The sequence below is a fragment of the Lactuca virosa genome, chromosome 7 (genome assembly GCF_052849685.1).
Source record: "Lactuca virosa cultivar CGN04683 chromosome 7, Lactuca_virosa_CGN04683_v6, whole genome shotgun sequence".
Taxonomy (NCBI): Eukaryota; Viridiplantae; Streptophyta; class Magnoliopsida; order Asterales; family Asteraceae; genus Lactuca; species Lactuca virosa.
In genome coordinates, this window is record NC_136432.1 from 135,637,325 (window position 1) to 135,709,413 (window position 72,089).

The 72,089-nt window shown below is 39.0% G+C and overlaps 2 protein-coding genes across 2 annotated transcripts; one reads left to right on the forward strand and one right to left on the reverse strand.

Moving 5' to 3' along the window:
* Positions 1 to 27,164: 27,164 nt before the first annotated feature.
* Positions 27,165 to 32,888, reverse strand: LOC145123318 (receptor-like protein 7). The gene is made up of 2 exons (XM_079058530.1): positions 29,849 to 32,888; positions 27,165 to 27,339 (listed from the first exon to the last, which is right to left on the reverse strand). The coding sequence occupies exon 1, from the start codon at positions 32,820 to 32,822 to the stop codon at positions 29,874 to 29,876; it is 2,949 nt and encodes a 982-aa protein (XP_078914656.1). The 5' UTR covers positions 32,823 to 32,888; the 3' UTR covers positions 27,165 to 27,339; positions 29,849 to 29,873.
* A 2,060-nt stretch (positions 32,889 to 34,948) lies between these two features.
* LOC145127181 (uncharacterized) lies at positions 34,949 to 40,657 on the forward strand. Its single transcript, XM_079062419.1, has 4 exons — positions 34,949 to 34,995; positions 35,066 to 35,099; positions 40,288 to 40,362; positions 40,444 to 40,657. The coding sequence occupies exons 1-4, from the start codon at positions 34,949 to 34,951 to the stop codon at positions 40,525 to 40,527; spliced, it is 240 nt and encodes a 79-aa protein (XP_078918545.1). The 3' UTR covers positions 40,528 to 40,657.
* Positions 40,658 to 72,089: the final 31,432 nt, after the last annotated feature.

A 72,089-nucleotide genomic window follows, 5' to 3' on the forward strand; every position in this document is an offset into this window, starting at 1 on the left:
TGTTTAGGAAAATAAAAATAATTGGAAAAGAATTATCTAAAATGGTTTTTAAGATATCGATCTTGATCTTAAGATCTTACGATTTTAAGATCCTACAAGCCAAAACGATCAACATCTAATTTGGATCTATATAAAATAAGATCTATAGTGGGATCTTAGGATCCCAACTAAGATCTTAAGATCTTAATACGATATGATCATACCTCTCTAGTTTTATTATATAGTCGAACATGAAAAATTTGTCTATTCAACTTGTAATCGAGTATCACTAGATATAAGAAGCCTCATAGAGCATCATGACTTCACCAATTCATCACAAATTAGGCAGCCTACACACATCATATTCTATTTATGATCTTAATCCTTTAGTTATATATCATAATGATCTTGTTTCTTTTTGTAATTGAGGTGTTTTATTAATAATTTTTATGGTTTGCAGCATCAAAAATTCCATGATCAAAAAGTTAAAGTTGGCTACATATCAATGTCTTAATCGACATCAAGTAATAATGTATACTCCACACCCATGACCTTACGATCAAAATTGAATATGAGTTCATTTTGGTAGGATCTTTCGATCCCCATCTGATCTTCTAATCACGATATTGTAACATGTAAAACAATCTTAGGTAAGATCCCGATCTTGACAACCTTAAGAAGTAAAATAGTCTTTTTCAACTTTGACAAAAGACCAAATCCATATTCGCTAAGAGGACCAAAATTGCAACATTTACGTGGTGTTTGTTTTGGAAGAGGTAAAATGTCTAAGGTCTTTTTCTATGTATGCGGAATAAAATATAAACCAATTTTTTTTCATGTTTTAGTCTTCTTAAAAAATGATTTGTTTTTTAAAGCTTTCTTTCATGTATTTAGTCTTCATAAAAAAATGATTCGGTAGAGGTGGCTGTAGTGGCAGTGTAACAGCCCAAAAATTTGAAGTAAATTTTTTTCATTTAAATATTAACACTCCATGTTTGATAATTAGAAATTCCCATCATAATTCATTTTTCCAAAAATCCATTACATCAACATGTTATTCAGAAAGATCAGAATGTCCATAACAACTTAAAGGAAAAATGTTGGAGAGTGCACGCTGCGCCATCAAGCCAGACCCTTGCCCTTAGAGCTAGAAGTACCTGAAACATTCAGCAAAATAGTAAGCACACGCTTAGTGAGTTTCCCAAAACACACAAACATAACATCACATAATACCATGCACACATACATATAAGTTTGCCATGGACTCCCTCCATGGTCTTCATTGGAATGCCATGGGCTACCCCTATGGTCTTATGTCCCCGAGCTATGGGCTCCTCCCATGGTCTTACCAAATGCCATAGGATCCTCCCATGGTCTACACATAAGTCCACATATAGACCAAATAGCAAACAACTATATATTCCAATACAAAACATCTTATAACCATTAATGGGTCAGCCTTGGTGCCTTCGACCAATGAGTGTAGTGAGAAGACTCACCTCGAATACTCAACGATAGCTGACAAGGTCCCGACTCCGAATATCAGTTCTACTCGACCCCTAAACAGAATCAAATCCTTGGATTCAACTCAAAATACCCCAAAACACCTTATAGGTCAAACTTGGTCAAAGACCAAAGTCAAAAGACAAAGTCAACGGTCCAAGTTGATCCAAATCGCTGAGTTGTCCTTCAACTCGTCGAGTTTATCCATTAAATGCATAAATCGGGAAAAGTCCTATCAACTCGCCGAGTTAGCCAGAAATCTAACAACTTAATGCCTTAAGTTGTTTCCATCGATTCTAAGAACTCCAACTCTCAGATCTCCTTGAAAATGATGTCTAGAAGGGTAAAGTATCCAACTTTACCCTTAAGAACCATCAAAATGAGTCAAACCCAAACCCTAGAAACATTAGAGTGAGGCTTGACCCATTAAGCCCTTAAACTCTCAAATCAAAGTCGCAAAACACAAATCTAGCATCCATAGACTGGAATAACACGTAAAGTTTCCAACTTGACGTCCATGCATGCTAAGAAGAAACCCTAGGGCTCAAAATAGGCTAAAAAGAAACTTATTGCATGAATGGGACCTATAACTTAGCAAAGCTTGCAACCTTAAGCCAAAAGGGGCCATAAAATGGTCAGATCGAACATAGCAACCCCTGGAACACTCAGATTCTTGGAGAAATCACCCATGAGCCCAAAAACAAGATAAAACTTCAAAACAAAGAGATCTAATCGATAACAAAGCATGGTATGGACTTGATACCGTTAAGTGACTGCAACAAGTGGGGAGATTCTGGATCTAAACCTTCCCTCCAAGCTTTACACCTCCAACTTCAAAGCTTCTTCAAAAGAGCACAAAAGATCAACACTCCACAAGCTCACACACTCACAAAAGGAGATGTTTCACTTTATTAGGGTTTTCTGGACAGAGGAGGCTGGTAAGGAGGCCAACCAAAGGACTTAAGGCCTTTAAATAGGGTGCAACACTCTAAAAATTAGGGTTTTCATCCCAGCCGCCAAATCGCCGAGTTGGGACACCCCGACTCACCAAGTTGGTCCATTAATATCCGCGGCCAAAACCCTCTCGACACGACGAGTTGAAGCCTCCAACTCGTTGAGTCCCAAAGGAAATTTATAAATAATTGGAGAATTAAACTTATACCGGAACCAAGCGTTACAAATCTCCCCCACTTGAATCAGACTTCGTTCTCGAAGTCCGCTGCCTCAAACAATCCCGGGTAATGTTCCCTCATCTCCTCCTCAGTCTCCCATGTCCATTCTGAGCCCTTCCGGTGCTGCCACTACACCTTTACCAGCTTCACTTCTTTGTTCCGTAGAGATTTTGTTTTTTTGTCTAGAATCGTAATGGGCTTCACAACATAGTTCAGGCTCTCATCCACCTGAATGTCATCCAATGAAATAGCAGTAGCCTCATCAGATACACACTTCCGAAGCTGAGACACGTGGAAGGTGTTATGGATCTGACTCAGCTCATCCGGAAGATCCAATCAATAAGCAACCTTGCCGACACGGGTAAAAATCTAGAACGGAAAAATAAATCGGGGCCCCATCTTGCCCCTCTTACAAAACCGAATGACACCGTTCCAAGGTGACACCTTCAGCAAAACAAAATCTCCCACCTGAAACTCGAGATCCGAACGACACCATTCAACATAACTTTTCTGACGGCTCTGCATCACTCCCAGCCTATCACGCACCTGCTGAATCAACTCGGTGGTCTTAACCACCACTTCGGTGCTTCCCATGACTCGATGCCCAATATCACCCCAACAAACTAGAGTCCTACACCTTTGACCATACTGATGGGTTTTAAGCATTATAACACTCCTAAGTGTACATGCAACCCTAGAAAATCTTGGATCTTTGTTTGTCTAAAATACATGCAAAATACTTTTCCAAGGTTCATAAACCTATCTAGCATACATGGGGAACTTTAAACATAAAAGATGGCTAGAATTACATACCTTGTAGTTGTTTTGATTCCTTGAAAACCTTGAGAGCCTAGCACCCCAAGTGTGATGCCTCAAATGTTTCACACAACACCAAATGCTTTGGAATGACTTTGAGAGAATGTAGAACACTTGTAAATTGGCCTAGCCCTCTGGCAACTACTTGTGTAGCAGATTTTGGCGGATATCATGTTCCTTATATAGTGTGTTACATTTAGGGTTACACCATGTAAACCTTAATGTAACATGGCTCTTCATTTCCATGACCCATGGGTTTGTAACTCCCATGGAGCATCCATGGAGCATCTTATGGACCTTAGTCCAACTTGATAACCCATGGAGCCTTTAGCCCACTATACAAGTTATGGATGATTTACATAATCAACCCACATATTTTAATTAGTCTACTTTTGATCACTTGATTAATTCCATATTAATTCTTGATCAATACTAATTGAATAATACTATTAATATATTAGAACTTATAATATATTAATAAACCACAAGTGTTATTTCTCTCATTTAGTCTATCCAAATGCATGATTCCATGCAACCCAAATGGACCATGCCGGGTCGGGTCAAGTACATACCAGATATAGTTATGGACTTAGACACCTTATCCAACAGTCTCCCACTTGGATAAGTCTAATAACTATAACTGCAAGTATGACTTCAGGAACCAATCAGCAATCGTAGCTCTTTTGAAGGTCTCTCGGAACTTAGAAGATGATGATACGCCATTTAAGATAAATGATCATATAATCCTCTATTCTAAATATCAGCCGGACAAATACATGGAACAATGTCTTGGTTATTGTCCAGCAGTTTATTTCCCGATTTCCGATTTGTTTGACATAGAACTTAATTGAACACATCAACTTAGTTCTGACCGGGCCCGGTACATAGGTCAAAACAAAATCATCGAGGGGCCCAGATATCGCTTCTAATCCAAGAAGGAACAGATAAACTTCGACTCATATGCTTGTTCTACTACTTGTTGAATCACACACAAAGGTACGTTTTATAACATCGAGTTACCAATGCATTTTCGTACGATCAATGCATAACCAACTCATAGGCAACAAGACATATCTCTAGGTTTGAAGACTTATATGATATTACTGTCTCGCGATCACTCGAAATAAATTCCATGAAGTGATACCACCGAGCGTGGGTTGAATCCAATACTCAGAACTTATGAGCACTCATGAGTGTTGAGGCCATGTCCAACATCTTAGACCTCTACAACCAACTCATGACAGTCTTAATTCATATCTACTTCCAACATATGACCGACTGTGGATAATTTGAATAATATGTAAAACACAACATAAATATTCTGGAAGTCAAAACATGCAAAAGAAATAATAGTAAACGATTGACAAAAGATAGCAACACTTTACTCATAAATAAACACAAATTTTATTCATCATCAAATGTCAATTACACTTTACAAATTTCGAAGTTATCTAACTACTAAAACTAATATCATCCTTCATCCCTATGCTCCTTGCATGCTGTAGATGCTTAGCCCTACCCAGTCCCTTCGTGAGGGGATCTGCCGGGTTCTCATCCGATGATACCCTCTTTGCCACGAGGATTCCTTCTTCTATTCGATGTCCGATGAAATGGTATTTTCTGTCAATGTGTCTGGATCTCCCGTGATCCCTTGGTTCCTTTGCTAAGGCAACTGCACTTTCACTATCACAGAAGATTTCCATATGCTCATTTATAGCTGGTACAACTCCAAGGTCTCCAATGAAGTTCTTCAGCCATATTGCCTCCTTTGCTGCCTCGCTTGCCACTATATACTCTGATTTGCAAGTTGAATCAGCCACTGTCTCCTACTTGGAACTTTTCCAAGTAATTGCTCCTCCGTTTAAGGTAAAGACCCAGCCCGAATGCGAACGGAAATTATCCCTATCAGTCTGGAAGCTAGCATCACTATACCCTACAACTCTCAAGTCATCACTCCCAACGAGAGTAAGGACCCAGTCCTTAGTCCTCCGCAGGTACTTGAGGATATTCTTTACCGCAGTCCAGTGAGCCTTACCAGGGTTCCCCTGATATCTACTGACCATGCTCAATGCAAAGGCCACATCAGGACGAGTACAAGTCATAGCATACATGATCGAGCCTACAGCAGAAGCATAACGTACTCGACTCATTTCTGCTATCTCAGCCTCGGTACTCGGGCTCCGAGTCTTACTCAATCTAGCGTTACTCTGGATGGATAACTCTGCTTTCTTAGAGTCTTGCATGCTGAACCTCTTCAGCACCTTATCCAAGTAGGTACTCTGACTAAGTCCAATTAGTCTTTTACTCCGGTCTCTCAGAATCCTTATCCCTAGAATATAGGCAGCTTCTCCTAGGTCTTTCATAGTGAAACACTTCCCGAGCCAGGACTTCACTTACTGCAAGGTCGGGATGTCATTTCCTATGAGTAGTATGTCATCCACATACAATACCAAAAAGCTAACTATACTCCCACTAGCCTTGACATACACACAAGATTCATCTTCACTCCTCGAAAAGCCAAACTCTTTGACTTTCTTATCCATAAATGGATTTCTCAAGCTTACATACTCTATTAGGGTTCTCTGTACTGACAAAACCCTCAGGCTGACTCATGTAAACATCCTCAGCCAACTTTCCATTAAGGAAATCGGTTTTGACATCCATTTGCCATATTTCATAGTCATGAAATGCAGCAATGGCTAACAATACCCTAATAGACTTAATCTTGGCTACTGGTGAAAAGGTCTCATCATAATCAACTCCCAGAGTTTGAGAAAATCCCTTTGCAACCAGTCGCGCCTTATAAGTGTGTACATTACCATCCATGTCGGTCTTCTTCTTGAAGATCCATTTGCACCCAACTGTCTTGAGACCTGGTACATTGTCAACCAAGTTCCAAACCTGATTGTCATACATGGACTGTATCTCGCTGTCCATTGCCTCTTTCCATTTAGCAGGCTCGGGGCCTGCCATGGCTTCCGCGTAGCTGTTAGGTTCATCCAGACTTACCAGTGTCTCATCCCTGATAAGTGTTTCACCTTCCGCAGTAATATGGAAACCATAGTAATGCTTAGGTGCATTCCTAACCCTTGTGGAACGCCTCAGAGGTACAGACTCGTCAATTGGATCAACATGAGTTTCCTCCTCAGGTTGACTACTAGGGTTTGAGGTTCCTTCACCACTTGACTCTTGAATTTCTTCAAGGTCAATTTGCCTCCCACTGTTTCCTTGGCTTATGAACTCTCTCTCTCTCTCTCTCTCGAAGGAAAGCCCTCCTTGCTACAAAAACCACATTCTCAGTAGGTCTGTAGAAGAGGTAACCAAAGGATTTCTATGGGTAGCCGATGAAAATACACCTCTCACTTCAAGGTTCGAGCTTATCGTGAGTCTCGCGCCTTACGAAAGCCTCGCAACCCCAAATCTTGATGTGGGCTAGATTAGGAACTTTTCCAGTCCACATCTCGTGAGGTGTTTTGGCAACCTTCTTTGTAGGGACCGGATTTAGGATGTGGGCGGCAGTCTCTAAGGCATACCCTCAGAATGAGATTGGCAGCGAAGCTCGACTCATCATGGAACGAACCATGTCCAACAAGGTTCGATTACGCCTCTCAGCTACACCATTCAACCGTGGTGTCTTGGGAGGTGTCAATTGTGAGACAAACCCACATTCCCTAAGATAGTCGAGGAACTCTGTACTAAGATACTCACCACCACGATCGGATCGAAGCATCTTAATGTTCCTGCCCAATTGATTCTCTACTTCCTGTTTAAACTCTTTAAACCTTTTGAAAGTCTCTGACTAATGCTTGATTAAGTAGACATATCCATATCTACTATAATCATCTGTAAAAGTCACATAATAACGATTAGCATCCCTTGTGGCTATTTTGAAGGGTCCACACACATCTATGTGTACCAGATCCAAAAAACCTTCACCCCTAGCACAAGAACCTGTGAAGGGTGACTTTGTCATTTTTCCAAGTAAGCATGATTGACAACTATCATCTGACTTTAGGTCAAATGACTCCAAGACTCCATCCTTTTGGAGTTGGCCTATGCGTTTGTTGCTTACATGTCCAAGACCACAATGCCATAATGATGCTTTATCCAAGTTATTATCATTAGTAGAATCAATACAGAACACATTATTTCCTAAGTTATATACAACAGACACAACTTCATACACACCATCACAAGGTAATGCTTTAAAATAAAACACATTATTAAAGAAAGCATTTATTCCACCAACTTCATTATCAAAAGAAAAGGTAAACCCTTGTTTGTACAAAGCATGAAAGGAAATAATATTTCTTGCCATTTCAGGCGAATAACAACATTTATTCAAATCTAAAGTAAACCCACTACTTAGCAACAAAGTATAAACTCCAATCTTGGTGACAGGTGAAGTTTTCCTATTCCCCATGATCAAGTTTATCTTTCCATGCTCCACATTCTCACTTCTTCTTAGTCCCTGCAAATCAGAACAAATATGAATACCACAGCCGGTATCAAGGACCCAAGAATTAGAATAGGGTGAGTTATTAGATAATATAGTGTAAATACCTGCATAGTTGGGTTTTACTTTCCCATCCTTCAAATCTTGCTGGTACTTTGGGCAGTTCCGCTTCCAGTGTGCTTTTTCATGGCAATAGAGGCATTCAGCCTCTTTTGGGTCAGAAGAAGGAGCGACGAAACCTTTCTTGGTTCCACTCGAAGAGGAGCCATCAAGGGTCTTACCCTTGGTACCCTTCGAAGGGTTCTTCCTCTTCTTCCCTCTACCTTTCCCGATTGCCAGGACAGGTGCAGATTTTGGAGTAGGAGTAGGAGTGGTAAGAACCGACTTACCTTTAAGACCACTTTCGGCGGTCTTCAAGAGTCCTTGAAGTTTGCTGAGGGTGACTTCTTCCTTGTTCATGTGGTATGTTATGCAGAATTGATCATAACACGATGGTAAGGAGTGCAAAATGATATCTATTGCCAACTCCTCGAGGAAGTTCCCATTCAGCTTCATTAAACAGTCCACATACCTTTGCATTTTCTGCATGTGGCCCGTGATGGGTTCACCATCCTTCATCGGGTTGTTATCATGGAGGAGATGATTTCATATCGCTCTTGACGAGCACTCTGATGGTAGCGGTCCATCAGATCTTGGTGCATCTCAAAAGGATAGTAGTCCTCATAGGACTTTTGGAGCTCGGCTGTCATAGTGGCCATCATGATGCAAGCTACTTTGGTAGCATCTCTTTCATGTGCCTCATATTCAGCAAGCTCTTCAGGAGTATCAGTTGGCTTGGGTACCTTAAGCTCCTTGTCGAGAACATATTCTTTGTTCTCATACCGAGTGACCATCCTGATGTTTCTAATCCAATATGTAAAGTTGGATCCAGCAAAGATGACTCTCCCACAAAGGTTCATGAGAGAGAAGGAGCCGATAGGGTTTGAGCCAGAAGCAGCATTGTTAGAAGACATCTGAAACAGAAGAAAAGACAAGTTTAGTTTAGATATAAAGATAGTCCTTAATAAAACACCCAAATGTAATATTAAGGCTAGGACCCAGTCCCAATATATTATACTTAGAAGAGGGATGTCGTAATCTAAGTAATAACATATTTGAAAGGTAGGTGAATGACGATTCACCGATTTCCACTAATAAACGAAATATAACTTATTAGGTTTTTAATTGGTTCTTAGAAATTCCTAGATTCTTTTGAGATTCAATGAACTTTTCAAAGGCATGTTTCAATCTCGAGTGTGCCCTTCATGTTTTGTGACTGGGATACCGAGGATCACAAAACAAGGTGTGAAGTAACCATGCAAATTACTTGGTACCCTTAATGTTTTTCACTTAATTGATGTGTCGGTTAACCACACGCGCTCCACCGACCTATGAAAGACCTTAAGTCACCCTTTGCCTACCTTGTTAAGTCCAAGTTAGTGTGCCGGTTAACCACACACGCTCCACTAACGACTTAATCAAAGTGCAAAGTGTAATTTCATGGGTTAGCACCTTATTCACATTTTCCTAAAGTAACTAAGATTGGGAATTTAAAAACATTTAGTTACTTTATAATAATCATTATACTTTTAATGAGAATTTTAAGTCATTGTCCTACCCATTCGGCTAACGACCCTCCACCGATCAAGGAAGCGGTGGGTGAGAGTGGACACCCATTAAGCTGTCATTTTATAGGCAACAACCTTATACCCCCCTTATACACCGGCTTCGTGAATGATGCCTACTAACGGTAAAACGAATTTGTTCTTATACATATATAATTATTATTAAACTTATAATATTATAAAGTATAAGGGTTGAATTTTAACTTTTAAAATTCTAGGGGTTGGAACTAAAGTTTATTAGATGATTTTACATGTTCCAAAACTTGAGGGCAAGTTTTGTAACTTTACAAAACCTTTCAATTCATAACTTATGAGTTATTAAAATGAAGACTCTTCATTTTTGTAAATTATGTGTTCTTTTAATGGATTTAATACAAAGTGACTTTTAGTTATCCATAACTTGAGGACAAGTTATGGACTCCATTAAAACACATAAAGATCATGAATTCAGCATTAAACAAGTTTTAACAAGTAATTCCTATGATCTATCAAGAACTCATAAGAACATGAATAATCATATCAAAATTTCAAGAACATATGAACACATATAATCATGTAATTTTGATATTAGCCATTGTAAATGGATTAGAACAACCATTACACCATCTAAAATAAGTTTTATAACACTAAAACAGTTTAGGGTAATGTTTCTAGTCCATTTCCAGCAGAAAAAGTCGAAAAACTGCATTCTAAGGCTCCTACTCGTCGAGTGCACGAACCTACTCGACGAGTAGGATGAGTTTAGTCATGGACTCGGCGAGTCCCCCCATGGACTCGGCGAGTTCATCACACAGACAACAAGAAATTCGACTTTTTTCACTATTTTGCATCAAGTATCAAACAAACAAGCCTAGGCTCTGGTACCACTGATGGGTTTTGAGCATTCTAACACTCCTAAGTGTACATGCAACCCTAGAAAAACTTGGATCTATGTTTGTCTAAAATACATGCAAAATACTTTTCCAAGGTTCATAAACCTATTTAGCATACATGGGGAACTTTAAACATAAAAGATGGCTAGAATTACATACCTTGTAGTTGTTTTGATTCCTTGAAAACCTTGAGAGCCTAGCACCCCAAGTGTGATGCCTCAAATGTTTCACACAACACCAAATGCTTTGGAATGACTTTGAGAGAATGTAGAACACTTGTAAATCGGCCTAGCCCTCTTGAAACTACTTGTGTAGCAGATTTTGGTGGATATCATGTTCCTTATATAGTTTGTTACATTTAGGGTTACACCATGTAAACCTTAATGTAACATGGCTCTTCATTTCCATGACCCATGGGTTTGTAACTCCCATGGAGCATCCATGGAGCATCCTATGGACCTTAGTCCAACTTGATAACCCATGGAGCCTTTAGCCCACTATACAAGTTATGGATAATTTACATAATCAACCCATATATTTAATTAGTCTACTTTTGATCACTTAATTAATTCCAGATTAATTCTTGATCAATACTAATTAAATAATACTATTAATATATTAGAACTTATAATATATTAATAAACCACAAGTGTTATTTCTCTCATTTAGTCTATCCAAATGCATGATGCCATGCAACCCAAATGGACCATGCCGGGTCGGGTCAAGTACATACCAGATATAGTTATGGACTTAGACACCTTATCCAACACATACACCATCTCAAACGGGGGTCGGTCAATACTAGCATGATAACTAATATCATATGAGAACTCTGCTAGTGGAAGGTAATTATCCTAACTCCCTCCGAAATCCAATACACATGCCCGAAGCTTATCCTCGAGCTTCTGGATCGTCCGCTCGCTCTGACCATCAGTCTGAGGGTGGTAAGCAGTGCTGAAATGTAATTGAGTCCCCAAATCCTCATGAAACTTCCTCCAAAACATGGAAGTGAAACGGACATCACGGTCCGAGACTACAGATACCGGCACCTCGTGCCTGACCACCACCTCCCGCACATAAATATCTACTAATTTCTCAGTAGAGATACTCTCGAAAAGTGGAATATAATGCACACTCTTGGTCAACCTGTCCACAATAACCGAAATGGAATCCACATCCCGCACTGTCATAGGTAACTTTGTGATAAAATCCATGGTGATCTCTTCCCATTTCCACATGGGATAGGTAGTGGCTGGACCTTGCCGTGAGGCCTCTGATGTTCAGGTTTAAACTTTCTGCAGGTCAAACACCGCTCAACAAACCACACAACCTCCCGCGTCATGAAGGGCCACCAATAACTCAACCTCAGGTCTCGATACATCTTCGTGGCCCCTGGATGGATAAAAAACTTGGACTTGTGTGCCTCTTCCAAGATCTTCTGTCTCACTCCCCCAAATGTCGGAACCCAAACCCTTCCACACTGGGTTAATAAACCCCGACTATCCCGAATAAACAACGGAATCTGACCTCGAATCTGCTCAATCTTCCAGTTCTCCCTTTTCAAACCCTTCGCCTGTGCATCCTTAATCATATCCAATAAAGGTGAAATCACTATCATCCTCAAGCAGACATATCGAATCGGAGTACTCGCCGCCTTACGGCTCAAAGCATCAGCCACCACATTGGCCTTCCCGGGATGATACAAAATCTCACAATCATAATCCTTTAATACATCCAGCCATCTCCTCTATCACATATTCACATTCTGCTGATCCATCAAGTACTTCAGACTCTTGTGATCAGTAAAAATGGTGCATCGGACCCCATATAAATAATTCCTCTAAATCTTGAGGGCAAACACCACTGCCCCAAATTCCAAGTCGTGGTTGGGGTAATTCGCCTCATGAGGCTTCAGCTGCCTTGAGACATAAGCAATCACATGCACCCTCTGCATCATAACAGCTCCTAATCCTGAGATAGAAGCGTCATAATACATTACAAAATCATCCAATCCCTCGGGTAGTGCTAGAATCGGGGCCTCGCATAATCTCTGTCTCAAGGTCTCTAAATCCAATTGTTGATCTGGACCCCACCGAAAGGTCACACTTTTCTTGGTCAAATGGGTCAAAGGTACGACGATCTTGTAGAAATACTGAATGAATCTCTGATAGTACCCTGCTAGACCCAAGAAACTCCAGATCTCGGATGCGTTCTTCGGAACCTCCCAACGCATTACCGCCTCAATCTTGGCTGGATCAACCAAAATACCCTCTTGATTGATGACGTGCCACAAAAACTGCACCTCACGCAACCAAAAATCACACTTTGAGAATTTGGCATAAAGCCTCTCCCTCCTCAGGGTCTCCAATACCTCCCTCAAATGTTGCTTGTGCTGCTCCTTGGTCTTCGAATAGACCAATATATCATCAATGAAAACAATCACAGACCGATCCAACATCGGTTTGCAAACCCGGTTCATGAGATCCAGGAACGCCGTTGGAGCATTGGTGAGCCAAATGGCATCACCACAAACTCGTAATGACCATAACGAGTCCGGAAAGCCATCTTCGGTATATCCTCATGCCTAATCCTCATCTGATGATACCCCGGCCGAAGATCAATCTTGGAGAACCAAGATGCACCCTGAAGCTGATCGAATAAATCATCAATCCTCAGAAGTGGGTAACGGTTCTTCACCGTTAGCTTGTTCAGCTCCCGATAATCAATACACATCTTGTGTGACCCATCCTTATTTTTCATGAATAGGATAGGTGCTCCCCACGGGGAACTACTCGAACGAATGAATCCTCGGTCTAGCAGCTCCTGAAGCTGCGTAGACAACTCCTGCATCTCAGGCGGAGCTAGACGATACGACACCTTGGCTATAGGAGCCGCGCCAGGCACTAAATCAATGTGAAACTCCACTTGCCTCTCGGGAGGCACCCCAGGCAACTCCTATGGAAATACATGAGGAAAATCTCGTACAAACGGTACCCTTCTCATATCTGGCATGGCCTTCACCCTAGTATCCGAAACATACGCCAAAAACCCAGAACATGTTGGATTAGGTGTCTAAGCCCATAACTATTATTCGTATGTGCTTGACCCGAGAGTAGCATGGTCCATTTGGGTTGCATATCACCTGGGCAATTTGATAGGTTAGACTTTTGAGAAAAGGTTATTTATGATTTATTAATATATTATAAGTTCTAATATATTAATATGAAATCATATGATTTAATTAGTATTGATCAAGAATTAATTTGGAATTAATTTTGTGATCAAAAGAGACTAATTAAATATATGTGGATTGATTTGGTAAATCAATGATTCTTATAATGTGGGCCAATTGTTATTTAGGATGGGCTAAACCAATATGGTAGTCCATGGATAGACCATGGAGGTTTAACCCATGCATCCTAGGTAATATGAAAGGTCATGGGCATTAGGGTTTGCATGGATGTAACCCTAATCTTGCCACACTATATAAGAAGCCCCTTAGCACCCAAAATCACATACTAGTGTTCTATGAGTTCATATGAGGCGTTTTTTGTGCAAGACATTCTCTCTCAAAAGTCTTCATTTGTCCAAGGTGTGTTGTGATTCCATTTGAGGCATTCACACTATTGGTGCTAAGTTCTTAAAGGCCAAATACAACAAGTTCTACAAGCTACATGAAGCGGTAAACTCCTAACTAGTATTTTATGGTGTTTATGTCAATTGTATGCTAGTTGTAGGCTTAAAGCTTTGGAAACAATATTGCATGTATAGTTAGAGAAAACATATATCCAAAGCTTTTAGGGTTGTATGTGCACCATAGGATGTTTTAAACTTTTAAAATTTTATGATAATATTTGTTTTAAAAGTTTGATCTAAATGTTTTTAAGGAGTTACAAATTTTATCATAAAATTTTTTGGAACTCAAAAGTTTTTTTTAAAAGTTATGATCTTAAGAGTTTTGAAACTTCTATAAGTTATGGATGTGAAAAGTCTCATTCATTAACTCTTTATGTTATGAATTCCAAGAGTCTTCAAAGGTTACAAAATTTGTTATAAATGGCTTTGAAGAGTTTTATAACTTGCCCTCAAGTTATGGAACTTGGAAGGTCTCTTTTATTACAAAATTTGTTATAAAAGTTATGTAACATCCCAAACTTCAGAAGTATGATTTAAGGGCTTATGTGTAAATTAAGGAGTCTACTCGGCGAGTAGGTATCCCTACTCGTCGAGTCGGAGCGGGTTCTTGGCCACGTGTTAAGTGACCAACTCGCCGAGTCGGCGGCTGGACTCGACGAGTCGGTGCTGGAAAGAGAAAAACCTAAAATTTAGGGTTTGCACCCTATTTAAAGGACCTTAAGTCCTAACCTCAGCCTCTTTGTTACCCCTTCAGAGTCAGGAAACCCTAATCTCATGTGTGAGCCATTGGTGAGAGTTTTTGAGCTTTGGAAGGTGATTCTAGTGAAGGAGACTTGTAGATCAAGAGGCTAGCATCAAGGAATTCGTGTAGATCCAGAGTCTACTTCAGTTTGGGCACATTTTGGAGGTAACAAGTCGTTACCTTGATCTCTTCCCTTCTAGATCTATTCATGGATGAGATTTGGGGCTATTTTAGCATGTTTAGGATCCATTTCGGGTTTTGGTTCTAGTTCTGAGGTTGCAACTTCAGATCTAGACTTGTCTTGGTCCATGAAATCATAAAGTATCAGCCCTTTAGCATGTGTGTGAGCATTCTTGTCTTGAACCTTCTCTCTAGCTTGTATTGAGCCAAAATCACCTTGCATGCACGTAAATTTAGAAACTTTATGTGTGAAACTAGGCTTAGGAGTCTAGATCTATGAGTTGGAAGCAGTGAGATGGACTGAAATCATCTGAATGGGGATGACACAAGTGAACTCGGCGAGTCTGTTCTTGGACTTGACGAGTCGGGTCGCAAACCCTAACCCATTTGGTTATGATGCGGATCAGTGAGTTGAGTGGTGACTCAGTGAGTTGGACAGGCTAGGACTCGGAGATTGATGAACTCGATGAGTCATGGGATGACTCGGCGAGTCGAGTCGTGATATGAGAGTTTTCTGAGTTTAAGAACTCGGCGAGTCAATAGGTTGACTCGGCGAGCAGGGTCAATCAGGAAGGTTGACTTTGACCAGGACTTTGACTTTGACCAAGAGTTGACCAGTTTGACTTCCAAGGGAATTTTGGTAATTTGGGCACTTAATTGATGTGGTTCCATCATAGTGCTAGGAGGTGGAGTTCGTGACTGTGATCGGAGGATTTGATCTTATCTCTTCAGTTTGGCATTTGCAAGGTGAGTTATCCTTACTATACTCAAGGGTCTAAGGCACCAAGGCTGGCCCTTTGATTTGTTATTTGAGATAGTTACTATTGTGATATGTTAGCTCGGTATCCTGGTAGATAAGATGGTTACATGCTAGTATGATCAGTTAGATTGGTATCCGGGTAGATCGGATGTGGTTATACTTAGTGATCTATAGTTTGGTCTGACTGTCTGTATTCTGGTAGGAGGTTACCTGTTATATGTGCACATGATTGATTGCTAGTAGAGGGTATTCCATCCCAAGGATGATTGGGCCCTTGTATGTTGTCTTTGTAGACTGTTATATGATTATCTGATATAGGTGCACATGTTTGATTGGTTATGTGGGCATTCCAACCCGATGGTTGTGGGCCGCGAGTATTCCATCCCGAGGATGATTGGACTCATAGTATGTGGGCAATCCAACCTGATGATTGTGGGCCGAGAGTATTCCATCCCGAGGATGATTGGACTCATAGTAGATTGGCATTCCAACCCGATGGTAGAGGGCCTGGGGTATTCCATCCCGGTGGATGATTGGACCCATAGTAGTTGTTGTATGTATAGGTGTGTGGGCATTCCAACCCGATGGTTGTGGGCTGAGAGTATTCCATCCTGAGGATGATTGGACTCGTAGTATGCTGGCATTCCAACCCAATGGTTGCGGGCCTAGGATATTCCAACCCGATGGTTGATTGGACCCATAGTATGTTGTTTCTTTGCTGTATGTGTATGGTTGTGTGCGTATGGGTATTTTGGGGGTAACTCACTAAGCTTTCGGTCTTACAGTTCAGTTTATTGTTTCAGGTACATCAGGAGATCGTGGCAAGGCAAAGGCGTGATCGTACCGCTCCTCACTTTTTATGATTTTGTTTCTGGGCTACTCAGATAATAAACTATTTGGAAACCTTTTTGCAATAACAAATCGAACTTGGGTTTTTTTGAAAGTTTAAATTGGTTTGAAATTTTTGGGTGTTACATGCCCTAAAGTTATGGAACTTGGAAAGTCTCTTTTATGGAGTTCTAAAAGTTTTCAAGAGTTACAAAACTTGCCCTCAAGTTTTGGAATTTGAAAAGTTTTTTTTATGAGACATTGAATTCTAAAACTAAAGTTATTTAAAAAGTTTTCAAAAGTGTAACTCATGGGTTCATAAGTTAATAATAAATTAAATAGTTTTAATTTTGTTTTAGCATCTTGATGTTTTTGAATAATTCATATTACATCTTTAAGGACTTTATTAATAGTTAATTAAAGTGTTTAATTAAAAGAGAATTAATAATTCCATAATGACATGGTTTAAGTTTAATTAAATTAAGAGTATAGTTTAATTAATAGATTAAACCACTTAGTATTTTAAAAGTTTAAAATACACCCTTATACTATTATAATATTAAAAGTTTAATATATTATATATATAAGTAAAAAGTCGGTCTTACCATTAGTAGGCCTCATTCACGAAGCCGGACTATAAGGGGATATAAGGTTACTGCCTATAAAATGGCGGTTTAATGGGTCTCCGCTTTCAGCCACCGCTTCCTTGACTGGTGGAGGGTCGTTAGCCGAACGGGTAGGATAGGACACTAATTCTCATTATATGTATAATGATAATTATAAAGTAACTAAACTTTTATTAAATTCCCAATCTTAGTTACTTTAGGAAAAATGTGAATATGGTGTTATTCAATGAAATTACACTTTGCACCTTGTTAAGTCGTTAGTGGAGCGTGTGTGGTTAATAGGCACACTAATCTGGGACTGACAGTGCGTGGAAAAGGGTAGCTTGATGTTAATCATAGATCAATGGAGCGTGTGTGGTTAACCGGCACACTGATTAGGTGGTTTGTAACATTAACTGTACCAAGATAATTTGCATGGTTATTCACACCTTGTTTGTGATCCTCGGCATCCCAATCACAAACTTGAAGGGCACAATCGAGATTTAAACATGCCAGTGAAAATTTCAATGAATCTTAAAGGATCTAGGAATTTCAATCCAATTAAAACTTAATAATCAATTTTGTTTTTCATGATGGGAATTGGTAAATCGTCATTTACCTACCTTCAAATATTTACAATTGGATTATGACATCCATCTTCCGAATTGTAAAATATTGTGTTGGTTCCTAGCCTTAATATTTCATTTTGGGTGTTATATTAAGGACATAAATCAACTAAAACTTGAATTTCTCCCTCATAGATGTCTAGTTCTGACAACTATGGACTTCTTTATTCTTTTGGAAAAAAGCTTTCCTAATGAAGATGATATCCCACATGGCGATCAAGGTGAAAGATTAATCCCTTTGTTGTGCATTAATGGGACTAGAAATCATACTTCACTTCCTCCACCTCCTCCAATTATTCTCCCTAACCCAAAAGCTCAAAGACTTGAAAAGTTCAAGGTCACTCAATCCCTACTGGCAAGAAAACAAAAAGATGGAAAGTCTGTGTGCACTCTCGTCTTGGAGATGAAGTTACATATTGATAGGCTGGGAGAGTCGGCTATTGAAGTCTCGAGGAATTTGGCTGTTGACTGGGTTCTTCAAACACGTCCTGAGTCATATAGCGGGTTCATTAAGAACTACTATATGACAAACCACGGCATGACCCTTATCGATTTTACCTATTTGCTAATTGCGGCTGAATTAACAATGATTTGGGGCAATGGTAAAGCAAACTTGATCGGAAGATCTACTCCCCAAACTTCCATGGACATTGACAATAGTAACATTGGAAGTCTAGAAAAGATTTCTCTTCCCAATGTAAAGGGATTAGACATGGTCAAGTCATTTGACCAATGGTAAAGAGAAAGGCTAAGTCTGAGATAGTCCCGTGTACCATTCCCAAAGAGTCCATATGTTTTATTGCCAAAAGAAGGGACATTGGTTGCGAAGCTACCCTGTTTACCTGAAAAGGACATAAGGAATAGATAACAACATAGTTTTCACTTGTAGTTGCATTGTAAGGAAAAGTTTTCCGCACTTTTATAAATAAAGAAATTTTTTTGATTTTTATCTTATTTTAAGTTTCCTTACAATGACATTTGTGAAAATTGTTGTTTATATGTTTCCATTGATAGAAATATTGGAAAATGGATTTGATTCTTTCGTTTGTGGCAGTGTCAAAAATTTACCAAATAAGGAAAGATTCTGATCACCCAAGTTTCAATTGGATAGAAACTTAGAATCATGCAACTTGTATTGTATGATGAATGAAAATTTTCGTCTTTGGGAAATTAAGACTAATTCCTTGCTCACATGTATATATGAGTCAAGTGAAGGACTAAGGGATCGGGTACACTTGGTTGTGCGCTGATCAGGTCCAACACAAACAACGATAAGACTATTCGTTATGATTTACTAAAGTTTAGTAAATATGGTTATACTTACAAGATTAAGTGTAATTCTTAAACATTGGAAAAGTTTCGATGTATGGCAGAACGAATGAGAAGAATCAAATTTGGCAGAAAGATAAAAGTTTCTCAAATATGAAAAGATGGGAGAGTACTTGAGTATCGTGTTTTATGATTATCTTAATGATTATGAAACCATATTACAATTGATCCTCTAAGGACATCTTAGTGCATTTGTATGGCTAAGAAGAGGAATCGTGAATTTTTGAAATGGTTAAATCAAAAGGTGAATCATACTTTGTTCCAAGATCGAGTCTTAGAGTAACACTCCAAGATCGAGCCTTGAGTGACAAAATCTTAAGAAAGGTTTATAACACTTATCAAATGTAGAGTAAAATGTTTTCTACTCTTGTACATTTGAAATTGGTAAGTTGTGATGTTTTGGATAAAACAAAGACCAACTAAGACCAATTGTGTGAAGTGTTTATCTTGATAAGAATCCGCACTAACTCTTGAATATTTTTTTTGTCAAGTAATGGTTCTTGACAAAAGAATCTTATATGTCAAGAGATCAGTGGGAGTCTTAAAGATCTTGAAAAAGTTTCAAGAACTAATCAAGAATAAAACCTATTGTTTATCACTAGCACACGACTGTAGGTTTATAACCTATCGTGATGACACATTCTTGTTTTTGTGTCATTCCAATTGAAGTTGACAATGCATGTAAGTTCTATGGGTGCTAAATAGTTTGCATAACAACCTGGAAGCAATGGTAGGCCCTTGTGTTTCCAGATGGCAAGAAATTAACATTGAACAAGTTCAGTCCATAAGAGTTTGGATTTATCACTAACTTTGTCTTGTGATTATGGTTATGACAAATTCACATGGATAGGAACACATACACCATAAAATCTAAGTGACAAAGGTTTCTCTCCGCTTCATGAAAATGATTGTGAGGAAACTCTTTCACTAATTAGATTTTAAAAAGATAGCAATAGTGATATTTGCATTCTCAAATTCGATTATGATTACGACATCCCTCTTCATAGTTCGAATTGTGAGAAATGGCAAATAGTTTGAACATTCAGAAATTATTACTGTAAGTTCTGATATTGTTTAGACACACGTGTGAGCTATCTAAGTAAAGGTGTATGATTTTAAAAAGCTTAGATAAAGTCTTATAAAAAGGATCTCGTATCAGAAATATGAACTTTGGTAATGAAATTCAATAAGTATTGATTTCTAGAAGTCCAGCTGATTTCTGAGTACATGTCAAAGCTAGTGGGAGCATAAGTGTTATGCTAGTAAGATAATAATTATTATGCTAGTGGGAGCATAATTATTATGGTAAGTGTTGCAAGTTAGCAATGTTAATTATAGAAAACAAAAGTTTCAATTCGCTAAGTTGCAGAGTTTGAAAAGTTATTTTGCTATAATTAAGGGAGAAAAAAGTATAGTTCATTTCAATTCTAAAAGCTTAAATTGAGATTTTAATCAAGGATAGTCATATATATATATATATATATATATATATATATATATATATATATATATATATATATATATATATATATATATGAATGACATAAGGAAATTCTATATATGGAGATATTATAGCAAGAGACTGGTAAAGTATCACGTATTTATGTGAGACATTATGGATCGTATCTCATATGCTATAATATTTATGTGTTATTCCAAATGCCTAGGGCATTAAGAGGGAAAATGACCAAAACTGGATATGACTAAAATGGTTAAGCAATTGTCGAGGACAATCTAAGGTTTACCAAAGATTGGTTGATCATGGACAGTTGGAAGTATAGTGTAAATTTTGGAAGGACCATATTGACATATTCTGAAAAAGAGGCAACTCTTGTTCAGAAGTGATAGTCAAATGGGAATATGGAAATGTTTCCATAAGTGGAAGTTATTCTTTAAATCCGTGTAAGATTAGAAAACTTAATGCAAGAAGGATGTTCAAAGGAATGTACTTTGAATTTGAGACTTCGTTTCCATGGAATTGCTCTCCATTGCAATACTATGTAATGTCTGTTGCCAAGTCTCTGTGACTTTTGTGCATAGTCATTACAAGAGGATCATTGCATATAAGTTTAGAATCTAACAGATTACAGTAAATGGCAAGAATTTGGTATTCTTACATTTACGGTAAGGATTTGGAATTGTGAAATGGGCATCATTGAAATGTTGTCCATTGATCTTTTTCACAAAGAAATGACCATAGGCAAACATAGTATGCATGCTTGGAGCATGGGATAACTATTGTTTTAATTCAAGTATTAAGTTGATTCTTTGAAACATTATACAATGAATAATGAGTAATCAATATGGCGATTAAATAAAAGGTGTTTTATTTACAGTCAAAAGTTTTGGGGCCATATAGGATTAGTACTATTCTTGTGTTTCACTTTGCATGTTTTGACTTCCCGAATAACTAGGTTATTCAAACCATCCACAATCGATCATACTTTGGAAGTAGGTATTGAGGCAAGACTGTCATGAATGGGTCTGTAGTTTTTCTAAAGGAGTTTAGACATAGCACAAGTTTGCTCGTAGTGTCCATGAGTACTCCTGTAATAAGATTTGAGTATTGGATTCAACCCACGCTCATCTGAATCACTTCATGGATTTTATCACGAGTGATTGAGAGACGATAATATCTTATATTCTTGAAACCAAGACGTGTGAGTTGTAGTTTACAAGTCGGTTGCACATTGACATATGTAAACGCACCAGTAACTTGGTGTTGTAAAACATATTGTTGTGTGTGATTTGATGAGTAAGTACAAGCAAGCATTTGATTCGGATTTTATCCATTCCTTCTACCCTTAGAGGGATAAAAGCGATATCTATGGGCCCCTTGATGATTTAATGATGACAACCATAAGTGCTTGGCCAAGCCTGGACTGATTTGATTTGTTCAATTAGTCAATCGTCATAAATCGGAAATCGGGAAACAACAAATGGACAGAGAGAATGATTATAATCCATGTCTCAGTCTATATGATATCTTGTCGAATGGAGGAATATATGATCCCTTATCTAATGGACACGCCATTGACTAGGTCAGAGTTCGACAACGACTTTTAAGAGCTACGATTGCTAGTCGGGATTTTGGATTCGTACTTGCAATAATAGTTATCAGACTTATCCAAGTGGGAGACTGTTGGATTAGGTGTCTAAGCCCATAACTATTATTGGTATGTACTTGACCCGAGAGTAGCATGGTCCATTTGGGTTGCATATCACCTGGGCAATTTGATAGGTTGGACTTTTGAGAAGAGGTTATTTATGATTTATTAATATATTATAAGTTCTAATATATTAATATGAAATCATATGATTTAATTAGTATTGATCAAGAATTAATTTGGAATTAATTTTGTGATCAAAAGAGACTAATTAAATATATGGGGATTGATTTGGTAAATCAATGATTCTTATAATGTGGGCCAATTATTATTTAGGATGGGCTAAACCAATATGGTAGTCCATGGATAGTCCATGGAGGTTTAACCCATGGATCCTAGGTAATATGAAAGTTCATGGGCATTAGGGTTTGCATGGATGTAACCCTAATCTTGCCACACTATATAAGAAGCCCCTTAGCACCCAAAATCACATACTAGTGTTCTATGAGTTCATATGAGGCGTTTTTGGTGCAAGACATTCTCTCTCAAATGTCTTCCTTTGTCCAATGTGTGTTATGATTCCATTTGAGGAATTCACACTATTGGTGCTAAGTTCTTAAAGGCCAAATACAACAAGTTCTACAAGCTACATGAAGAGGTAAACTCCTAACTAGTATTTTATGTTGTTTATGTCAATTGTATGCTAGTTGTAGGCTTAAAGCTTTGGAAACAATATTGCATGTATAATTATAGAAAATATAGATCCAAAGCTTTTAGGGTTGTATGTGCACCATAGGATGTTGTAATATACAAAACCCAACAGAACAGCCCTGCTGAAGGAGTCTCCTAGCTCTTGCAGCTGAACAAAGAGTTGGCCTATGCGAGGCTCTTTCTCTATGAATAACCAGTTCTCCCTCACCTAGGGTTCGAACTCTCACCAGCTGACACTCGCAATCTATCATGGCCCCATTGGGCCCCAACCAATCCATCCCGATGATCACCATCAACCCTTGCAAAGGAATTGGAACCAAATCGATAGGAAACCTCTCACCAAATATATTCAGAACACTCCTACAGAATACCCTCGCAGCACTCACGGTACGATCATATGCAATCTCCACCTCGAGTGGGAAATCCAAAGTCCTCGAAGCATCTCGGAACTTTTTGCTGAGCGCAAGAGACACAAACGATCGGGTAGCCCCCGAATCAAAAAGAATATGGGCCGACATACCATTGACCAAAAAAGGTCCCTATATAAAATCATAACCATGTAAGCATAAGTAATAACACAAATCAGACATGAATAGATCACATACCAGTCACAACTTCTGGCGCTGTACGAGCCTCCTCGGTAGTCAACTGAAATGCACGACTCTTCACCGCAGGAACTTCCGCCTTGATCGGGCGGCCATCAGTAATCCTCATCGTGGCGGGCGCAGGCATCGCCACCGCTCCTCCTCCTCCTCTCTAATCTCGGACAATCGGCCTTTTATGACCGATCTGGTTGCAATGGAAACTAATCAAGCCCTTCTTAGGGCAATCCCGGCTCATGTGACCCGGCTGACCACATGCATAACATATCGAGCCTGCTGCTCGACAGGCTCCACTATGCGGCTTACTGCACTTGGCACACCGGCCACGACCCTGCTGGGAGGATCGGAGGTCTTAGGCTTATTGGCCTGACCTACAGATGCCTCAACCTGCTCCGGCTTCCGCTTTGTGCTGAGCTCCAACTCAATTTCCCGTTCCCGGGCCTTCTCCACCATGTCATTCAGGGTCTTGCACCCTGAAAAGCTCACAAACTCCCAGATATCATCCCTCAACATGGAATGATACCTCGTCTTCTTCATCTCCTCAGCCGCAGCGTACTGCGGGACCAATAGTGCTCTCCCCCGAAACTTGGCGGTAATCACCGCCACAGTCTCTATAGTCTGCTGCAAATCCTGGAACTCTCTCACCAAACGATGCACCTCAATGGACTGTGCAAACTCCTGACCAAACCTCCTCACAAACTCCTCCCAAGCCATCTCAGCCACACCCACTGATCCCACCTCCCGGGTAACTTCCTCCCACCAGTCCTGTGCTCGATCCCTCAACATACAAGATGCGAACCCCACCTTTGCCGCCTCGGGGCAAAAGCTCGTGCTTTGGGCATTCTCCATGTATGCCACCCAGCGTTGACTAGTGTTGGGATCCCTGACCCCAAAGAACTCAGGCGATCCACACGCCTTAAACTACCTGAACGAGGGAGCTCGAGCCCCAACCTAGCCTGCAACAATCTCGGCTCGGAAAGATCTAAGCCGCTCCTCCATGACGCCCTCCTTGACGGTACCAAAGATCACCGAGGTAGCGTCAAGTATGCCACGAGTAACCTCGACTGCGATAAGGTCGCGCAGCCTCTCATCAATGGGCTCTACACTAGAGCCTGAACCTAATCCAGATCCTGAACCCGAACCTCGCGTGATCATCACCATCCTTAACTGAAAATATCACATATAACAAAATAAAGAATTCGAAAGGGATTCCTCCTCACCGGACTCCTAAGAGCGATCAGGTCTATCATTGATTCGGGTACAGGTCATGTGCTTTCAGTAGTACGGGCCCAATACTACCTTCCACACCTACCTGTATCTTCCCTAAGGCCATGTCTGATATCCCTACTTCACCCAATCATAGATCATGAATCATAAGCACAACACGAACTCAGATCCTAGACTATTCTAGGATTTCTCATTCATCCTCAACCAAAGACTTACATTAATCATAGCAGGTTGCCCTCTGCATACAAGTTGAAAAACGATTTTACCTCTTCCTCAGTTTGAGTTTTGACACACCCAAGAGTGTGCCCAAATCCCTAAACCAAGGCTCTGATACAAACTTGTAACAGCCCAAAAATTTCAAGTAAAAATTTTCATTTAAATATTAACAATTCATGTTTGATAATTAGAAATTCCCATCAAAATTTGTTTTTCCAAAAATCCATTACATCAACATGTTATTCAGAAAGATCAAAGTGTCCATAACAACTTAAGGGAAAAATGTTGGAGTGTGCACACTGCGCCATCAAGCCGGACCCTTGCCCTTAGAGGTAGAAGTACCTAAAACATTCAACAAAACAGTAAGCACACGCTTAGTAAGTTTCCCAAAACACACAAACATAACATTACATAATACCATGCATACATACATATAAGTTTGCCATGGACTCCCTACATGGTCTTCATTGGAATGCCCTGGGCTACCCCCATGGTCTTATGTCCCCGAGCCATGGGCTCCTCCGATGGTCTACACATAAGTCCACATATAGATCAAATAGCAAACAACTACATATTCCAATACAAAACATCTCATAACCATTAATGGGTCGGCCTTGGTGCCTTCGACCCATGAGTGTAGTGAGAAGACTCACCTCGAATACTCAACAATAGCTGACTAGGTCCCGGCTCCGAATATCAGCTCTACTCGACCCCTAAACAGAAGCAAATCCTTAGATTCAACTCAAAATGCCCCAAAACCCTTTATAGGTCAAACTTGTTCAAAGATCAAAGTCAAAAGTCAAAGTCAACGGTCCAAGTTGACCCAACTCGATGAGTTGTCCTTCAACTTTTCGAGTTTATCAATTAACTACACAAACCGGGAAAAGTCCTATCAACTCACCGAGTTCACTAATGAACTCGCCGAGTTAGCCAGAAATCCAACAGCTTAATGCCTTAAGCTGTTTCCATCGATTCTAAGAACTCCAACTCTCAGATCTCCTTCAAAATGATGTCTAGAAGGGTAAAGTTTCCAACTTTACCCTTAAATAAAAATGAGTCAAACCCAAACCCTAGACTCATTAGGTTGAGGCTTGATCCATTAAGCCCTTAAACTCTCAAATCAAAGTCCCAAAACACATATTTGCCATCCAAAGGTTGGAATAACACATAAACTTTCTAACTTTACGTCCATGCACGGTAAGAAGAAACCCTAGGGCTCAAAATGGGCTAAAAAGGAACTTATTGCATGAATGGGACCTAGAACTTAGCAAAGCTTGCAACTTTAAGCCAAAAGGGGCCATAAAATGGTCAAATCTAACATAACAACCCATGGAACACTCAGCTTCTTGGACAAATTACCCATGAGCCCAAAAACAAGATAAAACTTCAAAACAGAGAGATCTAAATGATAACAAAGCATGGTATGGACTTGATACCGTTAAGTGATTGCAACAACTGTGGAGATTCTGGATCTAAGCCTTCCCTCCAAGCTTTACACCTCCAACTTCAAAGCTTCTTCAAAAGAGCACAAAAGATCAACACTCCACAAGCTCACACACTCACAAAAGGAGATGTTTCACTCTATTAGGGTTTTCTGGACAGAGGAGGCTGGTAAGGAGGCCAACCAAATGACTTAAGGCCTTTAAATAGGGTGCAACACCCTAAAAATTAGGGTTTTCATCCCAGCCGCCAACTCGCCGAGTTGGGACACCCTGACTCGCCGAGTTGGGACACCCTGACTCGCCAAGTTGGTCCATTAATATTCGCGGCCAAAACCCTCTCGACATGACAAGTTGAATCCTCCAACTCGTCGAGTCCCAAAGGAAATTTATAAATAATTGGAGAATTAAACTTATATCGGAACCAAACGTTACAGACAGGAACGATAAGGGAGGCAATGGTTGTGAAAAAAGAAATATCATATTTGGATTAGAATTTAGAAAACGTTTTTCAAAATTAGAAGCTATATTTTTAAAAAATGTCAAAAATATATTTTTACGTCTTTTGTCTTCTGAAAAACAAATAATTTTTCCTCTAAGTATCTTTCCTCCCACAGACATGAGATGTAAAAAAAAAAACCTTTTTGGAAAAAAAACCATCTTAATCTGTCACTTAAATGTCAAAAATCTGCTAAATTATATATCAAATGTGTTACAGGCAAGTCGATCGATCTAACTCAAACAAATTTAACTAAACTAAAACCAACAAAATATAAACATAAATCCACATATTAAACAGTAAAATAGGCAAACATCCTTGAAGGTCTTCTACACCTTCTCCTTAACCTTTGAACTTGAAGCAATTAGACCTGCTGGGATAAATGCTAAGGTGAGCTTCATACTAACAAGTTTTTTTTTTTTTTTTTTTTTTTTTTTTTTTGAAAATATCATATCCATAAATCATGGAACGAGCATTTCACATTCAAAGGGCAAATGCCTGAAATACCATTTCCCCATAAACAAATATTGATATCATTCACTCCTAAACTGAATTCTTTTAGGTTAGCATATATCTATATTTAAAAGTAAAGAATAAAGTATATATCCATATTTAAAAGTAAAGAATATGTATCATTTTCGATTCTAAACTTATTTTATTTTATAATATATATGTCTGTATTTTTTTTTTTTTTGGTGAATTATAGATGAAACTTTGGTCATTAATCTCAGGTTTTACTTGTAAAAATTATTATAATATGATATAACAATTATTTCTTCTAGAAAAATCACGTAAATCCATTTTTTTATTAGAAATGGTATTCCCATTTAGAGGAGGCGTCCTCGGAGATGGTTCATCAGATACAAAGACGTCGCAGGCGACATTGCATTACCCTCTGTCACCCCTACTTGAAATCTAGCGACTGTCCTAATCATGTGAGTCTGATACAAATTCGAGTAGATCTATATCAACGTTAAATTAATAATTTCTTAAGTATTTTCGACTTAAAATAAGTTAAATATTTTCTTCATTAAAATGTATATTTTATTTAACAAATAACTAAATTAAAGTTATTGATGAATAATTATATATTGGGTTATGCTATAAATATCTCTTATCCATATTTAACACCTAAAGTCAATCAAATCAAATTTTTGACATTTGATTTGATTAGAGATGACAACAGGGACGAGGAATACATGGGACATCAATCCCCATCCCCATCCCCGAATTCTCATTCCAATCCTCATCCCCATTGGGGAATATAAATAAACCCCCCATCCCACCCCCAATGGGGACTGGTGATCTCCGGTGGGGTATCAGAGATTTTTTTTTCTTATTTAATATGAAAACTTTTACTTAAAGGAAAACTCTAAAATTCAATTTTAACAACATAAGTTTAAAGATTTTACAAAATATAAAATATCTATAGATTGCATAAAAAAATATAAACAAATTTTCTACCAATTTTAAATGTACATGAAAAATTAGGTAGAAAAAAATTATCAAAGTGATATTTGAGATAAAATAGATAAACCAAATAGAAAAAAAAAATAATACACGAGTTTAAATTAGATAAAAGAAAAATAAAAAGTATAATCTCAACCAAGTAATTACTAATGAGTTAGGTTACTTGGATCAAGTTTTATGTGTTGTAAATTGTACTATAAATATATGTTTTGTATTATTTTTATATATTAGTATATATCGGGGGCAGGTCAAGGGTCGGGGATTAAGGGTATCCCCATCCCCATCCCCATCCTTACTTTTTTATTCGGGGATTCCCCATCCCCGGTCAACTTGGGGATTCCTCAGTTAAAATGGATGCGAGTTTCGGATTCCCCATCGGGTATGGGGTTTTTTGCCATCCCTAGATTTGACATCATTTTTTTTTCTTTCTTAACAGAAATTACTATATATTATTATTATTATTATTATTATTATTATTATTATTATATTTTAATATTATTATTATTACTATTGTTATAAATTTCGTATAAAATTTTAACATTCGGAAAACATTATATATTCGAACGGCTATATAAAATCGGTTTTTTAAATATTTTTTATATTTTAATATTAATATTATTATTGTTATCAATTTCGAACACATTTTATAAATCGGACAATATAAATTCGGATAGTTATATAAAATCGGAACAAAAGCAAAGTTTGTCCCTATTAATTACAGATCAGAACATTCGATTGCATGGAAAACATTGTATAGTGTTCGACTAAATGTTTTCAATCCGCATAACGCACCATGCAATTGTAATACCATACCAATTAAGATCCGTAATTAATAGGGACAAACTTTGCTTTTGTTCCGATTTTATAAAGTTGTTCAAATTTATAATGTCCGATTTATAAAATGTTATTCGAAATTTATAATAATAATAAGAATAATAATATTAATATTAAAATATAAAAAAATATTTAAAACCCATTTTATATAGCCGTTCGAATTTATAATGTCGTCCGAATATTAAAATTTTGTGCAAAATTTTTAATAATAATAATAATAATATTAAAATATAATAATAATTAAAAAAGAATTAAAAACAACAAAAAAAAACAAAATATGAAAAAAAAACACAAAAGACAAAACCTCATATCAAAGGTGTGGGATTGAAAAATGAGGGGTATTTATAAAAAAACCGTTATATATTTAGAGTAATTGTTAACAAGACAAAGTTGGCAAAGGTATGTATCACACTTAGTCTTACATTCTGCTAAAAGCCTTTGAGAAATAATTAAATACTTAAATTGAAAAATATTTTCAACTTGGTTGATGAATTGATACTACACACATAACAAATTATTGTTTTAAAAAGTTTCTGAGAAGTAGTAAGGGTTTAAGTTTTAACAAAGTATTGTACCTTCGTTTCATATGTCGAAGCGACTTTATCCATATGTCTTTTTTCTGATTCGATCAATACACCGTGTTTGTAAAAAGTTTCCGATAACAATCCCAACAACTAGCCCACTTCCAACTCCACAGAATATGATAATCCAATCAATAGTTTCCTTTGGAAGGAGAGACGCAGACGTATTTCTTGCACTTGCTGATGGAAGTCTTGTCACCTTTGAGTCTTGACATTCCTTTGATAAAGGTAGTCCACACAACCGGGGATTCCCTTCGTAGGAGTTGTTCTCGAATGTATTAAATTGTTTCCCTTGCGGTATGTGCCCATCAAGATGGTTGAAGGACACATTGAAAATCGCAAGGAAACCGAGTTGCAACAATTGATGAGGAATTTCTCCGGATAGCTGGTTTTGAGAGAGATCCAATGATTCAAGATTCGTTAGGTACCCCAATGATGGCAAGATAGGTCCGGTAAAACGGTTGTTTGAAAGGTTGAGTGATTCAAGCCCTTGAAGATCTTGGAGTGATAGTGGGATTTCTCCTTCAAAATAGTTCGACGAGATATCAATAGCTGTGAATATGGTTAAAATCTTTTGGTACTCTGTTCTGACACCTTTGTGTATCAATGTCATGGAGTATGATGAATTTGTGTGGAACGTTCCCAAGGCAGAGGATATCTCGGATGCCATAACGGATGAATTGCCTTCATAGACCGATTTCATAGCATTCCAAGTTTGGAAATACTTTTGCTGCAACTGACCATTAAAATCGTTGTTAGAGATGTCTATGATCCGCAACTTAGAGAACTGTGAACCAACATTTATGGAGCCTTGAATTGGACCGTAAAAGCTGTTGGACCGCAAAACCAGAACTTTCAGTTGGGCAAGAGTTCCCAACCAAGAAGGAAAGATGTCATTAAAGGAGTTCTCTCCAAGCGAGAGAACCTCTAAATTTGTACAATTTATCAATGATCTTGGCAGCTGACCCATAAATCTATTTTCGCTCAAATCGATGCTTTTCAACATGCTTCCATGCATAAACTCATTCATCATTGTTCCATGGAAGTTATTTCGTCTCAGATTAAAAACCAACATCGAATTGCTTAAGCTGCCTAAACATGGTGGAAGTGTTCCGCTCATGTGGTTAGAAGACAGATCCAACAGTTGAAGAGGTTTCACTTCACATATTAGTGATGGTATTTCTCCAGTCAGATTATTATCTGAGGCGTCATAAAAAACTGTTGTTTTTGGTGGAATTGGTAGTTGTCCTCGTACCTGATTATTACCGATGAAAAATCCTTCTAAACGTTCCCATGGCAGAAAACGAGGATGCTGATGAAAGCCAGTGATTGAATTGTTGGAAAGGTTAATCACCTGTAATGTTTCTCGGCTGTTGTTCCATATCCATATCGGTACCATGCCATCTATTTTGTTGTAGGCAAAAAATAAGCCATTCATTCTATTTTGGAAGCGCAAAAAGGCAGGAAATTTCTTCACGTTGCATGATTGGAGACCTAAGACTTTCAAGTTTGGTAAGGTGCTATCGCTATAGTTGTTGTTGTCCACTAATGAGATTTTGTTATAACCTAAATTAAGATTTTGGAGTTTGTTGAGTCCTAGGAATATGTCTAAGTCTAGCCTACCACTGAACTCGTTATACTGAAGAAAAAGAAGCTGTAGACTTTTAAAGTTGGAAAAAGAGCGTGAAATTGGTCCTTGCAATTGATTTTTATAAAGGACTAACTGTGTTAGTTGTGTGAGGTTGAAAAACGAGGATGGCATATGACCGGTAAGAAAATTATATCCCATTGAAACTACACTAAGTTTGGTTAGATTGGCAAGAAAGACTGGGATTTCCCCGTGTATATTCATATTAGCTAGAGACAGTTCATCAAGTTTAGTCAGCTTGCCAATCCAATTGGGCAAGCGTTCCTTCTCGAATTTGTTATCATCAAGTTCCAAAGAATTGAGTTTCGAAAGACTGACCAATGAAGGAACGAAGCCTGTGAAATTATTGCTACCAAGACCCAAGTTAGTGAGTTGTGTCATATTAGAGAGCGAACTTGGCATGCGCCCCGAGAAAGAGCATCCAGAAAGGACCAATAATATTAAATGGTTTAGGTTGCCTATGGATTCTGGTAAAGTCCCAAAGAAACCTGTGAAAGCTAGATCCACATGTTCAAGTAAGCTTTTTTTACGAAACTCTGGGAAGGAACCAGAGAGGTCGCTATTGGATGCCAAACTAAGAATTTTCAACTTTGGTAGCTCAAATATGGCTACAGGGAATTCATCTTGAAGCAAACAATCTTCTAGCATGATTGACCGAAAAGAAGAAAAGTTGGCCAAGAAATGAGGTACCGAAGAATTAATGTCAACCCCTGAGAGATGGAGTTCTTCAAGTCCTGTTAAGTTTTGCACCAGGTTCTTCAGGCTAGGACTTCGAAGCTTTAGTGGATTCCATGACAGATCTAAAGAAGACAATTGCACCAATTGTGAAATTTCATTCGGGATTTGGCCACTAAACCCACAACCAGAGAGATTGAGGCTTCTTAATTGCTTTAGACTAGCAATCTCAGACGGGATTTGAGATTCATAAAAATCATTCATTGCAAGGTTGAGCCTCTGAAGATGAACAAGGCGGAAGAGGGTGCTGCTAGAGTTGATATGCCCACAAATAAATCTTTCGCTCAAGTCAAGACCGATCACATGACCATATTCATCGTCTTTGCTACAGACCACTCCATCCCACGAACAACACTCAAAACCGTTATTCGATGCATTTCTCGTGGGTTTCCATGAGTCAAACATTTGAAATCCACTCATAGCACAAGCAGCATCATCTTCATGAATGATGCTTTGCTTAAATTGGAACAAGGCCGAGCATTCCTCATCATGGCTTAGTGATGATCGGGTGCATGTGACTGTGACAAAAACGTATACAATGGAGATGGTTTGTAGCAAATAGAAGTAATTCAGGTATTGAGCCATGCATAAAAAAAAAGGTTTATTCTCATTGTCTTTGGACCCGCTTTATTGTTCTTTATATACACCATGTATATGTTCAAACATTCAACCATGTAAATGGATAAGATATCATTCGTTGTGGGAAAGGGCAAAGGGGGACAAATAAATGGCAGATGAAAAATCCACTAATAGAGCCAAACCAAAAAGACTTACAACCCTAATTGCATTGTTTTCCCATCTTGTCGACCTTAAAACAAGTATTTTTTATTATGTAACCTATTTTTTATTTTATTACTCTTTTTTTACCATAATAACATACTTTAATAAATCTTATCATTATAGCCATTGGTGGCCTAAATGATAGATAATCAGATGTGATCTGATTGTTTACATGGATGTCAAATCGACATTACGAGCATTTAATTTTAATTTTTACAATATAAGCTTATTTGTAGATACCTTTTATATCTTTATCGTAGGGTCATATTAAATGTACCTCTAAGATCTTAATTGTCAGCCTACTGTTGATTTCTATTTCCGATAAATTCACATGCATACTAATTGGTTACATGATTTTTTACACTTCCAGAAACAGAGAGATGGACGATTCCGTTGGAAATCCATCGTTGATGACCAACAACAGTGACAGATCAGCGAAGGGCACAAATCGTACGTTATTGCTAAATATTATACTTTGATTTTGTTTCTATTCCAACATTGTACTTAGATTTTTTTTCTTACCACGATATTGTAGTTTGAAAAGTCAACTAATATTAGCAGTGAAAATTATTTATGTTTGGATAACATGCATTGGCAGTTTGGCACATTATTCCATAACTGGATAGATGTTTCAAAGTATAATGTTTTATACGGACCGAATCAAAGTAAGATGAAAGAACAACGCTGCACATGCACAACTACTGTCACTTTAACCCATCCATTAGGAAATGGAGGAAACATTTACTAGAGTCAATTGGTTTGAAGTTAAACCCTACATATTATCAATTGATAGAGTGCAATAAAATATGTAACCTAATTAGGACCGCAGCATTATTCAACGTATCTCCCTTTCAGATATCTACAATGCAACCTCTTAATTAAGACCGTCACATTATTCAACATATCTCCCTTTCAGAAATCAATTATACGAAACCTATTGTATAAGACTGAAGCTTTGTTCAACATATCTCCCTTTCAGAAATCAATAATGCAACATATAAGACAGAAACATTATTCAACATTATCCCTTCCAGAAATCAATAACGGGTAGGAAGGGAAATACATGAAGAAAGAAAATTTCTTTTTTGGGTAAATTACACCAATCGTCCATCGTGCATACAGAAAGCGTGTTTAGTCGCTATTTTCAAAAATTAACTCGGATCGTCCCTCGTTTGCTTAAAATTTGCGTGCTTCGTCCCTGCGTACATAAAAAGACTATTTTGTCCTTAATAATTTCTTTTTCAATTTTCTTTTATTTGTTTATAAATTTTAAATTTAAAGAAAATAATAAATAAATAAATATCTCCACTTGATCGGACCTCCCCCTTCCCTTTCCTCATTTTGCTTTCGTCCCCCCAAACTCACCTGAAACAAAAATGGCAGACTGCCTCTCTCTACTCTGCTTCCGTCTCTCACTACTTCTCTGAAGATAAAAACCTTATTACGACTCTACAACTCTAGATCCATCGACATCGTTGTGGAAAATAACTATGTTGTCTCTCCTGTCTTTGTATCTGTAAATTGGATTCAAACGAGAGACGTTGATAACGATGAAGTCGCCTTCAACGATTACACTGTCGACCGAAAACCTGCAACTCTAAATTTTCCATCACCTTAGTGTTGATTTCCGATAGGGGATCCCGAGGGGTTGTGTGTCGATATCAGTTGATTTTCCGAAGTATGCGAGGGGTTGTGTGTCGATTTCCGGTGGGGGTTTGATTCCTCTTAAGACCACCACAGTAAACCCAACTTCAAACTCTGATTTAGGGGTTGTGTTTCTTTTGATTATATTTGAGCAAAATGATTTTGGGTTTTGGATTTAATCAAACTAATTTTGCCCTAATTCTGAGTAGATTTAGGTTTGTGGTTTTTCTAAGATTGTTACATCAGATTATTGTTTTAATTTTGTTTGCTGGTGGTAGTTGATAGCAATGGAGGTGGCAGATGTGGTGTTTGAGGGTGGAGGTGGATTTTTCCAGTAGTGATGATGGAGCGGTGACAGATGGTATTCGAATGGGTTTTTTTTTGGTTTGTTGGTGTTTGTACAGGAGGGTGGCGGTGGTGGTCTTAAGCTTTGAACAGGTGGTATAAGGAGGAGGTGAAAGGTGGCTTGATGGAAGCAGGGTGGTGGTCTTGAGCTTTGAACCGGGGAGTTGGGTGGTACAAGGTGTTGGTAGATTTCCAATTGTAGTTGTGCAAGTTTCTATTGGTGGTGTAGATTTCAAGTGATGGTGGTAGCTAGGTGGACCCATAATCTTAATTAAAATATTTATTAATAATTAAAAAGAACGTAAATGTCAAAATAAATGAAAAAGAAATTACAAAGGGCATTTTAGTCATTTCATGTATCACAAAGGATGAAATATACAAATTTAAACTAACGAGGGATGAAGCGTGCACCTTTCTACCATATAAGGGATTGTCTGAGTTAATTTTTAAAAATAAGGACTAAACACGCTTTCTGGCATATGCACGAGGGACGATTGGTGTAATTTACCCTTCCTTTTTTTGTAGGCCTTTTGGCATAAAAGTCCAAGTTTTGCAATTTTTGTGGCTATAGTCCATCCAACGATTTTTGGTGGATTAATGCCTAATATTTTCAAACTTTTTTTCATCTATGCTATTTAGCCGGTTTGCCTGTCCATAGCAGGTAACTTTTGGCTTAGATGGTGCTGACTAGGCTTTTCGCTGACGCGAGGCTGACTGGGCTAGCCATGTTAGCATGTTATTTCTTAATCAAAAGATCTGAAAAGTCTTAAAAATATGTAGTTAACAAGGTTTGAACCCTCGCCTACTACAGAACAAGGCAGTGCAATTACCACCGGGATAAACAATTTTTGTTTTTTGATGCCTGAAATATTATATATAAAGTATTATACTGTTAAATCTATTATTATTATTAATATAGTTATTATTATTAATATTATATATTCTTATTTTATATATATATATATATATATATATATATATATATATATATATATATATATTATAAAGTATAAATTCACTTCAAAATGTATATAACACGTATTTGAAGGTATTTGTATCTGTATTTAAAAGTATACATACTCTTTCAAATATATATTTTCAATATATAAATACCTTTAAATTTTATTTATACTTTTAAAACATATTTTTATTGTTTTTTTATACATAAAGATAACGTTTTATACGTATGACATTTTTATTTGTAAAATAACTTTACAAATGATAAAATACAAATATAATACATTATTATACATAACATATTAAATATATAAATAATATTTTTTATACATTTTTATATATAACGTTTTTATATGAATTTTATTTATTTTAAACGAATTTATACATTTATATACGTTATAAAATAGAGTTATTTGTACATTTTTATTCAAATTTATATATTTCTTAACAAGTTTATGTATTTTTATACGCTATAAAATATATTGATTTGTATTTAATAGATATGAATATATATTTATTTCATATAAGAATAATACAAATACAAAATTCTATACGTTAAAAAATATTGTCATTTTTGTACATTAAAGTATACGTTTTTTATACATTTTAATATTAATAAATACGTTTTATTTAATTGTAATAATAATGATAATAATAATAATAATGATAATAATAATAATAATAATAATAATAATAATAATAATAATAATAATAATAACTAGCGGAAAAACTTTGGCTTCGCCCCAGGCCGTTTTTTGTATTTTTTATGAAAAAATGTAAAAGTTTTGATTGTAAGGACCAAAAGTGTCAAAATGGTTAAAGAATTAAAGTGGTTGGAATTAGCATGTTTTTAGAAAAGGGACCAAAGTTGTCAATACTTTAAAGTTTTGTGGACAAACTTTGGATATTAAAAGGTTCCTAAAAAATGTAAAATTTTGATTGAAATGACCAAAAGTGTCAAAATGGCTAAAAAATGAAGGGTAAAGTTGATAAAAAAAACATGCAAGTTTGCTATTTATAAGGGAACAAAGTTTATATATATATATATATATATATATATATATATATATATATATATATATATATATATATATCTTACTACTTTATAATACATATATAATGTGGGGTCTACTAAATTTTAAGACCAAACTCTTAAAAACAAGGAGATTAATTTTAATCCATTAGATCTTAATTTAATGGTGTAGATGATTATATCATATGGTGATTAAACATCAGCCACCGTATGACTAAACATCAGCCAATCAAATACAAAGATTAAATGTATCACCTTTTAAACGTATTGTACCATCTATTATGCTTAAAGAAACACATTTTATATTTAATAGGAAGTGCCGTTTGATATCCTCATTTACTATTTTAATCAGATACTCCCTCTCTGAATTCATAGAAAATTAACACTTTCTATCTCTAAACCGACATTTTGATTTATTAATTTAAAGACATAATGTTAGTCTTCGGCAGCAGAAACACCACCACCGTCTCTAATGTCTCCACCACTGCCACACCACCTGTGGGGGTCTCTCCTTTTTCTCCCTTTCTGTTTCTATGACGTAACCATAACTAACCCACCGCTCCTACATATCGCATCCTTCGTAACCATTAGCAAACAACCAAATCCGTACACACAACCGTCTCCACGATCTTCCACTCTCCACCACTCATTGCCCTTATCACCGTTCCTCATCTGCTACCACATCCTTAATGTTGTCGCTACTTCCCTTCGTAACCACCAGCTATGATATTTTGTGTATTCACATTTGTCTAGATCTATTTTTCTAAAGGCATATCTTGTAGAAGAAAAATGTAGTACACATTGTGAGAAGCAATAAAACGTGTGTGTTCGTTCATTTTGTTTTTTTAATATTTTTGTTTCTTGTATTTATAAAAAGTGAAATATTTATGTATGTGTTGTTCAGATCTGATTTTATTTATTTAGTTTGTTCTGTTTCGTGGCCGTTGGTGACGGGACGAGGAAGAAGAGGTTCTTTGTGTTAGCATCAGAAAAATAACAGTAAATCTGTTTATGGTATCTATGTTTGACTTGTAAATGAAAGTGTTTCTTAACTCAACAAAATTGATTTCAGGTTATTATTTAATTATAAACATTACATTTTATGATTTGTTGATTAACTTTTGTATTTTATTGGTATTAATGTAGAAAAAGATGGACAATAGATTCTAATCCTGTTATTTAAGCTAAAGTAGAAAGTATGATTTTTGAATCTAAATGGTGTTGAATATTTTGAAATGTATTTAATAAATTATTTTTTTACATTGTTTTATTTGTTACGATGAGTTACCTAAAAATCTTAAATGTTGTATTTTAGTAATATGTTGGATAGGAAAATTTTTAAATATTAAGAAACAGTTTTAAAAAATATACGTATTAAAATTAAACCTAATATTTATTTTTTTAGTAAGTTTATAGTTTGTATTGTACCAACACGACATGTGTTTGAAAAATATAATTTAAAACGTTTAAATACTAGCAAAGTTTATTTGATTCCTAGATATCATTATAATATGATTTTTTTTTTCTTTGGTAACTAAAATATGGTGATTTTCAATCTTCCTATGATATTTTTGAATTAGAGAGAGAAAGTACAAGAATTTAAATTAATGTTTACTGGTTGTGCTTCAAAAGCAAAAGGTGATGGACACAATTTTACTATTAAGATTTAACGTATGAGGAATTGCATAGAGAAATGGTCACGCGTAATACCGGATGAAGACTACATATATGATATTTTTCGATGGAATTAAAATAAATAAAAAAAAAGACATTTTGAAAGGGTTACTTTGAATTAATTATCTTTCACTTAAAAAACGATGGATTATTTTTCAAATTTAAAAAATTAAATTAAATTTTAATTTATCGATAGTTATTTATTTGAAAACTAGCAGTCTAATTTTTATGGGAAAATTAAAATTATTTAATTTTACGTATATTGTAGAAATAAATTACCAACAGCAGTAATAAAAAAATAAAAAATATAGAAAGTGACTAAGAAAAAATATGAAAAAAAATGATTTGGATACCTTTTATACAACTCTATTTCGTTTTATAAATTTTTTAATAATCTTTACATATTTCAATCAGATGGTGTGTTTATATTTTAAAATACATATTAATACTGCATTACTTTTTAATTTTCGATTCCTCAAAATTTGATTAATAATTGAATATTTCTTCTTCAGAAATCTAACAAAATTATGAAATTAGGAGAATTATGAGACATGTGTATGCATACCACAATAAAGAATAATAATCTGCTTAACTACAACGTTAATGAATGTTTATATAATTTATACAAAAAGCCAGTGGTTATTTACGTAATTTAATAATATGATTAAAATTTATAAAAATGTAATCGTTCAAACTTTCAAGGATTTTGAAGTAACCATTTGTTGTTTAGTAACAAAATAGGAAAAAGAGTAAATTACACGAATCGTCCCTGATGAAGGTGCCAAAATACACGTTTGGTCCCTATTTTCAAAAATTAAGGGGTCGTTTGATATAGCTTCTAACTGGGTCCAACAGATGACCCGGTCCAAAAAAAGTTAATCAGCTTGTTTGATTCGATCTTTCCCATCAAGGACTCGGTCCAAACTTTAGAGCTGATTCGGTCATCCCCTTTCTTTTGCTGGACCGAGACAAAAACTCAAAATTTCGATTTTTCCCTACGATTGAACACCTCAACGAGAAGAAAAATCATCTACGAGCTGTTGCTATCACTCCGAACTGCTGCTCGACGACGTCGGCTTCCTTCGACCACTCAACCGGAGACCGCCAATATTCCGTGTAGGTGAGTTTTCGTTTCTGTTTTCTCCAATTTTTTGTGCTCGAATTTTGCTGGGATGTTGGCTTTTTGCTGTGATGTTGAAGTTTGTTGTTTTTTTGTGTTCTTTTTTCGATTTGTTGTCTTAAAATCGAACTATTGATGATTTTTTGTTCTAAGACTTTTTTCGATTGGAGCTGTTGTTGTGTTCTTGTTGTTGCTGTGAATTTTGATTTGTGTTGTTACTGTCTTTGTATGGTTCAAATTGATGTGAATTTTGAACTCTTTTAAAGCTTGAAACTGTGCTGGAGTCCGCATAAGTAAAAAAGTATGCAACATAAAATTATTTGTTTTATGTGGTTCCTCAATCCACGTGTGATAGATAATCAGGGATGAACAATTCATTGTAATTTGAGAATGGAATTTCACTACGTTTCTTATCTGTATCAGATTTTATCTCAGTCGAATTGTTACATGATGTCTTTTCTTCATTGATGTGATGATTAACTCTATTTCTTCTCTAGGTTATGGACATAAAACGCTTCAACAACATGATGAGCGACCACAGGATACACTCAAGGGAAAGATTGTTAATCCATGTAAGGTAAACCAGAGAGAATGTAGTTTTGTATCTGGAAGTGGCAGTTTTGTATCCGAAAGGTAAACCACAGAGAAGGTAGTCTTTATCAAATGGTGATCCCATTGGTGCATTCATGGAGTTTTCTGAAGATCTTAGGTGGGAGAGGCAGGTTCGTTTTGCCTAATTTGGTCATACAGTTCAAGGCTATTTGCAAGAAATAGGAAGGTACTTCAAGTGTTTGAACAATCCAACCAATTCTAGCATTATACTTTCAATTTTATTTTCTTTTAGGACGTTTGTAGTTTGAAAATCTATAGAATTATCTAGGTGAAATTTTGTATTTGTATTATGTGGTGTTGACGTGGACATGGGAAGAAAATGTTGATTAATTATCTGTCAACTGGATTTGTGTTAGATCCAAATACAAGTGCTCATTTGGTGTATTGCTAGGTGAATGTTTGTGTTAAATAGTGTAAAAAAGTATGCAACTTTTTAATCTATGAAGCTAATCAATATGATTATCTAACTACTTATGACTCAAATTAATTTTTTTTAATGTTTGGTGTTAAGTAGTGTAAAAATGTTTGTTCATGTAATTAAAACCCAAAACCCCAATCACAAGCAAATATGTTGATTATTGTTCTTCTTTTAATCTTCATGTTCTTGAGATTATTGCATAAACTAAAAATACATTGTGGTTAAACAAGTTTTGTTGGTGGTTATATAGATTTTGAGGGTAATATAGTCATTTTGCACAGTCAGTCAGATGCAAAATCAAACAACAAATTTCAGTCAGAAGTTAACTCAGTCAGAACTTCTAATCCAGTCAGCTTCTAACCCAGTCAGCTCTAACCCAGTTAACATCTATCAAACGACCCCTAACTCGGACCATCCCTGGGTTAGTTTTTTCTTGCATGCTTAGTCCCTCCGCACATAAAAAGACCATTTTGCCCTTATTTATTTATTTTTGGTTTATTTTCTTTTTATTTTCTATTTATTTGTTATTTATTAATTATTTATTGATTTCTTTATTATAAAATATAATTATTATTGCATTTAAAAAGAAATGGCCAATACATTTGATAACTTCTCAACCACCTCCCACCACAATCACTTCCGGCCACCATCGACCTCCGGCAACCATCAACCTACGGCCACATGTGACCTCCGGCCACCAAATACCTCTGACAATCACCACCATTCATCTCGAAAATAAAAAAGAAACCTGAATATAAACCCTAAAATCAAATCCATATCCTAGATCTAAAAACTCATCAATCCATACCCCAGGTTCGTCTTCCTCTCCATAGTTCAGACAACCACCACAGATGGATAAACAACACCACCATCGGTCAACACTAACACCACCATAGGAGCAGAAGGTGCAGTGGAGGTTCAAGAACAAACCCTAAATCGTCGTCACCATCTAAAGGTTCGAAACCCAAACCCTATTTCACCATCGGGGTATGGGTTACCACTTACTAGAGATTTAAGGAGACCAGAGAAGAATCAATGGCGGTGCACAGGTGAAGAAGAAGGCGGCGAAGGTACAGATTCAGCTATGGAGCTTCGATTCCGACTATGGAAACAATGGAGGATTGGAGGCCAGATGTACCTCTAATGGTGACGACTTCACCGACTCTGTGACTGCAACAGAGCCATCGATTGCGAGGAGCACACATGTGCGAACTAGGTTTTCATTATCGGAAAAGTAGGTTTCAACCTCATGAATGAGGGAAACGTTGAAAGATCTCATGAGCTTCTTGTGTCCGACTTTAGATGAACCTCCAATGGCTGGATTTTGAATTCATAGGGGAGGTGGCGGTTGCCGGAGTTTTGGAGGTGATGGTGGTGTGTGGTTTTCTTCAGGTTTAGAGAGAATACGGGATACAACTTGGGTGGGTGAGGTGAGGTGAAAGTAGAGGATGAGGGGTGGTGGAAGTGGGACCCATTTTTTTTAAATTAAAAAAAATAATAAATGTTATTGGATTAATTGAAAAATAAAATAACAAGGGTATTATGGTCATTTTAAATCTAGAACGGACTAAACCTGTAACAAATTCGTCTTTCAGGGATGAAGCGTGTAGGTTTTAAACTAATGAGGGATGGTCCGAGTTAATTTTTGAAAATAGGGACCAAACGTGTATTTTGGCACCTGCACCAGGGACGATTCATGTAATTTACTCTAGGAAAAAATATGAACTTTAAACCATAAATGCTAAAACCTGGGGATGAGCAAAATGACCGAACCGGCCGGAACCGGCCCGAACCGGACCCGACCCGGGAACCGGCTTCGGCCAAAATCAAGAACCGAACCGGTCCGACGGTTCTACCGGTTCCCGGTTCCTACCGGTTCTTGTCGTGTCTTCAAATGTTGGAACCGGTCCTCGAAAAATAGCATCATACGGTTCCGGTTTTTGCCGGTTCTACCGGTTCCAGTTATATCGGTTCCGGTTCCTACCGGTTCCCGGTTCCAAAAATCCACAAAAATAACGTCCCGGTCCCGGCCCGACCGGTTCCATCGGGTTCCGGTTCCGGTGCCGGTACCGGTTCCGGCCGGTTCCCCCGTCCATATGCTCATCCCTACTAAAACCTAACTCGAAACTCTATAAGGCTATATGGTGTGGTGTTACATTTGTCACTTTATAATGGTATCGGTGTATCTTTACCCGTCAAACCGAAATTAAACATGAACACTAGAGTATTCGCGTAATGCCTATAAGAAAGTAATCGGCAATGCATACTATGTGGTTCGAAATACCACATGCACTTTTATTGTTAATCCAAACAACAAATCACATATATTTTAAAGAAAAAAGGATATATTTTTATTTTTAATCTAAAACAATAACGTATTCTTATTTTAAATCTAAAAACTATAACTAAATTCATTTTCTCCCACAAACAACAATGTACTTTTCATTTTAACTCAAAATAAGATGTTAAAAAAATTTCGTTTGCCTTAAAATTATTCGATACCGCCGCATCGCGCGGGTATGCTGCTAGTATATATATATATATATATATATATATATATATATATATATATATATATATATATATATATATATATATATATATATATATATATATATATATATATATATAGGGTTAGGTTATTTTGTTTCTAGTAACTATTGTGTGCCAAAATGCACAGATTTGGACCATCGGATGGAATATAATCAAAGGTCATGATCTGATGGTCTATGATAGTATAATATGATAACATATACCGTATAATCACACAAATTTCAGCATAAGGGATTTTAGTCAATTAACCTATATTAAAAAAGGAAATTTTCGGATTTTTAGGGATAATTAATTCCTTTATTTTTAAAAATCTGAATATTTTAAATTAATTCAAAATTAAAAATCCAATTTTATTCTGTCAGAATGATAGAATGTTAACCATAAACTACTAAATATATTTTTCGATTTTATTCTGTCAGAATGACAGAATGTCAACCATAAACTAGTAAATACATTCTGAAAAGAATACACAAAATCAATTTTTGAACTAATAATATACCAAATAATTACATTGTATGATTGTGATTCATTGAATAATAACAACATTCTGAAAGAAAAAAGAAAAAAAAACATCAAAATCTAACAAAAACACTAATCTATTATGAGAGAATATTATTTTTTAGCAACACTTTATACATTGTAGCATAACACATTCTGGTATAATACACTCTCGTTCTTTATATTTTCTTCCTTCTCCACATCAATGTTAGCCTCTTCAAAACCTAAATCCACAAAGAAAACATAATCAAGTTTTAAAAATTAAAAAATTCAATGCATTCTAAGAGAATAAAAACTATAAATTCCGACAGAATGTATTAAAGACTATAAAGTTTGACAGAATATAGTAGAAAATAAAAACTATAAATTCTGACAGAATGTAGTAGAGACTATAAAGTCAACCATAAAGTATTACAAATTCATTACCAGTTACACAAATATACTTGTTGTTGACAATTATTCTCAAACATTCTAACAGAATACATTTATATAAAATAAATTCTAATAGAATACATTACATAATTCAAGAGCTGTGATTGAATACATAATTCAAGAGCTGTGATTGAATCATCAACACACATCTGCATTCATTCTCAGTCATGAATTCAAGAAACAAACACACATTTACATTATCGATTTAGAAATATGAACACCAATTTTGACTTTTTCGAAACAAAATCCAACTTATGACTGTGAAGTGCAAGTTGTATCAGAATATTTCTTCAATCGAACAAAAATAAACCATTGAAGAAATCGAATTTAATAAGATGATGAACACAATCTCGATCTTGAATCAAAATCGAGATAAAATCAATCTCGATTGAGGTAAATAATTTCCAGTTATATCCCTTAGTTGTTGGATTACAGGACCAGAGAAAGAAGAACAGGAAGCTGACGGAGCATACCTCTGTCCAAGTACCTACAATCGTCGGGATTTCCTCACCGTTCGCTCCTCGCTTCTCATTCGCGTTCACGGACCCCACATCAGCGCCACTGCTCCTCCGCATCCCCTTCTTCAGCCTCATCGACCCCAGAGTCCATCATCGATTGTGAGACGAGATTATGTGCTCCCTTTTGGATTCGTTGATTGTAGAAGAAGAAGCAGAATCGGTGATAGTGATGGTGTTGATGCCGATGATGAAGTGTTCGGCCACAAACATAACTAGGTCAATTATATTTAGTTTATTTCCTTAATTGAATGATTTCAATTAAATGATTTCCTTAATTAAAAGTACAAAAGGTCCAAAATACCCTTTAATGATTTATTTAATTATTTATTATTTCTTGAATTCTCATTGGTGCATTTAGGCACACAATAGTTGCTAAAAACATTTGAACCTAGTTCTCTCTCTCTCTCTCTCTCTATATATATATATATATATATATATATATATATATATATATATATATATATAATAATAATAATAATAATAATAATAATAATATTATTATTATTATTATTATTATTGTTATTATTATTATTATTAGAGCGGTTTAATATTTTATATATACGGTTTCAGCTTAAAAAAACACAAAAAGTGTTTAAGCCTGATGGTTCGAGCGAGGGTTCGATTCTTACTCGCCGCATTTCTCCTATGCATCAGCAACATTTTTAATGGGAAAAAATTTACTGATGTGGCGCCATGTGTCAATGTCAACTAAGCCGCAATGGACAATAATGTAGGGATGAGCATATGGACCGGGGAACCGGAACATGAATCAGAACCGGAACCCGATGGAACCGGTCGGGCCGGGACCGATACTATAATTTCATCAATTTTTGGAACTGGGACCCTATAAGAACCGGTCGTTGGAACCGGCCCAAAACCGGGAACCGGACCGGATAACTCACTCAAAATTTGAAAGTTGCATAACTCACTCAATTTAACTTTTTTGACTTGAATCTTTTTCCTACATGTATATTATGATTTTTAGTTCAGTTTAGACTATAAAAACGCTTGATTGGGTTAAAAATTGAATGAGTTACAAGCCCCGCAAGGAAGGATGTCAAATTAGAATTTTTTTTATGTTTCAGCAATTAAATATAATCTGACTTTGTTGTTCAAATGTGCATAACTCACTCAATTTAACTTTTTTCACCTGAATCTTTTTCCTACATGTAGATTAGGATTGTTAGTTAAGTTTAGACTATAAAAACGCTTGATTTGGTTAAAAATTGAATGAGTTACAAGCCCCGCAAAGAAGGGTATCAAATCAGAATTTTTTTTATGCTTCAGCAATTAAATGTAATCTGACTTTGTTGTTCAAATATGTATAACTCACTCAATTTCACTTGTTTTGACATGAATCTCTTTCCTACATGTAGATTAATATTTTTAGTTAAGTTTAGACTATAAAAACGCTTGATTTAGTTAAAAATTGAATGAGTTACAAGCCCCACAATGAAGGGTGTCAAATCAGAATTTTTTTATGTTACAGCAATTAAACGTAATCTGACTTTGTTGTTCAAATGTGCATAACTCACTCAATTTAAGTTTTAATTACCAAAATCTTTTTCCTACACGTAGTTTAGCTTTTGTAGTTAAGTTTAGACTATAAAAACGCTTGATTTGGTTAAAAACTGAATGAGTTACAAGTCCCGCAAGGAAACGTGTCAAATCGGACCGGTTCCAAAATCGAAAACCCGACAAAAACCGGACCCAGAACCGGAACCGGTAGAACCGCCGGGCCGGTTCGGTTCTTGATTTTGGCCGAAGCCGGTTCCCGGGTCGGGTCTGTGTCGGGCCAGTTCCGTCTGGTTCAGTCCGTTCATGCCTACAATAATGACCCATTGGAAACCAAATAAGTGGCGAAAATGAAAAAAAAAATTTAAAAATGTTAGGCATTAATACACAAAAAAATCGTTGGAGGGAATAAATCGACAAAAATTGTGAAATAAGGAAATCAACTATACCATTTTCTTTATAAAATGAGTTTATATATGCCATAAGTATGAAATTTTTTCATATTTATTTTAGGGAAATCTTTGGAAAAGTCATAATATTTCACCCCAATTTACGAAAAAGTCTCAAACTATAATTGGTTTACGAAAAAGTCTCGATTACCGGAAAAAATGACGATTTGACCCTTTTTTTCGGTTGATCGGTTTCAATACTTACCCGGTTTCATTAAAGTCTCATTATTTTACCAAAATTTTCATTAAAGTCTCATTATTTTACCATAATTTGGGACTTATTCGTAAATTATGGTAAAATAATGGGACTTTATTAAAACCCGATAATTAATGAAACCGGTAAATCGGGAAAATAGGGCCAAATCGTCGTTTTTACCTGTAATTGGGACTTTTTCATAAACAAATTTTAGTTTTGGACTTTTCGTAAATTATGGTAAAATATTGAGACTTTTCCGGAGATTTTCCTTTATTTTATTATTTTATTGCATGTTAACCATTTTGGTTACATTGCAGGGCCGGGGAAAGAACAAAACCTAATATAAGAAGCAATCAAGCAATAAACACGCCATTATAAACTTCAAAAACTTATAAATTTTTTTTTTTAATCATACAATATATTTTCATAAAAAGGGTACGTACACAACGAGACAGAAACGTAGGTCACTGAAAGCCCCCTCATAAATAAAAACAACATATATTTATCATTTATAAATTTACGACTACAATTACAATATACGTTTACGAAAACAATTTATATGTCGTGACTTTTTTACCCATTTTTTTAAATGCACGGCTAACATACTATGACATGAAATTAAGATAGGCAATTTGTATGTCATGAGTTTACGTTTTTATAAAAATACATATTTTTCGAGATTTATTAATATTCAATTAAATCACATATTTAATGTCTATAATAAAAAAATATAATATCACATATCAAGGAGTTTTGACTTTATGACTAGGGATGAAAGTGGGTTCAAATCCGGACCGGATGGACCCGGACCCGGAAAACCCAGAACCGGTTAACGGGATTTTGTAGAACCGGAAACCGGACCGGTATATAGGAACCGGTTTCGGTTCAGTTCCGGGTACTGTACCGGGTAAAGAGAGTCTAGAACCGGAAAACCTGAAAATATCAAAGTGGGTAGGTTGGAACCGGATAAAGTGGGTTTAGAACCGGAAAATTCGGAAAAACCGGAATTTTTTGGTAATTACTTACTAGTTAGTGGGTTGAACTAACTCATTGAATATGAAACCAAAATCAACAAATTATAGTCTAAAATCCTATAAAAACTCTAAACTACACTCTGGAAAAACCGCATGTCAATCTGACTTTAAATGAATGAGATAAACTACACTCTGGAAAAACCGCATGTCAATCTGACTCAAAACCGGAACCGGTTCTATATATTTCGGTTGTAAAGGTCCCGATTCCGGTTCTGGTCCGGTTTTTCGGTTCTAAATCTCATCCCTAGGTATAGGTGCAGTGCTGATGCAGCAGGGTCACGTGATAGCGTACGCTTCGAGGCAGTTGAACCCTTATGAGGCGAACTACCCGGCGTACGATTTAGAGCTAGGGGCTGTGGTTTTCGCCCTCAAGATTTGGCGATACTACCTCTATGGGGTTCATTGCACCATTTACACGAACCATAAGAGCCTGAGGTATCTGATGGACCAGCCGAATCTGAACATGAGGCAGCGTCGGTGGTAAGATGTGGTGAAGGACTACGACTGTGAGATCCTCTACCACACGGGGAAGGCCAATGTGATGGTCGATGCGCTCATCCGTAAGGCGGTTGCAGCACCGATACGAGACATATGTCTGAGGATGACAGTGATTACCCCATTGCTGGAACGGATCCAGGAGGCGCGGGTCGAGGGTATGAAGGAGGAGCGTCGAAAGTGTAAGAGGATCATAGGCCAGGTGGCCTCATTCGATTATGACAGTCGTGGGTTGTTGACCCTGCATCGAAGGGTCTGGGTTCCTTACTGGGGCGGGGTGCGCCAGGTTCTGATGTATCGGGATCTTCGCCCTGATTATTGGTGGCCCTGCATGAAGCGTGACATAGCATCGTATGTGGAGCGGTGCTTGACTTGCAGGAAAGTCAAGGCCGAGCACCAGCGACCTCACGGCAAGATGCAACCGTTGTATATTCCCGTGTGGAAATGGGAAGATATCACTATGGATTTCATCATGAAGCTTCCCAGGACCACACGTGGAGTAGATTCGATTTGGGTCATCGTGGATCGGTTGACCAAGAGTGCTCATTTCATCCAGATCCAGGAGAGTATATCGGCTGAGAAGCTAGCCGAGATCTATGTTCCCGAGGTGGTGTCACGTCACGGAGTGCCGGTTTCGGTTGTGTTAGACCGAGATGTTCGCTTCACTTCCAGGTTTTGGAAGCGGTTTAATAACGAAATGGGTACTCGTCTTCACTTCAGCACAACCTTTCACCCTCAGACTGATGGGCAGAGTGAGAGGACGATCCACACTCTCGAGGATATGTTGCACGCATGTGTATTGGATTTCGAAGGTAGTTGGGATACGTATCTTCCGTTAGTGGAATTTTCGTATAACAACAGTTATCACGCCAGCATAGATCGACCTCCCTTTGAGATGCTCTACGGGAGAAAGTGTAGGACCCCAATCTGATGGGGCGAGGTCGGTCAGAGAGTCATGGGGAGTACTGAGGTGGTAATCAAGACCACAGAGAAGATCCAGCACGTCCGAAGCAGGCTACAGACTGCTCAGAGTCGGCAGAAAAGCTATGCCGACAAGCGTCGTTCAGACCTAGAGTTTCAGGTAGGGGATATGGTCCTCCTGAAGGTGTCACCTTGGAAAGGTGTCATCCGGTTCAGGAAGCGGGGCAAGATGGGCCCCAGTTACATCGTTCCTTTTAGAGTTTCGGATCGGGTGGGCCGTGTGGCCTATCGTTTGGATCTTCCAGTAGAGTTCAGCCAGATCCACAACACCTTTCATGTCTCCCAACTGCGGAAGTGCTTGGTGGATGATTCCGCATCTGTGCCTTTAGAGGATATCCAGGTGGATGACAGCCAGAACTACATTGAGAGACCAGTGGCGATTCTGGATCGCAAGATGAAAACCCTGAGGAACAAGGTTGTACAGTTAGTGAAGGTGCAGTGGATGCACCACAAGGGGTCATAGTGGACTTGGGAGCCCGAGGATGAGATGATAGAGCATTACCTAGAGTTATTAGAGGCAGTAGACTTCGAGGACGAAGTCTGAGACAAGTGGGGGAGAATTATAACGCCTATTTCTTGGTATGCATTTAATTTATAATTTATTCATGTTTATAGAACAACTCGACGAGTTGGAAGCCCCAAACTCGTCGAGTAGAAATTTTTAGGACCGCGTGATTTATGTAACCTACTCGACGAGTTGAGAGGCCTCAACTCGACAAGTAGACCGACTGGGAGGAAAACCTAATTTCTAGGGTTTTGCACCCTATTTAAAGGACTTAATCTCTTCCCACCACCCTCATCAGCCTCCCTGAAACCCTAAATCATATTGTGAGCTCCTTGGTGAGAAACTTGAGGTTTTGAGTGGATTTTTGTGTGTTTTTGTGCTTGGTGAAGGACTTGCAAGAACTAGAAGGTCATTGAGCTTGAGCAGGGCCGACTCTACCCTTTGAAAAACTAAGCAAAGGTTTAGGGCCCCCAATTCTAAAGGGCCCCCAATTTTTATGTTTATTATGTTATATATGTATATATACGTATTTCTTGGGTTACAAGGACAAGTGGAAGCTTGACTTGGTGGTAAAATCACTAGTTTATTAAACTAAAAGGTCTTAAGTTTGAAACTATTTGCTTAATTGAAGGGCCACAATTTTTTTGTTTTCTTAGAGCCCCCAAATTGGTTGAGCCGCCCCTGCTTGAGGGGAAGCACTAGATCTGGGATCTCGTCCATCTTTGGCAACTTTCTGAGGTAAAAAGTCCCTAACTTGATGATTAATAGCTTAGATCTTTCTTAGTCTTGTTTTATGGGTCTTTTTTACCCCATTGTTGGTAACATGATGTCACAACTAGGAAATTCTATATCCTTGTAACTATAACAATGATAGTCATTGTAACCAAAATTTTAAAAGCATGCTTGATGTTTATTCAATGACAACATAACTCTATCAAAAACTCTATACAAACACTTCAATTGGTCAACGAAAGATTGGAAACACTAGGAATCCCAGCATAAGTCCGTTTTGGACTAGGATTTCCTTATTGGGCCTAATGGACCAATAAGTTTCCAATTTGACTATTTTGGGGCTTAGAACCCTTAAATGGGCTCTAATTGGACCCACTTTCACAAAACTTAACATTGTGGGCCATATTGGGCCTAAAATGAATTAAATTATCCTTAATGGGCCTTGTTGGGTCATAACAAAACAAATTAACCCTAATGGACCATAAAACTCATTCTTTTATGCAAATTGGGCCGTGAACTACCCTAAAGGCCCAATGGGCCGAAAACTTCTTTATGGACCTCATAATCTCGAACCAAGGATAGAAGTGGGCCAAACAAATTCATTCCTTCTTCCTTTGACCCATTTCGGCCCAAGTTAAAAAAAGAGGGTTTATGGAGGATTAAGGGAAAGTGACACCTCATTGTTGTTTAAGGGATAATGAGGCTTTTATACAACATGTATCCATACACTCTCATACTTCCATGCAAGGTCACTTCTCTCTTCCCCTCCCCTTTTTCTTCCTTTCGGCCGAAGATAACACACACACACACACACACATTTTCAAATCCTCTTCAAACCACCTTCAAGATCATCATCCATCTTCTATCAAGATATCTCGAATTTTGCTTGAGTTTTTAAGGATCTTCATCAAGTTTTTTTTCAACCTTTGGTAAATTGGTATCAAACACAAACATCTACTTTCATCTTAATACTAAAACTCCTTCTTACATAGCTTTGTTTCATGATCTAATTTCCTAGAACTCCTCTAAGTTCGAAAGTACCTCCAAGTTGTTGCTAGGACCAAAAATCTCTCCACATCTTCCTCAAAACCGAACCAACAAACCTCAAGGTGAGTTCATACCCCATTTTTTCGGTTTTTACTTGTTTTTGGGGGGAGAATACAAGTGTTATGTGTTGATCTATGTGTGTTTGCATGTTATATGTGATTTCTTTGGTTTGTGTTGTGAAAATGTGATATTATTTGTTATATCTCGAGATCTATGGCTAAAGTGTGAAGGATACATAAACAAAAACATAATAAACAACATACTTCAAAGATCTAAGAGTCTTTATGTTCAAGAAGTGAAAAACAAGGCCAAAGATTTTCGTAAGTGTCATTTTTGCAAAATAACAAAGATTTGGTTAAAAGATGACATTTTCGGTTTTTACAAGGATAATATGGTATATATCTATATAAAATATGATTTTTATGGAAATAATGTTTCTCAAGGGACCAAAAACATAAATTTTTGCTTATTGGGCTGATCTTTGGGCCCCAACGGTTTTTGGGCCCAAAATTGCGAAAAATGAAGAGTTTTGGGGGCTGAAGTTATAAATTTATCAAAATATGAGTCTAAAACATAAATAAACTATTTCAGGGGCTGAAAATGACTTTAATGCAAAAATTTGACTAAAAATGCAAAGTTTTGGATTTTGGGGTCAAAATTGTAAAACTTACGGAATTTGGGCCAAAAGTGTAAACTTTTTACAAATAAGGGCTGGAAATTGCAAATACAATAGTTTTGGGCTGAAATTATTATTTAAATTATGTTTGGGCCGAAAATATCAAGAAAAATAGTTTAAGGACCAAAAATGTCAATTTTCATCAAAAGGGACTAAAAGTGTCATTTTTATTAATAAAGGGGCTGAAATGGTCAAAATCAATATTTTTGGGCCAAATAGGCTAATATTAAATTATTGGGCCAAGAATATTAAATTTATAACACATGGTTTTTAAAAATGTTTATATATATATATATATATATATATATATATATATATATATATATATATATATATATATATATATATATAAAACCAAAGCTTCGTTATAAACCAAACGTCAAAGTATTCTTAACATCGCAAATAAACATTTGGCATACAACAATACCTACACTACGAACTTAAAATCGATAAACAGATCAATGATTCAATGATTAGGCCCAAAATCTTCTGTTCGTGCTATTGGGCCTTTGTGGCCCAATTTCATGATTAGTGGGCCCAATATATTCCAACATGTTTATTGGGTCTTGGTAACCTAATTACATGCCCAATGGGCCTTTATCAGCTTTAACATGCTATTGGGCCTTAGTGGCCCATTTTCATTGCTAATAGGGCCCTAAACGTTCATCATATGCTTAATGGGCTATAATGTGTCCGTAGCATACTCGACAGTCTATAATAACATGCATAATTAGTGGACCCCGTTGTCTTCTTTCGTGTCTGTTAGGCTTGCTTCATATCAACGTAAACATCAATCGGGTTGTAAAACAATGTTATTCAATTTCATTGGGATTTAGTGAGAAATAACGGGTGGCACCAATAAGTGTCGGCCGTAGCCTGTAGTTATAATCAGAGACTCCTGGAGGGAGAGCGAAAGTTTGTGTATAGATCTATACGGGGGTGACTCCCCTGCACCTGAGCTATTCGCTACAGTTGGACTCGGCCAGTTTAGGGTGACAAAATCTTGATCAAAACCGGCGTTTGGAAAAATGCCAAGACAGGCGAATTAGTCATTATTATGCATGGTTATAATGACTCACATAGAGATCCATTACCATCCAAGTACTCATAGGAAATCATATTCATACACCGTGACGATGCAAAGTATTTTATACAATAATACAAAACTATCATACTTTTTAAATTGGAAAACGTCGGGTTTTCCGGGGAACGACATTAATCACTTCTACACACAACAACTACAATACAAGGAACAATTATGAAAGGCATTCACTCTTACATGTTTTGAAATCACATACATATACACTTATGGGATCATCACATATTTTTCGTAAATAGTTTTGTTACAGAAAATATCTGATTTTCTGGGTTTTACAAACAATACAAAATATTTTTTTTATATCAAACATGCTTATGAACTCACCAACATTATATATGTTGACCGTTTTCAAAATAACTTGTATTCTCAGGCAACCGTTAGAATGAAGAATCATCAAGCGTATTTCTGAAACTTCTTTTGCGCAATGTCAATCGTTAAACAATTTATGTTCTGTGATGCTGTAATGTAAACAATGTACTTGATGTGAACAAGGTCAGTTGTGATGTATTAATGCATGGTGATGTTTATGTTATGTTTCATGTATATTCATTGTGATGATATTTCAATTTAAGTCACACGAGCCCTCGGACGTTTCTGTCGTCTGGTTCGGGGGTGTGACACATGATAACCTTCATAGTTCTGATTCTACAAACTCCCATTCTCAGTGTTATTTGGTCCTTAGATTCGTAAAAAGGGTCCTAAACTCATTCTTGTCCAAGAAAAGACCATGTCCATAGAAGTAGGTTGCTATATCTTGAGATTAGGTCCATTTGAGGCATGCAAAGTCATCAAGTTTTCGATTTTACAATAATATGCCATGGAAACAATATAGATCTATATTTTGGAACCTTAGATCTGAGGAAAAGGCTGAATAGACAAGAAATGAGAGGAACTCGGCGATTTCGTAGAGGAACTCGATGAGTTGGGTCCAACATTCCCGATTCTGTTAATGGAACTCGGCGAGTCCACAAGGGAACTCTCGAGTTGTACTAGGAAAGTCTTGTTTCTGTTGCGAAGGAGGAACTCGGCGAGTTAGAGGAAAACTCGACGAGTTAGATCACGATTTCAGGATTCTGCGATTCATGAGAACTCGACGAGTTGAAGGGTAAACTCGACAAGTTGAGTCAACTCGGAGCGTTGAATTTGACTTTGACTTGACCAGAGTTGACCCTTAAGGGTTATGAGTATGGAATGGTGTCTAAGAGGTTGTTTTGGTTCGGGGAGTGAGTAGAGTTGATTCCGGCCAGAGACGTTTTTAGCTATCATCCGAAAGTGAGGCGAGTTTCCTCCTGGTTTAAACGGGTCGAAGGCACCAAGGCCATCCTGTATATGTTATGTGTATTGATTAGTAGCTGAGTGTGGGCGAGACCCGTATCTCTATAATACCCATAAAAATCGAGCCAATTTAAAACATTTAAAAAAATTAAAACCATTAAATTATTACAATATTTTTTTAAAAATAGTATAATGTCAGAGTATCCCCATAATCAAATCATAAAACATAAGGGGGTGTGCGATCACGCCTTCGTCTTCCTGCGATCGTCAGAAGTACCAGAAACAAAATCAACAATTGTAAGCCCGAAGCTTAGTGAGTTCCCCCAAAATACCAACGCCATACAGATATAACCATATCATATAAACAAACACAACATGCATAATAAGCCATCAGACTGACTAGACCGCTTTATAGGCCATCAGTCTATCTGGACCGCTCTCCGAGCCATCGGCACGTCTGGACCGCCTCTCAGGGCCTTCGGCCTATCCGGACCGCTCGTCGGGCCTTCGGCTTGACTAGTATGCCCTAACCGGGTCTGCAGTCTACCCGGTCCGCCCTGGGTATCTTGGCCTACAGCACAAAGTAGGACCCGCCTCAACCCAATCCCTCAAACCAATGATCATGTGCACATAAATATCATACGCTAGCATATATAACAGTCAAACTGATTTAACAAATCACTAACATGGCAACTATCCTATAACCAGGATACCGATCTAACCGATCACTAACATAGCAATCATCGTAAAACCAAGATACCGATCTAACAGATCATTAGCATATCAGCCATCCTATAACCAGGATACAAATCATAAAGGGTCGGCCTTAGTGCTTTAGACCCTGTTGATATAGTGAGAAGAACTAACCTTACAAGTAGCTCGAAGTGATAAAGTCAAACCCCACCAAAGGCAGCTCCAAGTCCAACAACTATATCCACCAATGATCCACTTCCATAAATTCCCAATTTACCAAAATACCCCCCATAAGTCAAACAGGTCAACCCTTGGTCAAGGTCAAATTCAAAAGTCAAAGTCAACGGTCCATGTTGACCCGACTCATCGAGTGCAACTAGCGAATCGTCGAGTTCCTTAAGAACTCATGAAGTCACAAAACCCTAACTGACTCGCCGAGTTTCCAACCAACTCGTCGAGTCCATGCGTGTCCAGATGTCGGGGAAAACTCCAACAGACTCGTCGAGTCCTCTTACTGACTCGCCGAGTTCATGCAGAATCAAACACGAGAAACCTTCATCTGACTCGCCGAGTCGGTATGCGACTCGTCGAGTTCATGCATTCCATTTCCTATCCAGACATTTTTAAGCTACTTCAAAGCTCCAACTTGTAGATCTAGCTTCCTAAGGCACAGATTCCACGTAAAGTTGCAAACTTTACGTGTATACAAGGTCCTAAAGGCTTAGAACACCAAAACCAAGTCTAGAATGGGGTTTAGGGCATGGTGAAGGGTTAATACTAGATAAAGCTAATAACTTTCTGAATTTGGTACCTAAAGGAGTCTAGATCTAAGACCATATCTTCTAGACAAGTTCAAATCCAAGAATGACCCCATTTTCCCCAAAATGACCATATTCATGCGTGAGAGAAGATCTAAGAAATGGAAAGCCAAGGTAAAGACCTTTAACCTTCAAATGAATGCCAAAATGAAGTGGGTGCTGGATCCACAGGCTCCTACTCGTTCCAAGCTTCTAAGTCTTCAAATCTCTTCAAGAAATGCACCAAAACACACTCTTTTAGCCTCACACACTCAAAAATGGAGTAGCTTGCTAGGGTTTGTTTCTGGACGATACGTTGGTAAGGGAGGCTGGGAGGGGGGTTAAGGTTCTTTAAATCAATGTTTTAAAACCCGAGTTTTTAGTTAACCCGGTGTGATGATCGGTTCACGGGTCGACCGGTTCAACCTCCGGGTCAACCCGGTTTATGGTCTTTTTATATTTTCATATATTTTTTACTTTCCTGCATAATGCACGGACATATAAAACCAATAATTTTATGTCCTCAAAGTTTAAACATTGAAAAAATATCAAAACATGTTATAGATTGTGCTTGTAACGGTTCTTCTTCCCTTGATTCCATATTTAACTGCATTGAAAAGCAATGTTATAATCAATAAACATATGTTAATTGGATCCTAATTACATAATCTACACAATCAGAAACCTTGAAACAGTGATCAATTAACAATAAATAATCAGTAAACTAACCAAAACCGTCACCTTCGCAGTCGATAGGAGAAGAAAGCATCTATTAATCGATCCAAGCCCTATCAAAACGGGTCAATCCGGTTTTAACCGGTTCAACATAAATGGTTCGACCACGGTTTAGGGGAAACCCGACCGGTTCGATTCGGTCTGTATTTTTACAAAAACCCATTCTTAATTGACCCGCCTTCTACCCCGGGTCACGGTCCAACTGGTTTAACCGGTCGGGTCGACCCGGGTTTTAAAACATTGCTTTAAATATGGGGCAAACCCTAAAAATTAGGGTTTCCATGCACAGCCCCTACTCGTCGAGTCACGCGGGATGACTAGGTTCTACACGACGAGTTGGGGCCTCCAACTCGTCGAGTTCCTTGAATAAAATGAATAAAAAGCTTTTAAAAATATACCTGGGAGTCGGGGTGTTAGAATTCTCCCCCAATTGAACTAGACTTGGTCCTCGAAGTCTGCTGCAGCGAACAATTCCGGATAGTGCTCCCGCATCTCTGCCTCTGCCTCCCATGTCCACTCGGATCTCCTCCTGTGCTCCCACTGTACCCTTACCCGAGGTACTTCCTCGTTCCATAGAACCTTTACCTTTCTCTCAAGAACAGCTACTGGCTTCTCCACGTAATTCAGGCGCTCATCGACCTGAATATCATCTAATGACACAATTGCCTCCTCATCCAGAATGCACTTCCGCAACTGGGAAACATGGAAAGTGTTGTGGATCTGGCTAAGCTCTTCAGGAAGATCCAGTCTATACGTTACCTTGCCAACTCTAACAATGGTCCTGAACGCCCCAATATATCGGGGACCCAACTTTCCCCTCTTCCTGAAGCGAATCACACCCTTCCAGTGTGAGAGCTTCAGAAGAACCATGTCACCGACCTGAAATTCCAACTCAGATCGGCGCCGGTCGGCGTAACTCTTCTATCGACTCTATGTGGTCTACATCCGCTGTCTGACCTGCTTAATCATCTCGGTAGTCTGTAGAACTACCTCGGTCCGACCCATCACCCTGTGACCAAACTCGCCCCAACAGACTGGGGTGCGGCATCTCTGTCCATACAACAACTCATAAGGTGGAGCACCAATGCTGGAGTGAAATTTGTTGTTATAGGAGAACTCTGCACGGGGTAGGTAGTAGTCCCAACTCCCACCGAAGTTAATAACGCAAGCTCTCAGCATATCCTCGAGAGTCTGTATGGTTCGATCGCTCTGTCCATCTGTCTGCGGATGATAAGCTGTACTGAAGTGCAACCATGTGCCAAACTCCTCGTGGAACATCTGCCAGAAGCGGGAGGTGAACCGAACATCACGGTCTCAAACAATAGCGACTGGAACCCCATGGAGAGCAATAATCTCGCGTATATACACATCGCCCAACTTCTCGGCCGATGAGCTCTCCCGAATGGGCAGAAAGTGAGCACTCTCGGTTAATCGATCCACGATGACCCATATGGCGTCGAACCCCTTTGTCATTCTCGGCAATTTGGTGATGAAGTCCATTGTGATCTGCTTCCATTTCCACATGGGAATCTCTAGCGGCTGCAGCTTGCTATGCGGCCTCTGGTGCTCGACCTTGACCATCCTGCAGGTTAAGCACCTGTCAACGTACCAAGAGATCTCCCGCTTCATGCACGACCACCAGTGTCTCAATCACAAATCCCGTTACATCTTGGTGGCCCCCGGGTGAATAGAGAAACGAGACTTATGAGCCTCCTCTAATATAGCCTGTCTGGCCCCACCAGACATCGGAACCCAGAACCGACCACAACAGGTCAATAATCCCCGGCTATCCTGCACAAACCGGGCATTCTCACCCCTAATCCTCTCAAGTATCTAGTTCTCCTGACGCATACCCTCTGCCCGGGATTCTCTAATCAAGCCCACAAATGGAAAAATCCACTGAAATCCTCATGCACGTCACTGGAGTAGAAGATCCAGCTGACTTGCGGCTCAGAGCGTCCGCAACCACGTTCGCTTTACCAGGGTGGTAAAGGATCTCGCAGTCATAATCCTTGACTACGTCAAGCCACCTGCGTTGTCTCATGTTCAAGTTCGGCTGATCCATGATGTGCCTCAGACTCTTGTGGTCCGTGTATATGGTACAGCTGACCCCATAGAGGTAATGTCTCCAAATCTTGAGAGCGAATACCACCGCTCCCAACTCTAGATCATGAGTAGGGTATCTCGTCTCATGCAGCTTCAACTGCTGCGATGAGTAGGCTATCACTCTCCCTCTCTTCATGAGGATCGCTCCCAGTCCTGTGATGAATGCATCACAGAATACCACAAAATCCTCAACTCCTTCCGGGAGAGCCAAGACTGGAGCCTCACATAGTCGCTGTCTGAGGGTCTCAAACGCCCTCTACTGCTCGGGGCCCCACCGGAAATCCACCCCCTTCCTGATCAGACGAGTGAGGGGTACTACAATCTTGGAGAAATCATGCATGAATCTCTGATAGTACCCTGCCAATCCCAAGAAGCTCCTGATATCTGAGGGAGACTTCGGAACCTCCCACTACATAACCGCCTCGATTTTGGCCGGATCGACCAAAATCCCCTCCTAGTTAACGAGATGTCCAAGGGACTAAACCTCCCGTAACCAAAACTCGCACTTCGAGAACTTGGCATAAAGCCGTTCTCGCCTCAAAACACCCAATAACTCCCGTACATGCTCCTCATGTTGCTCTCGGGTCTTGGAGTACGCCAAGATATCGTCTATGAACACGATTACCGAGCGGTCGAGCATCGGTCTGCAGACCCGATTCTTCAGGTCCATAAATACTCCCGGCGCGTTGGTGAGCCCAAACGGCATCACCACGAACTCGTAATGTCCATAACGAGTCCGAATGCGGTCCTCTCCACGTCCTCCTCCCTAACCCTGACCTGATGGTACCCCGACCTCACGTTTATCTCAGAGAACCAAGATGCTCCCTGCAACTGATCGAAAAGATGATATATCCTCAGGAGTGGATAACGGTTCTTCATAGTCAACTTGTTCAACTCCCGGTAGTCAATGCACATTCGGTGTGAACCATCCTTCTTCCTAACGAAGAGAATCGACGCTCCCCACGGAGAATTGATCGGACGAATGAACTGCTTGCCCAGCAGTTCCTGTAACTGTGACGACATCTCCTGTATCTCCAGTGGTGCCAACCCGTACGGCGCCTTGGCGATAGGGGCCGCACCTGGCACTAGGTCGATCCTAAACTCGACCTGCCTCTCAGGAGGCACTCCGGGTAACTCCTTCGGGAACACGTCAGCAAACTCCCTGACCAATTGAACCTCTGATACTGAAACCTGATCCCTCACCCGCGTATCCACCACATACGCTAGATAACCCACCCACTCATGCTGAATGTACTGCCGAGCCCTGGCAGCTGAACTACCACTCGCTACCCCTCGCCAATTTGGTGCCCTCGCCGTAGACAATCAGTTCTCCCCCACTTGGGGTTCGAACTACCCCTCGCAGTCAATCATGGCACTAAAGTGACTAAGCCAATCCATACCCACAATCACACACACATCCCCCATGGGAATCGAAATCAAGTCTATCGGGAAAGATAACCTGAAGATCTCCAACACGCAACCTCGATAGACTGAAGAAGCGGAAACTCCGTGTTCGTTGGTGATAGAGACTCACAACGGACACTCTAGCTCTCCTACTGACACACTGAACTCCCTACTAAATGTCTGAAAGTCAAATGACCGACTCGCCCCCGAGTCAAATAATACCAAAGCAGGTAAGGAGTTCACCAAAAACGTACCTAATCATAGGTACAAACATATAAGCATAAAACATATATAATTAGTAAGATAAGGGATAGAAACATACCAGCAACCACGTCTGGTGCTGCCCTGTCCTCCTCTGCTGTAAGCTGAAAGGCGCGTCCTTGAGTCCTGGGGGGCGCTGCTCGACCCTAACTCCCATCAGTAATCCTCAGTGTAGCCGGCGTTGGAGCCTGCGCCGACCTGGCAGCAAGCTGTGGGCAGTTGGTCTTCACGTGACCAACCTGATGACAGTGGTAGCATATCCTCATATTCTGAACCGGGGTTGGCTGGCAGCAATCTCTCGCAAAGTGCCCCTCCTTTCCGCATTAACGGCATGCGCTACCCGATCTGCAAACCCCCTAGTGACCCTTCCCGCACTTGCCACAAGTACGGCCCTGCTGTCCACCCAACCTAGAGTCAGCGGTCTTAGACCACTTTGACACCGACTGTGACTGTATCGGGGCTTGCCGCTGCTCCCTCAACTGCTGCTCAATCTCCAACTCACGCCGCCTAGCGGCCTCTTGTAAATCCAGAAGCATATCACAACGTTGGGTCGCCACAAACTGCAGAATATCAGTGTTGAGCATGCTCAGATAACATGTCATCTGAGCCTACTCAGAAGGAAACTCCGGGCAGAACATCGCCATCTCCGTAAACATGCGGGTGATCTCCGTCATCGTCTCACCGTCCTGTCTCAAATCCAGAAACTCCTAAGCTAACCGTTCTCGCTCGACTCGTGGAATGTAACGAGCGCGGAACATATCCCTGAACTGCTCCCAAGTAACCGCAACTCTCTGATCATCCGAATACGATCCAGTCATCAACCTCCACCAGTCCTTTGCCCCAGACCTCAGTAGGTTCAGGGCACATCTGACCTTCTGGTCAGTAGGACATGAACACGTGAAGAAACACCCCTCCACGTCAGATAGCCACCTCATGGCTTTGATGGGGTCCTGAGTCCCATCAAAAGTAGGGGGCTTCGTGTTGTTGAAGTCCCGATTCTGAAAATCCCAACTGGCTCCTACCCCTGCCGCTGTTACAGCTGCTGAAGCTGTTGCGGCAACCATCTCAGTGAGGGTTGTGTAACTCTCATCAAATTACTCAATCATGGCGGTCTTGATAGACCCAAAAATCTCCGACAACTGAGCCCAGAACATCACAACAACCTCATCATGCAGGATCTCCCGAATCCTGGCATCCATCTCGTCTGGCACCATATGGCTGATAGTCTCGGGCACTGTTGGTGCCTCCTGTCCGCCACCTCCTGATCCTGACCCGGATCTAGTCATAAATTGTCTAGTAACCACCGTGCTGAAAATATACTAGGAAGATATCATATATTCCATATAATAATCCAGGAACCAACTCCCAACAAAACCATAGGGGTTGTGACTTCCTTGCTACGCGTGTGGGTCCTGTGCTTTCAGTAGTACGGGCCCATACTACCTTCCGCACCTACCCATATTTGTCTCAAGTGTCATCACAACGCCCTAACACTATACGTAAGCATGGCGTGCGTTCAATCCTCATCCCTAGATGAAGGCTAAATATCTCATAACTGGCAGACTAATCCCAAACAACTCATCCATGAAACTTCCACCAACCCTGCAACACTAGTGCATGCTAACCATACATAACGCTGGACCCTATGGACTTTCGAATACCTGATCCTACCTTAAGCCCTTCATCAAAAAAGAACAGAAATAAGGCTAAACCAAACATTCCCAGGTTATAAGATCTTAATTATGTACATCCATGATGTATATACTAAGCAACTACAACAATGATGTCAATTTCATGTAAGGAAAAACCCTAGGCTACCAGGCATGATATAATCAGGCATATTTATCATGCAATTCCTGAAGATCCCTAGCCTAGTACTAGCATGTTGTTCTAACATATCTCATAAATCAAATAATCCGTAAGGTATTTTGGGGTCTACTTACTGGCTCTGGCTGATCGTACACTTGCATCATCCTTTAGTATTTTGAAAACCATTTGAAAATCATTTTAAAAATCTTGTCCTCTGTTTGAGATTGGATACACACGAGTTTTTTCTCCAATTCACTCAAACCAAGGCTCTGATACCAACTTATAACGCCCATAAAAATCGAGCCAATTTAAAACTTTTTAAAACATTTAAAACCATTAAATTATTACAATTTGTTTTCAAAATAGTATCATTTCAGAGTATCCCCATAATCAAATCATAAAACATAAGGAGGTGTACGATCACGCCTTCGCCTTCCCACAATCGTCAGATGTGACAACCCGATATTTCGAGTCAATGTAATGTTCAAAAAGTCAAATAAAATCTAACTACTTTTGATGTAATAAAATGGCGTCAAAAATGAAGTGTTCTAAAGTCTCATTTGAGTTGCATAAAATGTTAGATATATTGTCAAGGTTTCCAAATATGTAAAGAACACTCAAATCCGAGTTATAACGAAGAAGTTATGACCAATCAAAAATCCGCAACATAACCGATAAAACACTGTTAAGCGTAAAAAGTGAAATTTCAATAAAATACTTTTTAGCCTTAGGTATCTAAACAAAAGTCGTAGATTATGTTAAACCGTGAGCATACATAAAAAGAACGCCCAAATCTGATTTCGTATGAGGAAGTTATGATTTTTCTAAGTTTCGGAACAGCAGTAGACAGCTAAAAGCTCGAAATAGAGATCGAGCGACTTTTAGCCAACACGACCTAAACGAGAATCAAAGATCTCGTCATTGGTAATACAATGGTAAAAAGACAGACGAAAACGGACGTCAGATAAAGAAGTTATGGATTTTTAATAGACTTTTCCAGTCCCGACCTGTTAAAAATATATTATTAAAAATAAATTCAAAATTAGCCGATGAGGTCTAAACGAGAGTTGTAGAGTATATTCTCACCTTCGCGTGCATATAAAGAACGTTCGAAAACGGAGCTCGTACGCGAAAGTTACGGATTTTACAAGTTCTGGGAACACACTTTGTAACACCCAGAATCAGAAAGACCAAGAAAAAAAAAGGAAAAGCTCTAAGTCATGAGTCAACTCGTCGAGTCCAGGGAGGAACTCGGCGAGTCGGAGCGAGACCCGGGTATAAAGTAAGTGACCGACTCGGCGAGTCAGCTAGTGGACTCGGCGAGTCTGGTCTGGGCGAGAAAAACCCTAATCCCGGGGGTTGTGCCCTATTTAAAGAACATTATATCCTTTCCCCAGCCTCTTTACTACCCTTTTGAGATCCAGAAACCCTAAATCATGAGTGAGAGTCCTTGGAAGCAATTTGGAGCTTAGATAAGTGGTTTTGTGAAGAGATCTTGAAGATCAAGATGCTTGGATCAAGGGGGTTTGCAGAGATTTGGATTAATCTTCAGTGGGAGGTCATCTTGGAGGTAATAAGCTGTTACCTTCACCCTTTTTGCATCTAGATCTACTCTTGAATGAGATTTGGGGCTATTTTGGCAAGATTGAGGTCTATTTCGGGTTTGGGGCTTAGATCTGAGGTTGCTACTCAGATCTAGGGTTGTGATGGTCCAGAATGTCTTAAAGCAGCAGTCAATGAGTCATTGGCGAAGCCCCTTTGTCTTAAACCCTAGCCCTAGAGTGTTTTGGGCCTATATCTCCTTGGTTTCAAGTAAAGTTTGCAACTTTATGTGGGGGATAGACTGTAGAAGAGTGGATCTATGGATTGGAGCCCCTGCATGGCTCGAAAAGCCACTGTATGGATTGAGAACTGGAGAGACTCGGCGAGTCACATGGGTGTACTCGACGAGTTGTATGAATATGTGCATGGACTCAGCGAGTTGGAAGAACAACTCGGCGAGTCTGTTGAAGATTGCCTAGGACTCGGCGAGTCTGTTCTTGGACTCGACGAGTCAGGTCGCAGAACCCCCAACCTCTTTTGGTTAAGACGCAGATCAGTGAGTTGAGCGGTGACTCAGTGAGTTGGACAGGATGGGACTCAGAGATCGTTGAACTCGACGAGTCCTGGGGTGACTCGGCGAGTTGGTCGTATTTTGAGAGCTTCTGAGTTAAAGGACTCGGTGAGTCTTCGGGTTGACTCGGCGAGTCGAGTCAACTGGAAGGTTGAATTTGACCAGGACTTTGACTTTAACCAGAGTTGACTTAGTTTGACTTCGAGAGTTCAGTTTGGAACTAAGTGTTATATTGATAATAGTAGCTCAGGGAGCTAGTGGAGCAGCGGTTCAGAGAGTTGTCGGACAGCAGCCAGAGGGTTATCAGCAAAGTTCAACAGTGAAAGTGAGTTTCCCTTTGTGTGGATGGGTCTACGGCCACAATGCCGGCCCATGTAGTTATGAGTAGGAAGACCCGGGGGTTAGCCCTAGGCACAGTATGCTAGTATGACATTCGGGACTAAGGTCCAATGTTAGCGGGTGGGTGCCCAAGGAATGGTTTGTATGATAGTTATACTTGTTGTCTGTGTGATACATGTATGTGCCTGGTAGGGAGGTGAGTGTGGGCGAGGTCCCGTATCTCACCAATAGCAGAGTGTGGACGGTGTTCCATACCTCATTAGCAGCAGAGCAGGGGCGAGGCCAAGTTAGGAAAAGAGTGAGTGTGGGCTGAGCCCGTATCTCACTATCAGTAGGAGCGTGGACGGGGTTCCATGATTCATCGGTGGCAGGACAGGGGCGAGGCCCAAGACAGGCGAGGCCTTAGTACAGTAATCCAGTAGAGTATGTTAGTTATATGTTGTGATATGATTGTATGCTAGTATATGTAAGCGGGCGGGGCCCGGAGACAGGCGGGGCCTAAGGAAAACAGATATGTATGCCGAGCGGGGCTCGAAGCCAGGTGGGGCCTGGGCCAGGCGGGGCCTGGTGACGAACGGGGTCCGATAGCGGGCAAGGCCCAATGCAGCGGGCGGGAGCCCAATATGTGGTTATGTGCTCAGTATTATGTATGGCATGTATGGATCAGTAGATATGTATGGTATATGGTAGGTTTGGGAACTCACTAAGCTTCGTGTTTACGGTTTTCAGTTTTGGTTTCAGGTATTCAGTTTTCAGAAGAGGAGCTCGGAAGGGTTGCAGTGCACACACCATGACAAGTTAGCCTGGGATGTTTACTCTGATAATTAAACAAGTGTTTGGAAATGAAACTATGATTTGTCATATAAACCCTTTTAGTATGTTTGAATGACTCAACGCTATGAATCAGTAAGGTTTTTAAAAGAAATTTTTGGACTCAAAATTTGGGATTTTACACACTTCGAGGCGGGTCCGAAGGGAACGGCCTGCGTTCCGAGGGAACGCGTCGCGTTTGTGCTCGCAGACCTGACTCTTCTCCATCCCATCCGGGGTTCGTAATTGATGACGTAATTTAGCTTCAGAACGCGTTGCGTTCAGGGGAACGCCCTGAGTAGGGGGAATGCCCTGTGTACCCAGCAGGAACGCCCCGCGTTCGCTCCATGACCAGCCCCTATATAAAGGGTGCAAGGGTTCCGACTTTCCTTGCTCATTTCCCTCTTCTCTCTCACTTCTACTCTACGTTTAGCATCCCGAGACGACCCCGAAACCCCGGTTTCATATCCAAGTTCCGATGAAGGTCCGAAGCTCCGAGAATCCCAAGAAACTTACCATTTCACGGTCGAAGCGCTACCCGAGTAAAGTCTCGTTTTCATCAAATCATCACACTTTCCAGGTGAGTTCATACCCCTACATTTTCACGTCTTTTTCATGTTTTAGGGGAGGGGGGAATACAAGTGAAACACGAGAAAATCTTATGTTCAAATACGCACCGTTTTATATGGTTTCGAATATTTTACTTACATCCTGTTTATAAATGTCAAACAACACTAATACCCATATTACACTTTACATGCACAGTTGGTATTACGTCAAGTATTTATCACCAAATGGGACACACTTTTGGAAAAACTATAATAGATATAGTTTGCGCAATACTCATGACAACTTTACATAAACACGATAAAAAGGAAATACTTTTATTTTCAAGTAACATGGACCTTTCATTCCGTAAATCTATCTGATACTAAGTTTTGTGAGACATCCGGCTTCACCGTACTCTCAAGTACACATTTCAAGTCCTGTATTATAAACCATAATGTCTTGTAGGGAGAGCGTGATACTTGTGTATAGATCTATACGGGATTGACAATCCCGCACCTAAACTGTTAGCTACAGTTAGACCGGCAGGTCTGGGGTGACAAACGTCATAACACTGCAACGCCTGAAGAACGTTGTTACAGGCAGTCTGAGTCAATAGCATGGTTATAAATCTTACATGGAATATCGAAATACTTTGATTTACGAGACTGTTAAATGCATTCAGTGTTACATTATATATGTATAAATCCACTTTCACCAGCTTAGCTTGAAAGATACTATTGCATTCCAGCCTTTGGTACTTGTTCAAACTATCACCCTTACATAGAAAATATTGAATTTTCTAGGAACAACTCAGTTATTTTATACTAAAAAGGATACTATTCTTATACAAAAACGCTTATGACCTCACCAACTTAATCGTTGACACTTTTTCAAAACTACTTGTATTTCTCAGGGAATCAGTAATACAGGTAACCATCAGCTTTTGGAGAAGGAACGCTAAGGCGTCTGTTATCAAAACATTTTAAATCATCATATTTGTAATATTCTTTTGAAACATGTATTACTTGCAACGATGTAACTTTTATTATATTTATGATGGTTGGGTTACTTTCTTTACAAATATTCAATTGTTATGATACTACGTGAAGTCATCCACCCCCGAATGTTTCTGCCATTCTGGTTTGGGGGTGTGACAGATTGGTATCTGAGCATTGTTTATAGTGAACTAAGTATATCAAACCACATAAGATATACAAACTATAAATGCAAAGGGACTAAAACCCTCTAACAAAACGTTTCATAAACAATACTTTTAATAAATTAAAATGATATATATATATATATATATATATATATATATATATATATATATATATATATATATATATTATATAAAAGTATAAGTACACGCATGCATCGGTCTCGTATCATAACTAAAATTTTACAAAAGTATTAAGGCAAGTTGCGACACTACGATTAGGCCTCGGGGTATGTAAGCAGATCGAGAATAAATATAGCCAGATCAACTATATTTATCCTGGATGTGACCAACGTATGTCGAGGAATGGTCGTAGTGAGCAACAAGTCAAAAACTTACCAAACGAAATACTAGAATCAAATTTACAAATTTGAAATACTATAGGAGTATTTTATAAAACCATAAGAACTATAATAATCGTGCGAACCTCGATATTTAGTTAAAATTAGGAATCGTCAAATAAATAAAAATTTTATTCAACAAAAGTTACCTTTTACTCCCAAAATTTTATATAATTCTCTTACCTCTATTTCTCGACTGGACAAATTGGCAGGATTTCACATTCCCGGGGATCCCTACTACCCTAACCAGGGTAATGGAGGCTGGATTGAAGAGGACCCCGAGGAAGATCCCGAAGAGATTCCCGAGGAAGAGCCAGAAGAGGATTCCGAAGAGGAAGGAGATGGTGGGAGCACTGACTTGGAACCCGAGATCTACAATCCTCCCTGAGGAGCAGCAAATCCCCAAAGGAACTTCCAGGGCCCGGCGCCCCGCTGGGCTGTGGATCTGAAGCGATGGAGCAGGGAGCAAGGGCAACGCCCACCCTACAACATGGTACGAGGTTTTTATAACCTCAGCAATGGGGGTTCGGCTGACAGGGCACTCCCTGTCATGGTTCGTCGCATTGCCAACCAAGGCGAGCAAGCAAGAGTGAATGCCAGCCAACTCTTGGACATTGGGGCCACCGTTGCTGTCACTGCGGTACGTCTTCGTCGTCTGGACGAAGAACATGAGCGGACAATAGAGCACACCTTTTCCCTTCAGAAGGACATTACTGCTGCTAGAGCCGAAGTGAGGGAATTTCGTGAGAACCAAGCCGCAATGGAGAGGCGCATCATCGAGGCTGAACGTCAAGTAGCCCGAGCTAAGACTTCCACAACCCCATACCATGGTCCGCAAGGTGCTACCCGCTCGGAGTAGAGCGCGTACTCCTGGTGCTATGTATATATACTTATCGACTAAGTGTTAGTGTTACTCTTTCTTTTTAAATGTAAACCCGGCGGATTGTGAGTGCACAATTCGGGGGCCCGAATGCTGTCAAATTTTCCCTTCATCATTGATGTACCCTAGACCCATGTAAGGTCAAATTTTCCTGATCGTTGTATCGAATATTAATATCAATGAGAATGACACGCATTTATTAAATTCCTTGAGCATACCATTAAGTTCTTAAGATACTAAGGAAATCATACACTTATTATTGAGAGTTTCCCTTTACTTACAAATTTCGGTAATGTTCGGAACGCAAGGCATATGATACTAAGACTTTCCATAAGCATTTCAGAAGACTTATCAAGAATTCGTATCTTAACTTATGGCAGAATCATGCCACCAAGAAGAAATCCTCGACGCTTCAATACTACCGGAGCACCAACACCACCTCCACCTCCGTCGATGGATGTTGCTACCTTTCAGGCCGCTGTAACAGCTGTCATAACTGCAGCAATGGCTCAAATGAGTAACAACGGATCAGGGGGAGGAATAAATAGCTCTACTAATGGCCAAAACCAGGGACGTTCCGGGGAATGTACTTATAAGGACTTCTCCAACAGAAAACCCATCCCCTTTAATGGAATTGGGGGAGTCATGGCTCTATCCCAATGGATAGAGAAAAAGGAAGCTGTGTTCGAGATATGCTCATGCCCCGAAGAGAGCAAAGTAAAATTTGCCACCTGTACTTTCTCCGAACGAGCCCTAACATGGTGGAATGGCCACGTCAAGTCACTAACTCTGGTAGTGGCAAACTCCATGGGTTGGGAGAACTTGAAGCAAATGCTACTGCGAGAGTACTGCCCAAGGGACGAGATCCAGAAACTTGAAGAGGAGCTTTGGGGATTGACTATGGTGGGCTCGGACATCACAACCTATACGAATAGGTTTAGTGATTTGACAATACTTTGCCCAGGGATGATGGCCCTAGAAAGCAAGAAGGTGGAAAGGTATGTATGGGGGCTGTCGCCCCAACTTTGAGGAAGTGTGCTAGCTTCCAACCCCATGACGTTTGACAGTGCCAAACAATTGGCACAGTCCCTCGTCGATCATGGGGTCTGCCAAGATGTCACGACCGTCGTCCCGGAACCAACCAAAGGAAGCAACAACAATAACAGCAATGCCAACAACAACAACAAGAAGAAGTTTTGGAACAAGAAGAAAGGTCAAACTCCGCAGGAACCTTCAAAGAAGCAAATAGTGGCGGTCCATGCCGCTACTGCCCCCATTGTTGTCCCTGTTACCGCTACGCCGGTAAAACAATATGTTGGGAATCTACCAAAGTGCAACAAATGCAATTACCATCACAACGGGAATTGTCGGGAGATGCACTGTAAAAACTGCGACAGGAAAGGGCACACTGCCCGTTTCTGTAAGGCACCGGCACGACCAATCACCCAAGTTCCTGGTGCTGGAGTGAGCCAAGCATGTTATGGGTGTGGGGAGACTGGGCACTACAAGAGAGATTGCCCTAAGGAAAGGAATGTTGGCGGTGTAGGAAGAGTGTTGGCTATAGGGAAAAATGAGGCAACAGCCGATCCCTCAGTGGTTACGGGTACGTTTCTCCTCAACAACATTTATGCATGTATACTCTTTGATTGTGGTGCGGAGAGAAGTTTCGTGAGTCATAAATTCAAACACTTACTTAATCAAAAACCCCAAGCACTCAATAAGATATTTACAGTAGAAATGGCAAACGGTAAAACTGAAAGCACAAACGATATGTACATAGGCTGTACGTTAGATTTAAATGAACACTTGTTCCAAATCGATCTAATGTCGATCACTATACGAAGCTTTGATGTCATCATTGGTATGGATTGGTTAAGCCTTCACCATGCCGATATACTTTGTCACGAAAGGGCCGTTCGCCTTAATCTGCCAATCGGCAAAAATCTTATCATTTATGGGGATAAACCCGGTACCAATTCACAAATCATCTCTTGCGTCAAAGCCCAAAAATACCTTCGCAAAGAATATCATGCCTTCCTAGCCCACGTGATAGACAAGAAACGAGAAGTGAAGGGCATTAAAGACATTCCAGAAGTCTGAAATTTCCCCGACATTTTCCCTGAAGATCTTCCAGGAGTCCCACCAGAACGTCAAGTCGAGTTCAGGATCGACTTAATTCCCGGAGCTACCCCTGTAGCAAAATCACCGTACCGTCTAGCACCGGCAGAAATGCAGGAATTATCCAGCCAACTGAACGAACTTCTAAGCAAAGGATTCATCAGACCGAGCTTCTCACCTTGGGGAGCACCGGTTCTGTTCGCAAAGAAGAAGGACGGATCTTTTCGCATGTGCATCGATTACCGGGAACTGAACAAACTCACGATCAAGAACCGATATCCCTTGCCGCTCATAGACGATCTGTTCGACCAACTACAAGGAGCGAGCTACTTCTCAAAGATCGATTTAAGATCTGGGTATCACCAGCTGCGAGTCCTGGAAGGAGATATTCCCAAAACGGAATTCCGAACTCGCTATGGTCACTACGAGTTTGTAGTGATGCCCTTTGGATTGACAAATGCGCCGGCGGTGTTCATGGACTTGATGAACCGAGTATGTCGTCCTTTCCTGGACAAATTTGTGATCGTGTTCATAGATGATATACTCATCTATTCAAGGAGCAAGGAGGAACATAGCCAACACCTCCGACAGGTCTTGGAAACATTAAGGACAGAGAAGCTATACGCAAAATTCTTAAAGTGCGAATTTTGGATTCGGAAAGTAGATTTCCTAGGTCACGTGGTTAGCAAGGAGGGGATACACGTGGATCCTTCCAAAATCAAGGCAATCGAGAACTGGACAACTCCAAGGACACCAACGGAAATCCGGCAATTCTTGGGCATTGTCGGGTATTACCGGAGGTTCATACAAAAATTCTCGAAGATTGCTAAGCCACTTACCACCCTGACTCAGAAGGGTGTAACCTTCAGCTGGGGAGAAAAACAAGATGCCGCATTCCAAACCCTAAAGCGAGGCCTATGCAGCGCACCTATATTATCTTTGCCAGAAGGAACAGAAGACTTTGTGGTCTACTGTGATGCGTCGAACCAGGGACTTGGATGTGTCCTGATGCAACGAGGGAAGGTCATCGTATACGCCTCGAGACAACTCAAGACGCATGAGGTCAACTATACCACGCACGATCTCGAAC

Bases quoted from the DNA above. Each gene is read 5' to 3' on its own strand.
- LOC145123318 (XM_079058530.1), bottom strand. From the start codon at position 32,822: ATGGCTCAATACCTGAATTACTTCTATTTGCTACAAACCATCTCCATT.
- LOC145127181 (XM_079062419.1), top strand. From the start codon at position 34,949: ATGGAGGTGGCAGATGTGGTGTTTGAGGGTGGAGGTGGATTTTTCCA. The intron at 35,100-40,287 runs GTGGTATAAGGA...TTTCTTCTCTAG, and splicing joins TGGTCTTAAGCTTTGAACAG to GTTATGGACATAAAACGCTT. The intron at 40,363-40,443 runs GTAAGGTAAACC...CAGAGAAGGTAG, and splicing joins GGGAAAGATTGTTAATCCAT to TCTTTATCAAATGGTGATCC.